At 32.7% G+C, this 70,342-nt stretch overlaps 9 protein-coding genes and 1 long non-coding RNA gene across 16 annotated transcripts in view; 3 read left to right on the top strand and 7 right to left on the bottom strand.

Moving 5' to 3' along the window:
• Positions 1–2,154, bottom strand: part of LOC107938911 (CBS domain-containing protein CBSX3, mitochondrial) — a 3,522-nt gene extending 1,368 nt beyond the window's left edge. The window contains exons 1-3 of the mRNA XM_016872163.2: positions 1,067–2,154; positions 697–949; positions 512–593 (exon numbers count right to left, since the gene is read on the bottom strand). Of these exons, the coding sequence (XP_016727652.1) occupies positions 512–593; positions 697–939 (325 nt within the window). The 5' untranslated portion in view covers positions 940–949; positions 1,067–2,154. The remainder of the gene's footprint in view (positions 1–511; positions 594–696; positions 950–1,066) is intronic.
• A 72-nt stretch (positions 2,155–2,226) lies between these two features.
• LOC107938909 (flocculation protein FLO11) lies at positions 2,227–4,073 on the top strand. The gene has a single exon (XM_041114750.1). It carries the CDS (start codon positions 2,241–2,243, stop codon positions 4,071–4,073), a length of 1,833 nt encoding a protein of 610 aa, XP_040970684.1. The 5' UTR covers positions 2,227–2,240.
• Positions 3,882–6,886, bottom strand: LOC107938910 (tubby-like F-box protein 6). 4 transcript variants are annotated; one of them, XR_005928216.1, is made up of 6 exons: positions 6,097–6,885; positions 5,932–6,019; positions 5,296–5,428; positions 4,575–5,208; positions 4,158–4,265; positions 3,882–4,069 (listed from the first exon to the last, which is right to left on the bottom strand). XR_005928216.1 is itself a non-coding variant. In XM_041114751.1 (5 exons), exons 1-5 carry the CDS (start codon positions 6,451–6,453, stop codon positions 4,233–4,235), a joined length of 1,236 nt encoding a protein of 411 aa, XP_040970685.1. In that variant the 5' UTR covers positions 6,454–6,886; the 3' UTR covers positions 4,158–4,232. The 4 variants fall into 4 exon arrangements, 3 of the variants coding, with proteins under 3 accessions (XP_040970685.1, XP_040970686.1, XP_016727648.2); XM_041114751.1 differs by lacking the exon at positions 3,882–4,069 and having other exon boundaries at positions 5,296–5,419; positions 6,097–6,886; XM_041114752.1 differs by lacking the exons at positions 3,882–4,069; positions 4,158–4,265 and having other exon boundaries at positions 4,377–5,208; positions 5,296–5,419; positions 6,097–6,884.
• A 9,382-nt stretch (positions 6,887–16,268) lies between these two features.
• On the bottom strand, positions 16,269–18,290 carry LOC107938894 (protein RER1B). The gene is made up of 3 exons (XM_016872143.2): positions 17,824–18,290; positions 16,650–16,830; positions 16,269–16,560 (listed from the first exon to the last, which is right to left on the bottom strand). The coding sequence occupies exons 1-3, from the start codon at positions 18,171–18,173 to the stop codon at positions 16,507–16,509; spliced, it is 585 nt and encodes a 194-aa protein (XP_016727632.1). The 5' UTR covers positions 18,174–18,290; the 3' UTR covers positions 16,269–16,506.
• A 1,194-nt stretch (positions 18,291–19,484) lies between these two features.
• Positions 19,485–22,511, bottom strand: LOC107938926 (proteasome subunit alpha type-1-B). 4 transcript variants are annotated; one of them, XR_005928215.1, is made up of 3 exons: positions 22,026–22,511; positions 20,080–20,625; positions 19,485–19,854 (listed from the first exon to the last, which is right to left on the bottom strand). XR_005928215.1 is itself a non-coding variant. In XM_041114749.1 (2 exons), exons 1-2 carry the CDS (start codon positions 22,374–22,376, stop codon positions 20,143–20,145), a joined length of 834 nt encoding a protein of 277 aa, XP_040970683.1. In that variant the 5' UTR covers positions 22,377–22,511; the 3' UTR covers positions 19,934–20,142. The 4 variants fall into 4 exon arrangements, 1 of the variants encoding a protein (XP_040970683.1); XR_005928213.1 differs by having other exon boundaries at positions 19,485–19,910; positions 22,026–22,482; XR_005928214.1 differs by having other exon boundaries at positions 19,485–19,877; positions 22,026–22,482.
• A 6,501-nt stretch (positions 22,512–29,012) lies between these two features.
• LOC107938912 (probable phosphoribosylformylglycinamidine synthase, chloroplastic/mitochondrial) lies at positions 29,013–34,718 on the bottom strand. The gene is made up of 4 exons (XM_016872164.2): positions 34,312–34,718; positions 33,953–34,004; positions 29,556–33,756; positions 29,013–29,311 (listed from the first exon to the last, which is right to left on the bottom strand). Exons 2-3 carry the CDS (start codon positions 33,998–34,000, stop codon positions 29,560–29,562), a joined length of 4,245 nt encoding a protein of 1,414 aa, XP_016727653.2. The 5' UTR covers positions 34,001–34,004; positions 34,312–34,718; the 3' UTR covers positions 29,013–29,311; positions 29,556–29,559.
• Positions 34,719–36,493: 1,775 nt separating this feature from the next.
• Positions 36,494–37,410, bottom strand: LOC107938903 (uncharacterized). The gene is made up of 3 exons (XR_001695004.2): positions 37,339–37,410; positions 37,096–37,229; positions 36,494–36,634 (listed from the first exon to the last, which is right to left on the bottom strand). It is a non-coding gene; the product is annotated as an uncharacterized lncRNA (long non-coding RNA).
• A 227-nt stretch (positions 37,411–37,637) lies between these two features.
• On the top strand, positions 37,638–38,172 carry LOC107938902 (elongation factor 1-alpha). The gene has a single exon (XM_041114748.1). The coding sequence runs from the start codon at positions 37,662–37,664 to the stop codon at positions 37,962–37,964; it is 303 nt and encodes a 100-aa protein (XP_040970682.1). The 5' UTR covers positions 37,638–37,661; the 3' UTR covers positions 37,965–38,172.
• Positions 38,173–52,935: 14,763 nt separating this feature from the next.
• LOC107938914 (auxilin-like protein 1) lies at positions 52,936–58,949 on the top strand. The gene is made up of 8 exons (XM_016872168.2): positions 52,936–53,405; positions 53,710–56,773; positions 56,860–56,926; positions 57,083–57,180; positions 57,263–57,328; positions 57,424–57,513; positions 57,676–57,852; positions 58,757–58,949. The coding sequence occupies exons 1-8, from the start codon at positions 53,080–53,082 to the stop codon at positions 58,790–58,792; spliced, it is 3,924 nt and encodes a 1,307-aa protein (XP_016727657.1). The 5' UTR covers positions 52,936–53,079; the 3' UTR covers positions 58,793–58,949.
• Positions 58,950–63,804: 4,855 nt separating this feature from the next.
• On the bottom strand, positions 63,805–68,828 carry LOC107938889 (bifunctional dihydroflavonol 4-reductase/flavanone 4-reductase). The gene is made up of 6 exons (XM_041114747.1): positions 68,527–68,828; positions 67,958–68,127; positions 67,115–67,309; positions 66,212–66,371; positions 65,178–65,370; positions 63,805–64,382 (listed from the first exon to the last, which is right to left on the bottom strand). Exons 1-6 carry the CDS (start codon positions 68,642–68,644, stop codon positions 64,163–64,165), a joined length of 1,056 nt encoding a protein of 351 aa, XP_040970681.1. The 5' UTR covers positions 68,645–68,828; the 3' UTR covers positions 63,805–64,162.
• Between the last annotated feature and the right edge of the window lie 1,514 nt (positions 68,829–70,342).

Genomic DNA, 70,342 nt, shown 5'->3' with positions numbered 1-70,342 from the left:
ACCCTAGTTTCATCATTAAATAGACTTATCAATTACAATCCGAATACAAAAATTCAATTCACACAACTCTATCATGAATTGATTCAAACCCAAAATTGACTTAAATTTAAATAGTCCAAAAATGACCCAACTCAAAAAGGTTGAAACCAAAGAGGGGTTTACCCCTAGTTTCATCATTAAATGAACTTATCAATTACAATCCGAATATAAAAATTCAATTCACACAACTCTATAATGAATTGATTCAAACCCAAAATTGACTTAAATTTAAATAGTCCAAAAATGACCCAACTCAAAAAGGTTGAAACCTCACACATAAATGACCCAAATCCAAAATGACTTTGTACTCAAAATAACCAAAAATTGAAAATGACCCGAACCAAAATTAACAAAAAATTTTAAAACTCAAATTCACCCTACCTAAAGACCTATCCATTCCATCTAATTGACAGGTTTAGTCTAAAATCTAGATAGTGAGCAAAAAAATATAAACGTTACATATTTCTTTTACCTCTTTCTGTGATGATCCCTGCAATATGTAGTTGATCTCCTGGTTTTAACACCACCAATGACCCAATGTTATGTTGCGCCATCTGCAAAATTTCCCTTGTGTCATTTTAATAACAAATATTCTCCAGACCAAACCAAACCAAACCAGACCAGACAATCACAGTTAAATTGTTGTATGATACTTGCATTCTTCATGGCATCATCGACATTGTCGTTGACCCGACACCAAAGCCAAGACCCTACGTTTTCTTCGCCTTTTGTGATCAATACATCTGCTACTGTAATGTTTTCTAATCCCTTTTCCTCTGTTTCCACGGAACCGGTACGCGAGAACATGTTTTTCCGGTTATGTCCTCCCGAATTTCTTAGAATTGCTAGCTTGATTCTTTCCTGCCAGCAAGATCTTAGTCCTTGGATCAATCCTTGCATTATGTTGGCACTGTAAATCAAAGATCAGATACAAATATATGTGTCTCTCTCTCTCTCTCTATATATATATATACATTTTTAGAAGTGTATGTATAGGTTTTACATTATAATGCAGAGTTGCATATACCTTAGAAAAGCAGCTCCTTGGACAATTGACAATGAAGCAAACTAGAATATTGTTTTGATCCACTTGTCTTAAAATTTATATTTAAAGGGAATACATTACTTGATTAACAAGACAAAATAAAAGGAAAACTTTTGGTCTGCTATTATTCATTTTGTCTTTTTGAGAAGGTTCCTTTCCTTGCCTCAACCAGAAAGCTAACAATTGTTTCCATGGATTAGAGAGATAGAATAAAGTATGAAAAACAAAATATAGTATGAATCTCTTGGCTTTGTTTACATTAAGTTACAATTAGGGTTAATATAATTTTTGGCTCTTGAACTTGGCAATTAAGTTCACTTGGTATTTGTACTTTTTTTTGTCCATAAGTGAATTTGGCAACTAGGTCCATTTTGGTCATTGAACTTGGAAAAATGTTAAAGTTCGATGATGTGGCACCTAAAAGACGTGGACCTAACATGATCTCAAAGAGTCATATAATCAAACTTTAAAATTTTTCCAAGTTTAGGATAAAAAAGGACTTAGTTGTAAGTTTAGGTACCAAAGTGGACTAATAAAAAGTACAAGTATCAAAGTGAACCTAATTATGAAGTTCATGGGGCAAAAGTTGCATTAACCCTTATAATTATTAGGTCAAATCATGGTTTTAATCCTTCTACTACGCTGAAATTTGAGATTTAATCCTTTTAATTTGACATAATTTGGACCCTCCACTGTTATAATGTTATAACATTGTTAAAAGTTGCCATTAAAATGATGATAAGGATTTTGTTGTTAATAAATTTCTTATGGTAAAGATAGCTCAGATGACTTTCTTATGGTAAAAATCCACGTCACTACTATTAACAATGCTATCAATTTGGACCTATTAATAACATTAAAATAGTAGAGGGGCCAAATTATGTCATTGAAAGGGTTAAATATCAAATTTTAGCATAGTATAAGGACTGAAACCAAAATTAGACCCACATGACTCACGTGGTTGGAACTTGTAAGTATGGTTTATGCATTTAAGAAAAGAATAACAGAGACATGGAATGTAAGTAACTATGAAGGCAATAATGAGAAAACACTAGATGCTATCCCTACTAGACAAGAGAAGATAAAAAAGCTTACCTTAAGAATCCAGAATATTGCATGAAATGATTTGTCCTTTTGGAGAAGCAAGAAGAAAGCCATGTTCCAAAGGCATCATCAGACTTTGAACCTATATATGCATACCAGACATCAGATGTCAGTTATATCATTGGCAAACACCGCCCGTCTCGATTTTCAGTCGTTGTTTTCTTGTCTTCTTTTTTCTGTTTTCTCGTTGTCATATATGGCAGAACGGAGGCAACTTTTTCGTTTCCGACTCCCGTGGCTGTCAGCTGCAGCCACTTCACGTCCTACAGCTCAAACTGAAGTCCCTTCCCAACCAAGCACTACGACATCTATCCAACAGCCACCATTTCGGCCTCCAGGGATCGCACCAGTACAGACTGCTCCTATGCAGGCTCGAGTGCCAGGACAAAAGACAGAACCTCAGCCAGATGCAACATCACGTCCAGCTACTTCACGGCCAACATCAACGCCTCGACATAAAATCAGAGGTTCTTCAGTTCCACCATCAGCATCTCGTAGAGTAACAGACAAGCAAGGGATGTCTCGGCCAGTATCAGCATCTCATGGAACAATTCAAACTCAGGCTACCTCTCAAACGCGGTCACCAGCAAGGGCCATCTCTGTGCCCCCATCTCCATCTCGCATGGTTTCTCAGCCTCAATCAATAGCGCAGGCAGTCTCCAAGCAACAATCTTCATCCCGTTTGGCCTCTCAGCCAGCAGGCCAAACATCTCCACAACCCTCTTCTCCATCACTTCGAGACATGTCTGCTCCAAAAGATTCTCCAACAGCTATACAAGAAAGGTCCCAACCTCCAAGTTCTACTCAACCCCCACCATCTGCCTCTCATCAACAGACTCAACCATTTGGTGTTGCAGAAATTGCACCAATTACTGGCACAACTATGGAAACACCTTCAGCACCACTAAAGCCAAAGGAAAGAGTGGAAAGGAAGAAGGTTCAAGAAGAACACGGGAAAGCAACAGCAGAGGGTTCGACTCATGAAGAGCCAGAGCAGGGAACAATTACTAAACTCCTTGCTGCAGCAACAGATGCTGGGACAAAAACCAAAGAGCAGTTAATGGCTGCTCTGGAAACAGGAAAACGACACCAGCAGAAGCAAGATGATATGGAAATAAAGAAGACATTGAAAACCTCAAGCAATGATGAAAAACAAATCAAAACCGTGAGTTCAGCATATCCAAGAAACTTGAGCATACCAAATAAAGCTCATGAAAAGCATGTCTCTTCAAATTGGGAACAAGTTCCCCTCCAGAACGAGATCCGAGATGATGTTTGTAAGTTTGCTCATAAGCTCACCGCAGAGCAACTGGAGCTACCTACAGATGAAAAATCAATCAGTGTCGTAACACTAGCAGGAGAAAATAGAGGGGCATCTTTTCACTTAGGTTCAGAATCAAGCAAAAAGGAGGGATTAGTTCATATTCACCGGGGTTATAAGATCAACCCGGATGACAGCCCTGATGCTACCACTGATGGAGAAGAAAGCTCCAGGGGAAGGAAGCCTAATGCTTCAGTAACCAAAGAAAATCCAGCATCAACAGCATATGCCAATAATAACATACAAAGCATTAATAATTCAATTGTGTGTGAAAGTTCTGTGAATGCAAGAAATCCAGGTGTTTATCTGGAACTTATACACAATTTAGCAGAATCAACCAAGTCTAAAGCAAAGGAAGAGCATACCGAGCCAGGCAAGACTAGATTTAATATCACACCAGCAGAGAAGCGTACATATGAACCTACGGTACGAAGAAGATGCCTCAGAGGGCTTTTTGCAGAATCAAGTGACTCGGACCCTGGTAATCCCGAAAAGCCTCGACGACATGGTTGTCGCTTCAACTGTGGGGGGAAGAACAAACAAAAGGAGATGGAGGATCTCTGACCATATAAATCGCAACTTTGTAAGAATTACCTGCCAGTTTGCAGACAGCATATGCAAACAAGATATAGAGAATGATAACTATACATTGATAATAATGATGCCATATTGTCCACAGCCAAGCTCCAGATCCATAACCTTTTGTAATTTCATGATATATTGTTATGTAAAGCAAAATGCATTTTGTACTGCAATCTGCAAGTAAATACCAAGAGGGAGAAAATTTCCTCAGATATTTTTCATGACAGTAAATATAAAAGCTGCAGCATGTGATAAAGTATGTGGTAATAGGGGGAGTCTGGTAAGTGCCTTCCAAATATAAATATAGATACTAAACTTGGCATTACAGAAGCATGTAGATTGCAGAGTAATGAAGGCAGTTGCCGGTAAAATGGCTAGCCTAACGTACATCCAAGGAGAATATTTACAAATTACAACCAAAATATAATGAAACCTAGCATAATCATGCCAGTAGAGGGAACAAGAGAATTGTTATTCACATACTGGTTTTGTATCAAAGCTGCTTAAGCAGATTGCAAATGCTTGGAAGGCAGAGAGTGGATAACAATAATCCATGGTGAAAATGTCCTTGCCAATCTTCCCAAATTGCAGAATCACGTTTTCTTGTTCAGTTATTGTAACATTTTCACTAGGCTCCACAGCAGCCACCAACTGGAAATTCTTTACGGAAGCCACTGTAACTCGTCCTTTAAAATTTAAGCACCAACACTGCAACTGCTCATGCCATCTAGGAGCTTTATTTTTCAAGACTAAGGGTACATTTTGCATTGATCTAGAAGTGGACCCAACTTGTGGCCTTCTTCCTGCTGAATCTAACAAGGGAGAAGAATGCTCATCAAGGCAATTTGTAAATGCCGTAGGTGTAGGAGCAGTTCCTCCTTCTTCAATGGCGGAGACGGGGATCGAGTTCATGATACACTGCATTCTCCTTGGACCTCTAGTGCGAAGAATATTGAGCTCATAAGATATTTTGGCAGTGTTATGGTTACTTGTAGTTACCCTTGGAGCCACCTTCCCTGGATGAGTTTTTCGACACAATTCGCAACTGGAGCAGACCGTAGAATCTGTGGAAGGTTGACTGTCGAAAATGTTGAACTTGGTCCCCAGGAAATTAGACCTGTTAAAGCTTCACACTTAAATTCCACAAAAGAAGGAACCGACCAATCCTTAAGAAAGTAACAGTTCAATATATCTAAAAGCTTACCTGAGTTTTCCAACATACTTGTTACTTGATCTAGAGAAATCATCCCCAACTAAAGATATAACAAAATCAGTACCAGTGGCCCTTCTGACCCTTTTTGCTGCTAGTAACAGTTTACTCAACTCACCTGACAAAGCTTTAAATTCATAACATACTAATAAATATCAGTTATATGAACATAATACTAAGCTGAAACACAGTTTGAAGAATTTTTTAGGTAAGCCAACTCTTTTAGGAGAACTCTTCTAAGTTGCATCCGTCAAGCAGCCAATTAGACCCTTAACAATGTCAAGGTAGCTCAAGTGGTACCGTACTTGCAAGTATGTGGATTATAAGCTTTTGGTTGATGGATCGAGTCTCCCAAATTTAGGTGATTTCCATAATTATTGTTATGCGCTATACTAACATCTCTCCTCTGAGCATTGCAAGTCGTATCTACACTTAGGTGCTCTCCCTCCATGAATGTACACAGCTCTCGACAGAGGTGGGAGACAAAACGCCGACACAGGACAATAACTTGACATTGTCGGGGTTGAACCCACTGCTCAGTGGACAACACTCAATACTTCTCCCTAAGGAGTCTCCCCCTCAACAAGAATCAGAACATACATTTTCACCCAAAAAAAATAGAAAAATTACCAGGACTGAGACCCATATACAATCGAAATGTTGAAGTTGCTCTCTCCCTTCTAATAAAGCATTGAATCGGCGTATCCCTTGGTCCAGGCTTTAAAAAAAAAAAGACACCCGATTTTTTTCAATCATAACGAGCAAAAAAGAAGGTACGAATTTATTAAATTTTACCTGCTTTAAAGATATTGGGAAAGTTAAGAAGCCACAAAGCTCAGGTGTTTTAACAATGTCTTTAGTAATTTCCCTCCATGAACGACAAACTGAAGCACAAGCAACCACATCTCTCCTTCCAGGCCAACATTGTTCCCTTTGTTCTACTCTTTGAATTATATCTAAGAGTAATTCCGGAGGCAAATTTGCCCATTTCCTTTGTTCGATTTGTACAGTTGAAGAACCAGGTGAGCCAGGTGAAGAAGAGAAAGAAGCTTCTGGATTAATATGAGCTTGACCTCGACGAAGCCTATGTCTCTTCCTTGAACTTTTATTTGATATATTCCCAATCTCCCATAAAAAGCTTGTAAATGACATTTTCAAAGCTAAATTGAAATAATAGGGTCCTAAATTGTCAAAAAAAGAAAGAAAAGAGAGAAATCTTTGATACAGAAACAAAAAATTCTTCGAAAAAAGGGAAAAATATATCAAAATTTACAAAACGGAGAGACAAATTCATCGGAAAACTCGAAACGACGAGATTGAAAATGAGACGTAACACAATTTACAATCACATGAAAGAGAAAATCTCAATCTAATAATTTTACTGTTTTTTGAAACGATTAGACCAGTGGTTTGGTTGTTCGTTGTTTTCTTTTATTCCTTTCTCTAGCTCCGCCTCTCTCCATCTTCGCCGTCTCCGTCGTCACCGCTGCCGTAAGTTGCTCTGCGATTGTGAGGATTACCACACAATGACGGTTCTGCTTTTCTCTTTCAGTTTCTCTTTGATTATAATTTAAACAAAACCGGGTTTTTTGTTTTATTGTTAATTTTCCGTTAATTTTAATTGGCGGGCTTTTTATGTGTTGGTTAACTGTTTGAAATATATATTTTTAAATGTTTAAAATATAATTTATATTAATACTTATATATTTTATAATTAAATTTAAAATTTATTTTTATTATTTAATATTAATTCAGGTTAATTGAAATTCACCAAAAAGTGTTAGTTTTTTTAAACTAATCTCAACATCGGTCCATTAATAATAAATTAATATTTTAATAATTCAACTTTAAAATGTTATAAAATGGTCATTAAATTATTTAAAACTTTTTATTTAAATCATGAAACTATTAAAACCGCAACCGTCTGCACCAATCGAAAGCTCTCTTGTCGATAGGTACTGATCTATCGTATCAATCGTCAATTCATCGTTTGAAGCTCATTAGTCAAACATTTAAAAAAAATTTAACAACCCAGTGACTTACATAAAATTTTTTTAATAATTCAGCGATCATTTTGCACATATCAATCGAACCCTTAAATAGGAAAATAATGTACTTCAATACATTCAGACCCACGTCCTCTTACACTAACAACAATGCACATGCCAATCGAACTAAAACTCGATCAACAACCCATTTATAAAACTAAAAAGCTTATACATTGATGTAGTAAATAATTATTTTATATACATAAGAAAAGCATTTACCTTAAGTAATATGTTTCCAAAAGGAACTCTAATGTATAGGAAAATGATTTAGTCATGCATGCTTTGAATTATAGCAAGGAATGCCATCATTTTTTTTTCACTTTTATATAGTTAACAATATATTTAATTTATTAAATAATTTGATGCTAATCTTATTTAATCTATTTAATCAATTGAATAGATATTCCTTTGTCGGTCGAAAACAACTATATAATTTTTATACATTTTGCAGGTTGAACTGATTCCCTGTCCAATCAATTTAAGTCGATTAATTTGAGTTGGGTCATTCTAATATGTTAGTTAAAATTTTATGTCAGATCATTTCATGTTTTATCTTTTAAATTAAAAATCTATATTCGAATCATTTCAAGTTCGAGTCTTGTGATTTATACTTGGCATCGAAATTTAATTTATGTCATTCTAACTTTAAATCATTTTAAATTTAAATTATCTTCGAGTTCCGATTAATTCAATTGAAATTCGAAGTTTTTTATTATGATGAGATGGAATCAAATCATGTAGGGATTAATGTGAGGATCACAACATTAGGGTCCACTCACCAACCGGCGAAACCTAGAGGAGACCCTTGACCTGACAGCCGAAAACTGCTGGTAGTGCTTTAAAATAGTAGTGTTATACAGTATCTTTCATAGGACCTTTTTTTTTTTAATATGAATTTATGGGCTTAATAAAATGAATTTATAAAGTTGAGGGGGCAAGAAAAAGATTTCAAAATTTTAATGTGGGGTTTAGATTGTGGTGAATGCTAGCTACAAAACTGGATTCTGCATATAATTTAAAGGAATATGAAACTCAAAGTGTTCTTCCATGGCCACCAAAATAATTCCCCACCTAAACTATGGTCGAATTCTTACTTCTTATATTAGAAATTAGATTGTATTTTGTTTCCTTTATTTAAAAAATTGGTAAATTAATCTTTGTACGTTAAATTAAATAGTAAATTGATCTATCTGTAAAAAAATTTCATCTATTTAAAAATTGGTCCATGTACGTCAATACAAGACGCATGTGGCACGCCAAATGTAACTGCTTGATTCTTCTATTAGTCACGTCAGTTTTTAATAGTAGAAATGAAAGAAATTTGTAATAGAAGGGATAGGTTTAGTCTTTGATTTAACATATATGGACTAATTTACTTATTTTTTAGTAAAGAAAAAGTAATCCGATTCTCATTATAAAAACCTCTATAATACTTGAATGAATTTGAGCTAGTCACTATCAGCACATGCCTTTAAAATTTTCAAAAAAAATTGTGAGGATTAAGGAGCATTTTTTTTAATTGAAAAGTTTTAATTGACAACTTTTCAAGGACTTGATGAAAATTTTCTAAATTGGGGAATTGAGGGCACAAGGCTCCCCCTAACTCCTATTACATTAGGTTTAGATTAGGTTAGTTCAAATTAGGTCTAATCGAATTTTAAAATTTTATGATCTTTTGAGGTTAAAAGGTTGTATCTTTCAAGTCTAAATTATTCGAATTTGAGAGTTAGGTTTTCTAGTCGAATCAGAATTCAATGAGTTTGAACTATTGATTCTTTTATGATCAAATCAGGATAAGCTATAAATTTTCGTTTAAATTAATCTAATCAAATGTTCAAGTTTGGGTCTGGACAATTTCTAGCTAATTAAAGTGCTAACTTCTGTGCCTATCTGTTTGTATTGTAAAATAAGGAAAAAAGGAAACTGATTGCTTTAGTTGTGAACTTTCTAGTATTGGGATATAAGAGCATATAAATGCAGACAAGCTTTACAATGAGGTCAACTAGAAGCAAAGCAAAAATAAATAAATAAATAAATAAAGGGTTAAATTGCACACTTAGTCATTCAATTGTTAATAAGTTTTGTTTTCGTCACTCAACTCTAATATTTTCCGATTTACTAATGTTATCAGCATTTGATAATTTGGTTATTTCTTTGTTAAATCATTAACATAATGCTGACTTATCCTTATTTATTGGCATACTAACAAAGTTAGCTATCTAATTTTTACAAATTCTATCAATTTGATCTGAATTCTAAAAAAATTAATAAATTTAAGCCTCAATTTTACATATCTTATTAATTTAATCCTTATTCTAAAACATTCATAAAATATATTTATATTTATATTTTTCAATAAAAAATATTTAATTTTTTAAAAAAATGTCATGAAGTGAAATATGGAGCCCTTTTTTTACCCCCATCATGCATGATGTGTATGGTATTGCCATTTTGGTTCAATTATTAAGCAAAAGGTAATGTGACTTTTTTTTATTTACATAATAATAAATTTAGTTTTTTAATGTTTATAAATTTTATTAATTTATTTTTAATTCTAATAAAATTAATAAATTTAACTCTCAACTTTGTAAAATTGTTAATTTAGTCCCTATTTTAAAAAATTCAAAACAAAATAGATAATATTTTAAAAAATATATCATGAAGTGAGATGTGTGGAGCCCTTTTTTTCATGCAAGAAGTGTATGGCATTACCATTTTGGATGAAAATAAGTAATCTTTTTATGCAAGTTGGAAGTTTGCCAAACAAGTAGGGATGCCCACAAGGACATAAACTTGATAAGACTTGGATAAGGTTTGGGTGTTAGGGGCAACTATTTGTCTCCCATTGCAAATAAAAATGCAAATTAATGATGAAATTTTTTGGTATGTCAACCAAATTATAGTCCCTACTTTACCTAATGTGTTATGATTACAAAAGTCACCTACTTTTATTTTCAAAATTAGTGTTTGTGTCAACTTTACAAGCATAAATTAATATTGTTTTCTTTGAATGTTCATCGTCTTTTTAAAGTTAAAGCATATCTCTTCAAACATAAACTCATAAATTCTTCATATAGGAGTTCATTTCTCGAAAGTTATAAAACATATTTACTCTTTAATGTTTATTCATTTTGTCATTGAATTTTTAATTTTTTTTTGGATCACTTTAGTCCTTAACTTTCGAAGTTCAGTCAAAATTCTTTATTTTGAATGAAAAAGTTGATTGCACTATTAAAATTTTAATAGCATTGATGTGACTGTCGTGTAGCAAATTACATGTCTTTTACTCTTGACATGGATAATTTTTTTTTAAAGTTGTTAATTAAGAATAAAACGTTAGAGGCTAAATAGAGTGAATGCAAAGGGCCAAGTAGGTGCATTCCCCCTAAAAATGGAAAATTACATTTCAACCCCTTAAAATCATTAAATTATAAATTTATATATGGTAAAATTGTACTTTGACGCCTCAAGATGAAAAAAAAACACTATGTTTAATCTTTTTTAAAAATGATGAAATTATAAATTAATATGTGATAAAATTATATTTTGACTCTCAAAAATTTATAATTTAATTTCAACCCTCTTAAAAAAAATTTAGATTCGCCCCTAGAGTTAAATTTATCATTATATTTTTGTCGTAATGGTACCAAGAGTTGTGTTGTTATAAAACCTCAAAAGAATCTGTGCGGTACTCAAAAAGAATAATAACGACCCGTATTCGTGTTGTCGATGTGGAGAAATTCCGTGAAGGTCATTGTTTTGGGTTTCTTTTGATGGTGATTAAAGAACAAAAGAGAAAAAAAAGAAAGAGCAAAATATACATAAACACACACACATACATACATATAGAATATTGTAACATATGGTTGGTACTATTTTGTTGTTGCTTCAATAGCTTGTAGTGAGGCTAAATAATGTAAAATGGGGGAATTGGTACTGTTTTAAGAGAGAGTGGGTGAAAAAGAAAATGCAGAAGTTTATGCTACAAGAAAGAACCAAATTAACACAAAGTGAGGAGTTGCTTGTATTCTACCCCTATGGATAATCAATAATGTAGATAGGGACTGTTTAATTAAATATTTCCATTACTTTTTCTTTTTTCTTTTTTTATTATTCCTTTAAAACCTTTTTGTTGGGACTAAGGCTATAAAGTCTAGACCTGTTTATGGATCGAGAAATTTAATTTTTTTAACTTGAATTCGGGTTTATATTTTTCAACCTTGGCTCGTTTTACTATTCAGAAATAATATAAATATAAAAAATAATTTTGGTTAGAATATGCCGTATGTTCTTCTTTCAAAATTTTGAATTTAATTCTTTTACTTTTATTTTTAAGAATTTAATCCCTCTAATTTTTAAATTTAAAAATTCAGGTCTAATTGCTAATATTTAACATTTTTTTAAACTTTTTATTCTTATATTTTGAAATTAAAAAAAATTTAATAGTTAATAGCTATGTAACTAAAAAAATAACGTTATAATGAACCTAAATTTAACAAAAATAATTTTAACAGTGTTAACAATAATACTTGAATTTTGAAATCTAAAAATTAAGAGGATCGAATTCTTAAATGTAAAAATATAGAGATTAAATTTTAAATTTGAGAAGAATAAAAATAAAAACCGACGACATAATTTTACTATTTTTTAAACAGTTTAAATTTTAAATTCAAACTTAATTTCTTTTTAAACTTAAATCTTGACCCAACCCATGAGAACTATATTGGAACTTTTCAAATAACTATCTAAAACATTTTTATGTTTTTGGGCCTGGAACATATCAGTGTCTACTATCATTTGGTCTTCAAGGTTCTAAATAAGAGCCTAATTCACTTGTATGGGCTCAATTAAGAATTTTATATAGGGTAAAATAAGTAGAGGTGATTCAATTATAGTTTTTGTTTTCGTTTTTTGTCATCTAATTATAAAAAAATTTATAAAATGATCATTTAACTATTAGTATTTTTTTTTGGTCATTCAACCATAATAAGTTACAAAATGATCAAGCAGCTAATCAATTTTATTTTTTTTGGTCACCGGGCTAATATCAAAATGAAAACACTAAAACATCCAAAGAAGTTGGGTGACCGGAAAAGATAAAATTGAATAGTCGAATAACCATTTTATAACTTTTCATAATGAGTGACCAAAAAAGAAATTTACTAATAGTTAGATGACTCTTTTGTAACTTTTCATAGTTAGATGACTAGAAAAAGAAAAAAAACATAGTTGGATGACTACTGATGCTGTTAAAAAAAAGAATAATGACTAGCTAATTTTAAGGGATAAAATAACATTAATCTCTTAACTTATTATTTTTTTCCATTATGGTCTTGAATTCTTTTGTTCATATTAGTCTCAAAACTTGATAGTTCTTTCAAAATTATCCAAAATTAATCTTTAAATCTAAATTTTATTAAGTTATGATGATGTTTGTGCCACATTATCACTTAAATTTTAAAAATAAATTAAAGATCAAATTAACAAAAATTACTAAATTTAAAGAGTAAAGGTTGCATTATCAAGATATGGTCAAATAAAACACCCAACAGGAAGCAATATCCTTACCATTAAAAACAATGCCATCATATTATTATATATTTGGACATTTTATCCGAGTTGAATTAATTTGAGTTAAAATTTAATTTGGTCTTATTTAAAATAAGAAAATTAAAAAGTCTAACTTAAATTAACACAAACTCGAATAGATTTAAATTTGAAATTGATTCAAACTTGAATTGACCCAAATTTAAAGTAAATACAACTCAAAATGATTAAATTTTGTAATGATTCATACTGAAAAAATTAAACCTTGTACTTGAAATAATCCAAACTCGCAATAACCCAGTTGAAAATCACATTCCTCAAACCCAAAATTATCAAAATCTATAATGATTTAAACCCAAACATAAAATGTCCCGAACTCAAAACCAAAATGAAATAAATCTGAAATTGACCTAAAGTAAATTATTCTAAAATTTAAAATTCTAAATTCACCCGATCCAAATTCATCTTACCCGTCCAATTGATTGGTGTGCATCAAGTACATAAATAATCACTTTATTGACGCAATAACTAATAAACTAGCTTCAACCTCAAGTTATGACATCTTCATATACTCCATGAAATCTAGGTTTGAATTATCATTGTAAAAAGAAAAAAACTAGCCTTAATTATATGCTATGGAACAGAAGACAAACCTTGCACTTGCAGCTATTTTAGTTCAACCCTTTATCATCTCGGGCTCCAACAAGAAGATTCCTGGTTGTTCAAAGCCCATGGCCTGGATGGTCTCTGATTAACAGCATAATATTATATAACATACATACATATACACACACATGTGTGTATATATATACATATGTATTGAAAACTTGATTGGAATCATTAGTTAGAACTAACAAATCATTTGTTAGCTTCCTCAACTAACCTTATTCTTCCAAACTTAGACAATTCACACTAGGACAAAAATCAAGCTCGGCAGCCCCCTATATATGAAGCTGTCAATGTCAAACATATCGTCTTTTTCAAAAAAAAAAAAAGCAATCATACAGTATGTTTTTCAATATCATAAAATAAATTGTGTCATTTTCAAGAGACAACAAGCCAAAGTCTAAAATTTGTGAACTAGTCCAAAGTCTAACATAACAAATCATTCAATAAACTCAAGGTTTTGTTTTCCATTAACCTACTCTACCCAATAATTTTGTGTTTTTTGTATACAGAGTCAATATATCTGAAAATATTTGCTTTCTCTGATTATTTTTTACAATAATGACGTAACAAATTTAAATCGGTAAGAGTACCATGAAGTTCCTAATAGTCAATTAGCATTTTACCTTTTTTTACTTAAAAAAATAAATAAATTAGTCCATATACGTTAGATTAAATAGCAAACTACTCTCTTTTGTTAAAAATTTCATCTATTTTTACTGTTAAAAATTGGTATGACTAACGGAATAACTAGACAGTTACACGTGGCATGCCACATGTACCTCATTCTAGTGTACAGGAATCAATTTTTTAACAATAGAAATAAATGAAATTTTTAACAGAAGAACCAATTTGTACTTTAATCTAACCTACATAGATTAATTTGTTTATTTTTTTAGTAGAGGGGTAAAATACAATTTAACTTCTAGTACAAGGACCTCCATGCTACTTTTACCACTTAAACCTGATGACGGTGGAATTGAAACATACAGTTTCTTTGAAGGTTTATCATTGAATTTAGCTGACATTGATCAGCAACCCCATTGCTTTTTGAAAGACTTTGCTGGCTAAGCTTTCAAGTTCTTGAAACCAGCTCCAGTTATGGTGTTCAGTTGTTGTGGATGTTGTTGCTGCCTCCATTTGAGTTGAAGATATGCTTGCATTGCTTACTTGTTCCACTCCATATCCAATCATTCTCCTATCTTTTATTCCCAGATTTTTCTGACCTGCAAAAGGCAAAGGAAAGCAAAAACAATTCAAACATAACATTCAGACATATACTAAACGAAGTGAAGATTTTTTAAGCTCTTACCATTCATTTCCAACAAGGGTTTGGAAGATTCTGACCAGACAACAAGGGTTGGGGTGATTATTGTAAGAAATGCCCAAAAGAAGAATATCACAACAAAGGTTCTATCACCCATTTTTATTTTCCTACGGAATATTGTTGGAGAGCTTTAATGTAAGGTTTTTCCAGAGAGGGCTAGATAGGGGAAGTGACAGACACAAAAAAACCTTCAACAATTAGCTGGCCATGTTTAATGAACAATGCTATTATAAAACTTAATACTCAAATTGTAATATTCTTTTCCTTAAGTAATCAAAGTCAAAAACAAACAAAAAAAAAGAAAAGAAAAAAGAAACTCATGGGGATTACTGTGGCTCAGTTGTTGGAGAGTTGTTCTCTAAGACGTGTGTGTAATGATTAGGCATCCATCTGGCATTTTATATATCATCATCCCTAAAAGTCAATTTTCTTGAAGAATTTCCCCTGCACTCAGTTTATACAACCACCATTAAAATACCATATAATTCACAAGTTAAAATAATTTTTAAAAGCCTCAAATATTGTGTTATCAAGGCTTGAAAAGATTCCCAAGAAGCTCTCCTTGATGACTGCTTGACAACTACCCTTTTCTTCATACCATCCACAAAAACCAATATCAGGTCAACAAACAACAATGCAAGCAAAATAAGTTTTTGAGCAATTAGTATTCTTATTAGCTAAAAACATGGGGGAAAAGGGCCTAAAACCTGAAGCAATGAAAATAATATATATATTGACTAATTGTCTTAACACATGGGAAGAAGCTTTAGAGAAAGAAGATTAACCAATTTTGATGTGGAACATAGTTGATCATTCGAAATAAAAACCCGGAATTCTCAACATAAATACATACATTCGGTTAACGACTCTTCCTTCTAAAGATAACCTTGTTATGCCTATCCCTCACAAGATCACCTCACAACCCGCCAGCCACGCGGAGTGTTCCACGAGCTAAGATCTCCTGCAAGAACAAAATCCTGCTGACGAGGGCCAATGAACTCTCTACCTCGCAAACCCACAGCACGGGGAACACACATCTGGCAAAGGTGACATATACGTACATCGTTATTTACCCGATGTCCTTACAAGACAACTTATACTTAGGAGGAAATTTGTCAATAAATTGACTTAGCTCCGTGAATATGGAACCAATAAGAGACCGACATGTGGCACCTCAAGAAAGAGCAGCGAGACCCTTAATAAGATCCCCCTAGCGCCAAGGCTTCCTGTTCTCTTTCTCTCTCTTTTCACTATTCTCATTCCTCAAAGACCTTTCTTCTTCTTTGAGCACTCATAATACGTCCTACGACTCTCTACCCACCCATTGAATGAATCTTCTACAACCACCATCACAGCCTTGTATCATCAACAAACTTTAATGAAGCAATGAAAAGAATATATATTGACTAATAGTCTAATACATAGGAAGAAGTTATAGAGAAAGAAGAATAACCAATTTTGATGTCGATCATTCGAAATAAAAACTCGGAATTCCCGACATACATACATGTGATTAACAACTCTTCCTTCTAAAATTCTAAAACAATGAAAATTGGAACTTAGAAAAGGTTGCAACTTTCTGGATTGTTTTTCCAGAAAAGGATGTAAACAACCCCTTCAATCCGTCACTAAACCTGCGCCAGTGGGAGAGGTCTTCTTCCCTGTATACCTCTGTTGAAACCCAAACGGTAAAAAGTTAAATGTTATATGAGGAGTTCCAATTATACAAGTTTTACCATAAGTAAGATCTAAGCTATGACCTGTTTCCCAATGCTGAATGGAACATATTTATACTTGATCATATGCATTATTTGACGCTTCATCGTGAGAACAAAGAGAGCAATCCAATAGAAGAGTAATATGGGCCAAAAGACAGGAACATCAAATATTGAAAAGAAAGTCATCAAGAAGCCTATGCAAAAAGCTTTTGTTATTGAGTACCTGAAACCATAGTACCAAATAAAAGCAAGTCATTTTTGATCCAGTATAGTTGGCAGTGTTGTAAAGGGCGCATGGCACTCTAGGCACTACAATTCTCATAGTGACCCATGCTCAAGGCACACACACAAAAAAAGGTGCTAGCATGAGTGATGTGAAGCATAATATGTATACTTGTGAGATCTTGTATGTGTCTATAAATAAAAGATGTGTAATAAACTCTAGATTTGTTCTAGTTTATCAACAGAACATGCAAATTCTTTATTGGTCAATATGTGCATGATTTTGTTATGGTCCATGTATGTTCTTGAATACTCAAATACTGAGAATTATAGAGTTTAATAATATCTGAAAGTGAAAAATATAAGAAATTAAAGATAACTTTGTTATGCCTACCCCTCATGAGGTCACCTCACAATCCGCCAACCTCGCAGGTTGTTTTGTGAGCTAAGGTCGCTTGCGATAACAAATTCATACACCGTATTTACCCATTGTCCTTAGGAGGAAGTGATATCAATAGGTCTGCTAAACTTCAAGAATACGAAATCAACATGAAACCGAGACATGGCGCCTCAAGAAGAACCATAAGCACCTTTTATAAGATGGCCAAGGCTTTGAGATCTCTCTCTCCGGCCTCTCTCTATTTATTTTCATCCCTCAACCACCTTTCTTCCTCTTTGAACACTCATAATATGTCCTATGGCTCTCTACCCACCAAATGAACAGTCTACAACTACAATCATCTCAGCCTAGTATCAACAAACTTCAATAAAGCGATCAATTTCTTTTCCTAGCACCTTATAAATCACTAAGACAGTGCTTATTATCCTAATTCGCTATTCATAAAGTAAATATTTCCATAAATTCTTACCAATTTCAGCATTTCAAGTTCCAGTCATTAAATGCAAAGAATTTGATGAAATTTACCGATCATAACAATAAAAAAAGTTAAAAGTAATTCCCAAATCGAAAAACGGGTTTTAAATTTAAATTTACCAAAACTTAAACTCTGGAAGTCGGCGAATGAAAGGTCTGAATTCATCAGAACCTTTTGTCGGCAACGAAGCACCATCCAAATGCTCAAGTTCAGGATCAACCTTAGGCGATAAAAAACCAATCAATAGATTCAATATATAAATCCCAATGCCATAAGACACGATATAAAAGCCTTGCAGTAAGTAAACGCGAAGGACGTAAACGGCCGCAATGGCGAGACTTCCAAGCCATCTTTCCATCAGGTGTGGCGTTGAACGATCCAAAAAGTACTGAAACGTCCGTGAGAAATCGCTCTTCCACTTCGCTATCGGCGCTACCACCGCGGCAACGTCGTCACCGGATCCGTCCATTAAAAAATTTAATTTAATTTTTTAAACACCTCCCTAAAAACAGAAAACAAAAATCAAATATGGATGATGAATTTAGAAATTATTTTATATAAATAAGTTTTAATTAAAATTTTAAACAAATTTTTAATTTGCGGGTTGCCTTTGATTGAAGATGAAGATTTTAATGCCGAATTTCACGAAAATAGTAAGAAAATTTGATAACAATAAAAAGGACAAATTTGCAGGTAGTTTACAGTTATTTCGCCCGTGTCTAATGCATCCAAACGCACCTTCATGACGACGTTTTGCTCATAACACTAAATTGGGCCTTCTCTTTTATGTGCTTTCATCCCTCAACTTCATAAATATAAAATTGAAGATACTTTGAAATTAATTTTATATAATTTTTCAGATGTTATACAATCTCAAATATCATATTCAGTTTTCTAATAATCGGATCGGTGATTGAACAAATTACACCACCGATTCTTGATTCAATTAATTCAATTAGTTCGACTGTCAGACTAATAATAATTAATTATTTTTTTATAAATTCTAAAATTATTAAACTGAACCAATTTGCTCAGCTGTTGATTTTTATCCCGGTTTTTTATTTTTATCACTTTTAAGTATTTCTAAGTGAATTGGCTCAATTCATCTGTTCAAATCGTTATATCAATCAATCATCTATCCGTCGTTCCAATAACATTGGTCACATTATCAAATCTTGACAGAATTCTAATATATGAACCAATATGAATTTAGTTGCCAAGTTTAATGATCAAAGTAAAAAAAAAAAGCATAAATGATAAAATAAACCTAATTAACATCTTCGAACATCAAAAATTATATTATCCCATTCTAGTATATTTTAATTTGTAAATTTATTTTAAATTTTCAAAATGTTAATTATTTACATCAAATCCAAATTTGATTACTACTATCCTAATCCAAATCAATTAATTATTTATTGAATATTTAGCTCTACAAAGAAATTAATTAAAAAATCTAAAAATAGTAAAAAAGACTAATGAATTTATATGTCCAAATTTGAGTTTGTTAATGAATATCCTAATCAAAATTCATTATTCGCAATGATCAATATTTAAATCTGCAAAAATAAATCGAATACTTACAAATATTCAAATTCTCATTATCCATGATCATCTTAAGACAGTATATATGCTTTGTGTATTTATTACATTATTTTTGTGGTGATGTGTTTTTGTATATTATTAAAAGGATTTTGATGGTAAAAATATTATAAAAATTTTGTTAAATTGCTTTGTCCCTTCCACTAAAAAAATTGGCAAATAATTATTATACATCATATTAAAAAATAAATTAATCCTTTTTATTAAATATTTCATTCATTTTTACTATTAAAAACTTATAATTAATAGAATAACCAAATAGTAACATGTGATCTGCCAAATGTACCTCGTCCTGACATACATAAACTAATTTTTAACAATAGATTTGAATAAAATTTTTAATAGAATGATCAACTATTTGACCTAACGTACATGGACTAATTTATCTATTTTTTTTAAAAGAAGGGACAAAATACAATCTGACTCCTAACACAAGGGTCTAAGAGATTTGCAAGGTGTGTTGTCCTCCAAACCATGTCCAATGTTGGATTCAGAGTGTTTATGTTTGGTTTTATCCCCAAGATTTATCTCCCGATTCTGCCTAAAACCTGAACGGGTTCACAGAGTGACTCTGTCAGCAACCCCAATGCACATTGTCATTGGCCTTTCCAAGAGAATTGCACCAAATTTCATAATTCAAGAGGCAGTAACACTTAAATAAGTCAACAACATCAATGACAACTATCTTGAGTATAAATGTAAATGTAGTTTCAAGTTTCAGCTCAGGCTAGCAACGAAATATCCAACACAATAATGTTTATATAGTGACTAACCCGAATTTCCAAGCACATTGTCGAAAAAAATCTAGAAGGACTGGGAAGCAGGTTTTTTCATCCTCAAATATCCATAGGGGCCACGCCTTCGCCAGCAGCAGCACCCTGCTCAGGTTCGGGCTCGGCTGAAGCCTCCTGTCCTGAATCAACATCAGGTTCAGCAGCAGGACCTTCTTGCTCTGCCACAATTTCGAAGGCATCAATCATTTGTTGTACGGTTCCTTGATCCAAGACATGGAATGGTTCCCCGACCCCTACCACGGCAACTGTACATACCGAGCTTTTTAAGGTTTCTCCTTGCAGGGTCTCCCTTATTGCCATAAGAGCATCCTTGACCAGATCATCCCGTGTTGTGTCTCTAAAGCTCTCAAACCTGCGTTCCAAGTACGTTTTTGCAGCTTGCGAGCGTGATCCAATGGCAAAAGCTTGGTACTCAAAATAGTTTCCACTTGGGCAGTTATAGTAGAGATGAGCCCCGGATTCATCCAAGCCAGCCACCAACAAACCAACACCATAAGGTCGTTTCCAAGAACGTTGGGTGCAGACCTGCCACCGAAAACAGAAGCATTTTCCATCTCAATTGCACAAACAAATAACATGGTTTGGCTTTCGAGAAATCCAATAGGTTCGGTGTTCCACCAGAAAAAAAAAAAAAAGAGAGTTTCTAACCAGGTTACAAATTAAACACCGCAAAACAAAAAGCTTGCTAGATAACATACAAATGAAGATATACAAATTATATTAGACCTTCAAGTATGTAATAGAATCAAGAATCTACTCCTATTACATTCGAGAAATATACAGAACTTTGAGCAGCAAACTGAATAAGCAGAGAACAGTAAGGAAAAGAAACAAAAGAGAAACTTTGAAAGCTTCAACAAACCAACTATTGAAGCAGCATAAGCAAAAAAGAGATCATACAACGAACTTATCCGTACTAACTATAACCAAACTCAAATACTTAACATCATTTAATGCACAGTAGCAGTGTAGCACCAACAATCTTCACCTCTTACATCAACAAAAGTACATGGTCCGTGCTAGGTTTATCACAAGTTATCTTAAAAACACTACTTGATCAGATAACACCCGCACAGTTAAACATAAGCACACGGATGACCTTCGATTAACAGTCAATGGAAGGCACTCATAACAACATTCTTTTAATTTCTCTAACCTGATTTTATACCATAAAGCTTTTGCCCTAATCACTCGATGCCATGGTACATTCAACCTCTTATCCTCAACATCCAAGTATTGCTAACTCAATAATGGAATATACAAACCATAAGATCGAAATTCCCTCAGCTATAACCATTTGCCATTTGCTATTATGTATTGGACATTCGGTTATCATTTTACATTGTTAATCATAGTAAAAATACCATAGAGGCCCTTGTACTAAAAGTTGAATTGCATTCTGATCCTTGCTAAAAATTATGTCAGCATAATGCCAAGTGTATTGTCTGCTTATTCCACCAACTATGTCAGTTTTTAACAGTAAAGGAAAAATAGGCTCTTTGAACTAACAAACAGGACTAATTTGCCTATTTTTTGAGTTTTTTGAGTAGAGGGGCAAAATACTATCCAACTCCACGGAGAAGCGCCTCCATGGTACTTTTTGGTGTTAATCATCAGCCATTTCAACAATAATGCAATTGGATAGTCTTATTTACTTAAAATTTCCACATTACTTGATGTTTTCAATCTTTTTCTACATAATATAGTCTTCTATGTAAAGTAATCTTCAATTTAGAACAGTAATCTAGCTAAGTCAATAACTATGTTTGAGCTTCAATTACTTGAAAATTTCATGCTTGTGAAGACTTTTCGGCAGAGACCCAATTGAAGTTCAAACCCTAAAAAAGGAAAAAATTTCAACTCTATAAAAAGAACCCTAAATCAACATCACCAAGTGATTCAATTGAGACAAAATTGAAACAGACCTGGGCTTTATCGGCGAGTTGAACAACGAGTCGGCCCACGGGAAGCGGCGAATCGTACGTGAAGCTATAGTTGATACACTCGTTCCGCATATACCGAGATAGGACGCGTCCGTCGGCGGTGAGACCGGCTATGGCGACACCGATATGGTCGTCGACTTTGAAGATCTTCTTCTGGTGAGAAGACAACTCGGAATTAGCCTTGTTAACGCAACCCAAAACAACATGGGTCTTAGATCGGAGTCCGATCGCCGCCGAGCCTTGTTTCACGGCCTCCATCGCGTACTCCACTTGGAACAACCGGCCCGCCGGGCTCCATGTAGTGACGTCGGTATCGTATTGGTTCCTGAACATTATCTATTTGATTCTACAAAAGAAAAAAAAAACTTGATTTTTCCCCTTGTTTCTTCTTCTCTGGACTGTAATTTAAGAGCCTTTTTTTTCTTCTTTTCTTCTTCTTCAAGACAAAGAGAAAGAAAACAACACCCATAGTAAAAAGGGTTAAATTTTGTTTATAGTACTTTTACTTTTACAAAATTTTGATATTTAGTCCTCAAATTTCAAGAGCAATTGTTAACACTGTTTTTTTTTTTCTTTTTAGATAAATTGGATGGTGTTACTTTTTGAAATAATAAAATACTTACTTAATAGCATTGTAACTAAAAAATTAATGTTGTAATAAACATAAACTTAATAAAATAATTTTAATACTGCTGATCAAAACACAAGTGAATAAATCGTTTAATTCAGATTTGTAATAATAGGTGAAGTCTAGATTATCCTAGATATTGTCTATTTCCTTAGTTATCCTAAATTATTTTCCTATTTCACTCTCTGTTGTGTTTTTTACTTAAATTAGTTTAGTAATTTTAGATTAAAACATAATTATTCCAATTTGTCGACTAAATAATAAAAAGACGTTAATTACTAGTAGTTTTAGTCCTCGTGGATACGATATTCCCTACTCACCATAGCTATACTATTGTTTGATAGGTGCTTTTGCCTTTGTCATATTTATAGTTAGTTTAGTGACCATCAATATAAAAATGTATTTGGAACATTGGTTACCCTATTAAATTTATTTGAAAAATCGAGTATAGTTGGCAAGCCGTAAGATTAGTGTATGGGACTATACTTAAGTTTGTACCAACCGGGCGTGAAGTGCATATTATACTTTGGAATTTAAAACATATTGGTGTGATGGTTGAATAATCTGTGTATATATCTTGAGTCTGTATCTGGTTAATAGGGATATTAAAACATAAAATTTGCCTAATGACATATGATATGTGAAGCTAATTGCAAAAGATAAAATTTTGTATATAAGCATCTAAGTGACAAAAGATAACACGTGAAACATCATGTGAACAGGTTAAATTTTAGTCACTCAATTTTAAAAAGTTATAAAATGATTATTAAACTATTTAAAATTTTTCATATGAGTCATTGATCTGCTAAAATCATTATTATATATCCTTTTCTATTTGCATCGTCTACACCACTTAAAACTTCTTCTTTCCCTTCACTTCCTCAACTTCAATTATTTTCATAAAATAATTTTAAACATCATGAATTTACAAACTAAAATCCAAACAACTTTCTTTCTCGATCTCTAACATTAACTGTCAAATCAACTTTGATCAAATGTATGTTCTTTCACTTGTTGACGAGTACTAATACACCAATCGAACTTTTTCTAAAAAAAAAAACTTAACAACCCAATGGTTTAAATAAAAACTTACTAATAGTTCAACGACTTAAATAAAAAATTTTAAATAGTTCAATGATCATTTTATAACTTTTTAAAATTGAATGATCAAAATGTGAACTTACTAATAATTTAGGACCTTAATTATAGTTTACCAATTGAATTAATAGATAAAGCAACATTTAATCACTGAACTTGATAACTTTTTTCAATTTAGACCTAAGTATTTTATCCCAAATTAGTCCTGTAAATTGTCAAATTTTTCTCAATTTTGGCTATGTAACGATATGACACTATGTTGTTGCACAATCTCAAGGTACCACGTTTTCATGCCATTGAGTTTAGACTTTAACCTAGCAAATAGTGGGGCATTAGGCAATGGCTTCGTTTGTGCGTGGCCCGTGACAATCACAACCAACTCTAAAAAAATTTGTCAAATGTTCAGGGACCAAGTTGAAAATATTACCTTATCACTTAAATTAGTTAAATTAAAATTTTGCTTTTCTCTCCAATTTAAATAACACTCATAACTAGAAGTTGACCTGTTTTCATTGCTTATAAAATTAAATTAATCATCATAATCAACTTTAACCAAATCTAGTGAATTGAAAATTAAAGAAATGGCTGGTCCGATTAAAAATAAAAATGAAGTTTTGATTAATATTACAATTTAACCCAAACCCTTTTTTTTCCTATTGTTTCTCAAAGTATTAGAAATAAAGCACAAATAGAAGTATTAAGAGTCAAATTGTATTTAAATTTCATAATATATATTTGGCTTAGATTTGTAGAAAAAGAAAATATATCAGGTAGGTTGAGACAAAATCAAAAGTATTATGTCAAGGTCAATTTCTTCCTATAATTAATCCATATACTTATAATATTAAATCCGAAATGCCCAAACTAACGACTAAACTGTCGGAAAAACTTAATTAATACGATACTGATGCTTCAAAGACAATTAAATCATGTTTTGAAATTTAAAAACTAATTTAAAATCTGTCAATAATTTAAAAATGTGTAATGCAATTAATTCAAAAGCTAGATTTACAAGTGTTAGACACATGCTTATATCCTAACACTTAAAACTTGAATACGAGTAGCATATGCTTATCGTAATTATGCCCCGGAATAAGGTATCTACATCTTAGTATAGTTTCAACTTCCATGCATTCCTATTTTATAATTATGCATCATCAGCCTTTTTTATTTGTGATGAGAACTAACAAATGTTCTAGAAAGCTCACCTTGCAGACAAAGGACGATATCAAATAAGCTTGGAATGCTCTTTCCCACTGAAGAAAAACAAGAACTGCAAAACCAAATGAGTCCGGTAATTAAATCTCAGTATCTTCTTGATATTTTCTCGTACTCCTGTCGAGAGTTTTGTCTTACCTAATTGCATCACATAAACGTAGAAGGACGAAATCTCAATGTCCATGGCCATAAATTCACACGAGACTCGAAGATGCAAAATGGATACTGGGTCTACCACCAAAAGGAGTTGATTTAGTTACCTGTGGATCACCAAAAGATGCACACAACGTTAGAAAGAAGTACAATCTTCCTAAAATAATAAAAGTTGCAGTGGTTAGAACAAGAACTAGGAAGATTAGACTTCAAGGCAAAGTTTGTACTATATGCATTGAGAATAAGGGTCTAAATGAGACAATGGTACTCACAAGCTACTCGAGTTCACTCAAAAAAACTCCAAGCTCAATTCAATAATAACCGAGCCACGCTCGAGCTATCAATTAAGCCAATTTTGAGCATAGTAATAATTGACTCAAATCCTCGCGAGCCTTATCGAGCTTTTCATATTTTTATATTATTAATTTACACTATCACCCTTAATATATATTATTAACCCTAAGCTTAATTATTGAACCGAGCTATAGCTTGAGTAGCTTGATTATATCTCGAGCCAAGCTCAAATTTAAAGTTCAATTGAGCTTGAGCTGAGTATCAAACTCCGAATTTCAAGCTTGAGCTTGACAATATTCAGGCTCGGCTCAAGTACATCCCCTAATTGGGAAGATACTATCCCTGTTTTCCATCCGAGACCTTTCAAAACTAAATGAGATGTACAGAGAGCGGTGGCTACTTATCAACTTCTCAATAACTTAGATGTAAAAGATTGATTAAATGTTATTTTAATCTATATTAAATGTTATCAGCATTACTTTCAGCCACATTATGTCTTTCTTTCGGTATAAACAACCATCACGTGATGTTGCAAAAAAAATATATCAACGAACTTTTCTAGTTTTTTTGGATAAGCCAAATTATAGAATCAAGAATCAGGGTGTAACCTTGCCATAGTGAAGACAATTCTGCAACTTACAAATAAACCACAAAATGTCATAAAACAGAAGTGAATTTAACTAAGAAAATATACACAGAGCATGACTTAGAGGAGCATCGGCAATGCTTCTAATTCCGTGTAACCGTCCTGGAATATCACCAGCTATTCTTTAAAATTTTGTGTACTAGATACAGAAGCCCAAGGAACCTTCTGTACCTTTCTTGCCTAACATAGTAAATCGTAGCAGTCCAACCCAAAGCAAACTGGAGAGGAGAGCAATCACTATGGGCTCCTCAACCTTTTACAAGGCCCAATAAAATTCAGTGTCCCAATCGCCAACATGCCTCCGAAATCTGGATATAAAAATATTCAAAGTTTTCTAATGACAACTAAAATAAACATATGAGTTCCAGTTTCTGCTTCTTGGTTGCACAATATAGTAATATACAGCTTTTGTCTTCAATTGAAAGGCGCCATTTGCTCATTGTATCTGCCAACCTGTTAATAACAGCCATCCAAGCTAGAATAGTGTGCTTTGGGATTTGACATTAGAACCAAAGCAATCTATATGCCAGGTGAACTTAGTGTGTAGATTCCAACAAGATGGCATTCCCCTGGAAAATCTATGTATTCACTGTCTCAAAATATCTCGAGTCCTGAAAGTGAAATGGTTCATTTCCCCAAGAAACCGACCCACCTAACATTTCTCTAGCAAAGAGTTCAATACATCGAGCAGGTTTAACTCCAGGAACATGGTCCAACAGTAATTCTATAAAGGGAAAGAAAGAAAAGAGTTAATATGAGTGAAAATTCAAGCACTGAGTTGCCATGTAAAAGTTGAGGCATTTACTTCATAAGCATAAAAAAATAAATTAACTCCTTCTCAGATGATATATACGAAAGAAGAAAATAGGTAAAAGACCTCTTCAGTCCCTCTCAATTTCAATATTGAGCAAATTAGTCCCTCTCAAAAAAGTTGAAGCAATTTAATCACTATTAATTTTGAAAGTGAGCAATTAAGGACAATTAATCATAATGTTAATATCTTTCATCAATTGTACATTAATTTGATTGATATAATAACAAATTTAGCCCTTGATGTTCACATATTTTGTCAATTTAGTCTCAACATTTGCAAATTTACACAAATTTTGTGGGCTAAATTTGCTAAATAAAAACCAAATTGAAAGAATGTGTAAACTTTGAGGGGTATATTTGATATTATACCCCAATCAGAATTATATACAATTGACATTAACGCAATGGTTAGTATTTAGATGCTCAGTTTAAAAATTGACAGAGATTAAATTGTTTCACTTTTTTTAGAGGGGCCAATTTGCTCGATATCAATATTGAGAGGGCCAGAAAAGATATTTTTTACCAAGAAAATATTAAGAAAATAGTTCATTTTTGGTCGGTGAAAGAGTAAAAATGCTCGCAACCATATATTAAGTAGTCCATCAATAAAATAATACCTCCAATTGGGGGTTTCCTGGAGTAACCTCCAGGAATGCTTATGATAATATGTTCATCTTTTATCGACCTAAATACTGAATGGCAATTTGAATCCATTTCCTGCAAAAGTTCCACAGTGTAAGCAACAAAAATAATCTAGTCAAGAGCAACCAGCAATTAAAAGCATGTATAATCCATAGCTTATGTTTATTACTTTTCCTTGACAGTATCCCAGGAGAAGACATTCATATGGCCGATGACGAAAGAGGTCAAGACAACCGATCAATGAACCGTTTCCTTTCACCTGAAAATCTCAGGCAAAACCCAATTTAAATGATAATTTGCAAATCAGCATTGTTACAACTTCGTGCAAAACACACACAATTACAAAGACAAAAAAGGTGAGAGAGTCACCTTCAACCAGTAAATAGTAGACACATATCTAACTCCCCATGCAGGGAATAGCTCTTTCTCAATGAAGGTACGCAATTTCTCTCTATTTGTCACCCATATGTCTTTGCTATGAAAAGAGGGTTCTCTTTCCCACTACTATATCTTTTGTCCCTTTTTAGCAATGGTGTTGTAATAATATTTTAATTATCCACTGTTAATATTATTTTTAATAAAAAAAGTTAAAGTGATGATAAATGTTTTTATTTTTTTTAGATTTTAAAAAATATATTAAAATTATTATTTGATACATAAATTTTTCTTTCCATTTTATGTTGAAACTGGATCAATCCATTCAAGAATCGACCAGTACATTGATACGGAATAAAGGAGAGAAAATTGAGTGACTCGTTAACCAATAAAATTTTATTTTGTAAAAGCGTAGTTGTTGAAATTGGATCAATCGATCCAAAAATCTGCTAGTACACCAATCTGGAGTAAAGGAGACAAAAATGTAAAAGAGTAGCATATATGAATTCAGCTCTAAAAGCAAATTTGAATCTGTATTTATAATCTTTATCTAATGGCAACAAGTACCAAGAATAAAGTTTACAATATAACAGCAAATGGCGACGAGAAAGAAGCAGTAGTGATGTGTTTGATACATTGAAATATGTGATTACATACACTGATTTCTGACGAGCACTTCCATTTTCCCATGGAGAATCAATAACCATAAGGTTGAAACCACTATCAGATTCAGCTGCATAAGCACAAAAAATGGAAGTCGATGTTCATCTTAATTCTATGAGTCACTGGTTCTTAGAGCAGCTAAAGAAAAACTTAGCAAATATAAGGGTAAAAGTACCATGGTGGCCCCTGTACTAGGGAAAGTATCCACCGATAGCCAAATGAGCTTTTATATGGATTCAGCATACCAAAGGTGAAGCCATAGTAGTGAAAAGCACACAATCAGTAGTTAACATGATTCAAGATCATGTCTCAAAATGTCAGATAATGGCTCCAAAGGACCACGACACCTCCTAAGAAGACAAAACTACAACTAAGATTTCAGAATTGCCTCCACAAAAATAGAAAGCATGTTTTGGTATCACACTAACATGAAAAGTAGTAGATGCAATGCAAGATCAATTGTATTTTTTATATGAGCTGAAGACACTGAAAAAGATTGTAAAAAGAAAGCAAAAAAAGTAAACTCTCTTATCAGTTGCATGATAAAGAAAATACTAAGAAACAGTTTCTGAGATTTGCACAAAGCAAATACTCTTTATATAAATTAAAGACTAAGACTGCTTTCTAGAGACTCTAGGCATTTCAATATAACAGTTAAAAACTCCAAAAAAACTCAGATGAAGCATCCATGATCAATCACACTTCAACTCTTCTCATTTGCCCTTTGAATCTCATAACCTGTGATTAAAAAAAAATTTTAAACGTGAGCTCAATGCATACTCTGAAATTTTACAAATGTTATTTCAAAATAAACTAGCGACATCCAAAGTACGGTTGCGGTTAAACTTTGTCATATTTTGCTATTAGTTCTTTAGATTATGTTGCAGGATGTGCCAAAGACAAGCAAATATACAGCGCTTTCAATAATTTTCAAATATGAAATGCCAAGATCAAGCATCATGAGTTGAATAGAAAAACTGACCATATCACGAGCACCACTCTCTGGCATTTTGAAACATTTTTAACCATGGACTAGGGCCTTTCTTGTCCACTTTCCAGTCCTTTGGATACCAAGGGAACTGCCACATCAGGAAACACCGCTCTGGATGAGGCATCATGGCAAGATGTCGACCATCAGGAGAACAAATTGCAGCCACTCCTAATGGAGAACCGTTCAAGTTGAAGGGATATGCCACTGTTGGGTTCCCATCATCATCACAATATCTTAATGGAGCCAAATCTAAATGCAATACACGATCCAGAACACCATCATCGGGAAAATATGCTCTTCCCTCACCATGGGCAGCCCATACACCTAATGTACTGCCTTCCATTCCTTTAAACATCATGGCGGGAGAGTCCTTTATAGTCACACTCGTGAAGCGGCATTCAAATCGGCCAGACTCATTGTGCACAAACCTGGGCTGTGATGGATCCCCACCAGCACCAAAAACACCCCCGACTTGGGGCCCTGGGACCCACCCTAACAGAGCCATTAACTGACATCCATTGCAAACGCCGAGACTGAAAGTATCAGGGCGCTTATAGAATTCCTGAAACTGATTGAGAAGAGGCTGATTGAAGAGTATGGACGCAGCCCAACCTTTAGCAGAATCAAGCACATCGGCGTAACTAAAACCCCCAACAAATGCAATTCCACGGAATTCATTCAAAGAAATAACTCCGTTAAGAAGGTCTGACATTGCAACATCCCAAGGCTCAAAACCAGCATCATAAAATGCTGCTGACATTTCTCTGTCTCCATTGCTCCCTTCCTCACGAATGATGGCTACTTTTGGTTTTAAAGCTGTAGTAAAAAATTTCTCATCCGTAACTGAAGGGGTGAAAGACAAGGGCCAAGAAGGCTCATGGCGAAACTTCAAACCTTCTTTCTCCAGTTCCACACAAGAAGCCAATCTCTGCAACTTTTCGAGCTGGAAGCTTGTATCCTCCCACATATCTCTGAGCAGAGAAGTTTTCTCATTTAAATGAGTAATTCCATCAACCTTTAGCTCTATCACAGGTGAGGTGGTTACTCGTCCTATTAACTCAGCAGAAACATCCAAACTGCTAAGCTTCTCCATCACACTATGCACGTTATTCTTACTTACCTCAAGAATGAGACCAAGCTCTTCAGCAAAAAGTGATTGGAAAACACTATCTCCTCGAGGAGCCAAGTCCAATGCAATGCCACAGTTTCCAGCAAATGCCATCTCCAATGCGCAAACTAGTAATCCACCATCACTGATATCATGACCTGCAGAGATCAGACCATCTCCAAGAAGGTCCTGCACCCCCTCAAAAACTCTCTTAAGGTATGAAACATCATCAAGATCAGGGCAGTCATTCCCAATCTGATCAAAAACCTGAGCCAAAGCGGATCCACCCAGACGCTGCTTTCCCTTTGCCAAATCAATATGAAGCAAAATACCCTCCTGTCCTAGCTTCAAATCTGGGGTTACCGTTTTTGTTATGTCAGGACAAGTGACATAGGCACTAATTACAAGATTTCCAGGAGCCTTAACAACCTCCCCACCTGCATGGGCAGCCATTGAAAGACTGTCTTTCCCACCATCAATAGCGATACCGAGTTCAATCATTGCTTCTGAAAGAGCAATAGCAGCGTCATACATGGCTGCTCCTTCACCCTCAAGCTTGGCAGCATACATCCAATTTCCGCTTGCTTTGACATCAGACAGAGAAGTAACCTTTGCCCAAACAAGATTTGTGAGAGCTTCTCCAACAGCCAGTCTAGCCATTGCTTTTGGATCAAGCAAACCCTTAATAGGTTGCTCTCCGATGGCACAGGCAGCCCCAGTCAAGTCAACATAACTTTGAGCGATGACTGCAACATCAGCTAGAGGCAACTGCAAGGGACCAACTGTTTGCTGCTGTGCTACAAGACCTGTTACACATCTATCAACTTTTGTTGTCAAAAACCGTTTGGAACATACAGATGGAAGTCTTAATACTCTCTTCAATGAGTCCATGACTGTGATTCCAGGAGCAACATCAAGAAATTCTCGTGCATAAGCCACTCGCTTGAATTCAAAGGATTTTTGAGGCATGTCACCAAGCACTTTCTCAAGCTCAAGATCAACAGCTGGAGGAGGGGGAGGGAGTCCACTTGCACGGCTTTTTTCAATAGCTACGCTATCAACTAGAACAGCACGTCCCTCACCATTAATAGTACCAATAACAGCCATCGAAAGTCTTTCCCTTGCACATATAGATTCCAACAGCTTGCGGCTTTTAGGTTTTACCAAGATTGCGTCTTGTTCTTGATACTCTGCACCCCATATCTCCAAAACAGACATAGTGTGATCTCCAACAACAATGGCCCTAATATCAATCTCAGCACCCTTTGGGTATATAATTTCCTTGACAACATTGCAATTCCCACCGGCTCCCTGATCATGAATGCTAATAATCGGGTTATCCTCCCCCATCTCAATGCAGGCACGAACTACACGGTACAGTTTTTGTGCCATTTCAGCATCTCCACGCTGTACAGCATTAAAATCAAGTTCTGCATCATTCTGGCCACTAACCATACTAGACGCAGCTCCACCACCCATTCCAATCCGATATGCAGGGCCACCAATCTTTACAACTAACATTCCAATCTCTGGGTCCCCTTTCGATATATGAGTGTGATCAATCTGTCCAATGCCTCCACTAAACATGATAGGCTTCAGCCATTCACGACGTTCACCACTAGGGAGTCTCATTCCAAATGTTCTAGTAAAACCCTGAATTAATGGCTCACCAAATTTGTTACCATAGTCAGATGCACCATTGCTAGCCTCGACGAGAATTTCCAGAGGAGAAGCCAAATTTGATGGATAAGTGAAAGATGCATCTTCCCATGGGGCATATGATCCCTCTATATTAAGATTCCCAGTTGTGTAACCAGCTGTGGATGCAACAACAAATGATCCTCTTCCAGTGGCATGTGTATCCCTAATGCGGCCACCTGCACCTGTCTCTGCACCAGGGTAGGGTGCCACTGCACATGGGAAGTTATGTGTTTCAGCTGTAAACAAGACATCAATTTCACGAGTTGTTTCATCTAGTAGGCAGGCTGTTCCAGGCTTAATTGGTCGTAATCGGTACGCAAGAAACCCCTTAATTGCACTCGAATTATCCTTAAAACCAATGACAGAATTGTTTGGATTTGCTTTCAAAGTGCTCTTGACAATTTGCATGAGGGTCCTGTCCATTGGCTGTCCATCAATAACAATCTTCCCTGTGAAAAACCAATGCCTGCTATGCTCACTGTTAGATTGGGCCATATCAAATAACTCTACATTTGTCGGATTCCGCTTGATGTCCTCCACGAACAGCCTGGTATAGTACTGCAAGTCTTGTTCATCAAATGCTAAACCCATTTCCTGATTTATTTCCTCCAACGCTTTCCTTCCCCTCTCAATGACAGGCACAAAACGAACCTCCTCCGGAGCCACACTAGTTCCAAATGAAGCGAGCCTCTGCCCATAAACACACTCCGTCATCCGATCATGAACCATCGCAGCGAACTCATTAATTTGATGTTCCTGCAATTCTCCCTTACTATACAACGAGTATCTTCTTGACCTCTCCATTCGAGTCACCTCAGTCAAACCACATGATTGACAAATGGAAACAGCATTCGAGGACCATGCCGTTGTAAAAGACAACCTTGGCCCAACTTCAACTATCACTGTATTCAACCCTTCTTGCCTCTTCTTCACAAGAAAACTCTCAGTTGCCAAATTCTCAGGCTCGTATGTTTCCCCAAGAATCCATTTAAGCGTTGAGAGCTTCTCAGATGAAATCTTTGAAGCAAGGCCTATATTAAAACACTGCTCGGTTTTCAACCCAACAATCTGATTGGAAACTTTGGTTTGAACCGATTTGAGAAGCTCCTCGTTTGCACTTTCTTGTATCAAAGGGATACGGTAGAAATGGACGACCTCTTGAGCAGGCTTTTCAACCAATCCAAGTTCCTCATTGACCAAACTAGTCGGGACATTTCCAGAAGCCATTGCTTTTGGCTGTGGCCGAGAAGAACACCTCAAAGGAGCACCTTTTGTATTAGACATGTATCCCATCCGACTTGGATTACATAGCTTGCCCCATAATAGATTACTTGGCTTAATCGAATAATTTCTCTGCAAAAACAGAGTTTGCCCTGTTGTACCCTGAAATATGGCAAAATGCACCAAAAAACGAAGAAGAAAGTTAAAAACCTGTATCAGTTTGCATGAAGAAGAAGAGCTCAATGCAGTTTTTATTTGTTTAATAAGAAAAATCAAAGGAAAACCACAGTGCGCGGAAAATTACTTTAACACACTTTCTCGGAGACCAAAAAGTGTGTAGAACATAAAGAAAACTTACTTGCAGAAACTCTGCCGCAGTTATCTCTCTTACCCCAGCCATTTTCATGTAACTGCAAACGCAGAGGAAAAAATAAGTTGTATTTAGATGATAAAATTTAATAGAATGTGATATATGGCATAATGAGAGTGATAAAAGAACATAATAGCCTGTTTAACACTATAATAAAACGAACCAAAAGCAACAGTAAAGAACTAGATACTCAAGAATAACTAAGTAAAAGCAAGAAGAACAAGAAACTAAACCAATCACTTATGAAGGAACAAAATAATAAGAAAAATGATAAGGGAAAAAAATAAAAAATAAATAAAATGATCATAAGACAGAAAAGGAAACAGGGCAAAGGGGAAGAAACCGACCGTATGAGGCCGGTGGTCAGAGTGGCCGCGCGAGTCGGTCAAATGGGAGGACGGCAGTGGACGGTGGGGCTCGGGTTGGCTCGGTTCGGGTCGTGGGGTTTTAGTAAGAACGGTTTGGGTTTTAGGAGGACGAATGGGTGAAAGAGAGGCGAGGGGGAGGCTGGTGTGCTGGGTGGGGCGTGCGGCTGGGGCTGTGGGTGTTCGACGAGGGATGAAAAGAGAGGGGAGATGAGGGAGAAGGGACGGCGAGAAAGACCGCGGAGGCGAGTTGGTCGACGAGGGAGGGGAAGAAGGGGTATGGTGGTGCGAGAATAATTAAGGCTTTTTTATATCAAATTTGTTCACTTACTTTTTTATCTATAATTCTTAATTCCTAAAATCACATTTTAGCGCACAAAAATTTTACCAAGGTTTTCCCTTATTTTTGCTTCATTCAGAATTTAAAATAGAGGAGAAGGGAGTGGCGCAATTCAAGCCCAAGTTTGATAAGGTGGCAGACACCTTCACCGTTGGGCCATGACCCAATAATTGTCAATTGTTTAAATAAAAAAAGTTCAAATAATGTATTAAACATACTTTAAATTTTTAGTTTAGAGATTTGACAAAAAAAAAAAAAAAAATAGAATTAATCCTATAACTATAGTATAAGACTAATAATTGAATTTAACCAAAATGATTTAATTATTTCTATTTGGATAGGACTAAAATTAACTAATTCAAAAAGTACAAAGACTAAAATTAATTAAATTAAAATATAGAGACTAAAATTACAATTTTCACTAAGTATAGGAACTAATAATAAAATTTAAAATTTAACCTAAAGATTGAAGTTTTCCCAATGATATAACTCAAACTTTCCCTTTCTTTATTCTACTATATCTACACAGGGGCCTTGATGGCTCTAGTTAAGTGAATTAATAATGATTTTAGTCCCTCCTAATTATTAAATTTTCAATTTAAACTTTTTTTAACATAAAATTTTTGTTTTTACCCCTCTAAATTTTAAAATTTTATTTCAGCTCCCTCAATACTGAATTCTTAGCTTCGCCCCTACATCCATCACCTCTAACTCAGCCTACTCTCGGTAGCTTTGATGCGTTTTGACTAGGACAAACTTGTCGTTTCACATATGTCTTTGCTATGAAAAGAGGGTTCTCTTTCCCACTACTATATCTTTTGTCCCTTTTTAGCAATGGTGTTGTAATAATATTTTAATTATCCACTGTTAATATCATTTTTAATAAAAAAAAAGTTAAAGTGATGATAAATGTTTTTATTTTTTTTAGATTTTAAAATATATATTAAAATTATTATTTGATACATAAATTTTTCTTTCCATTTTATGTTGAAACTGGATCAATCCATTCAAGAATCGACCAGTACATTGATACGGAATAAAGGAGAGAAAATTGAGTGACTCGTTAACCAATAAAATTTTATTTTGTAAAAACGTAGTTGTTGAAATTGGATCAATCGATCCAAAAATCTGCTAGTACACCAATCTGGAGTAAAGGAGACAAAAATGTAAAAGAGTAGCATATATGAATTCAGCTCTAAAAGCAAATTTGAATCTGTATTTATAATCTTTATCTAATGGCAACAAGTACCAAGAATAAAGTTTACAATATAACAGCAAATGGCGACGAGAAACAAGCCCTACGGTTTAGTCAGTGCGTTCATGGAAAATACCGGTGTAAACTAAGGAACTTAACTGAGACTCGATATTTGTTTGGGAGCAAGGCCAAGAAGTTATCAATCGTCTTTCTGATGCAAAACACTAGGCAGGCGATTATTACCATTGAGAGCAGCATGATACATTCGCTTCTCGGCCAGTCCTATATCTGACATAATCAAATTACCCTGCAACCACAAAATTAAACTGAGAGTTACAGATTGGCATCAACATGAATGATGATTCGACTAATTGCGTGCCATGTTACCATAAGATTTTATGGTCACTTTACTGCATATCGGTGACTACACGGCACAATAAATATCAAATGTGGCTCAACGGACTTACATCTATCATTAGTTGGTTAAGATAGATATTTTCTCAAGGGCCAGTTTAGCTTTAATGGTAACTGTGCAGAGTGATGGTAAGAGAAGTATCTAAGAGGGCCTATAATCAATCAATATGACCAAATATTTGATGATCCGATAAGACGGTTCGATATATGCATACCTCGGTTGCCATCAATCTTCGGACGTTATTAGCATATAGTTTCGGATCGTCCTTCTCTTGCTGTAAGGGGTAGTAGGTCGGTAAGTGCATCACTTCCATGTGATTTACGATTTGGCATAGAAGAAAAACAACATGACGCACCTATGGAGAACAACACAGAACATTAGCAGCAGCACGGAAAAAACTGGTAAAGTTATTCACTATGATTTCATTGTTTTCTTGCATGAAGAAATAAATCATGCTATATATTTTCCCTATAATCTTCCATCTTAATAACAATTTCAATGTATTACATAGCTACTTAATCAAAGGAACAAATAAATTTTGCTCTATTTATGAATTTCATCCCTCTATGAAAATTAAGAACTTGATCCTTGTATTTTGAGAAAACTGAGTAGTTCAATTGGATAACATCATTAAACCTTCCCATTGAATCACTAAGTTGAAAATCAGCAGTTCAAAAATTTATATGCAAGGAATTAAAGCAGAGGGACTAACTTATCAATTTTAGTAAAATAGAGGGATGAGATTCACCATTAGACCAATAGATTTATTATCAAAATTTATAAAATCTATCTTGAATTTGCTTGAGAAATACTCACCCCTGTTATTGAATCCTAGGCTGGACTAAATCGTTGGTATGGATACCTTAATATAACAGGCACCACAGGTGCTCCGGCCAAAAACGCACCGGTCTTGAACGAGAGAAGGTAATCCCCATTGGTTGTAGTTCCTTCTGTTGTCAAAAGAAAAACGAATCAAACAACTACGAAATATCACCTACGGGCATACATAAATACGTACATACATACAAATGTACATAGCAGATCAAAACGACAGTTAACCTGGAAAGAGCAACATCACTGGAGCAGATCCATTATGGTGAGCTTCACGAACTCTGTCAGTCACAACACCTGAAAGAAATACCGTTTATGCATTGTACTTTTGATCAATAGTATGTGATGAAGATCACGTTTCGAGGTTGATATTTGTTCTACCTGCAACACCTTTGAAGTCTGAGGATTTTGACTCTCGCTGAACCTAGACACAACCAAGGCATTTGCTGTAACAAACAAGCCCAAATATCATTCAATATTCTAACAGAACCAAATAAATAGGTAACCGTAAAAAAGAATTGCAAGAATGCAACTCTTTCCGAAACAAAGACATGTATTCGGATAATAACCGTAGGGATGATTCTGCAAAGGAGGCTGCCAGCTTCACCTCTCAAGTCATCATCATGAACCACCCAGGGCAGATTGGAAACGAATATGCCCCAGTCCTTGACTGCCATACCTCCCACATTGCTGTGAAATTTTCTGAATTGCTGACCATGATCGACAGGCGATCTGGAAAGGAACTCGAGAAGGAGCGCAAGTTCTTGAAGAATGGTGATGCATGGATGATAAAGATGGTTCCCACCAAGCCTATGGTTGTGGAGACTTTCTCTGAGTACCCACCCCTTGGATGATATGCTGTCAGGGACATGCGTTAGACTGGCTGTTGGTGTCATCAAGAGCGTTGAGAAGAAGGATTCAACTGGTGCTAAGGTCAACAAAAATGCTGCCAAGAAGAAATGAGATTGCATTTGATAAATGTCAATGCCTTTTGATTTTGGTTTTCAATAGTCTGGTACTTACAGTTTTTTAGATCAATTTTGATGTCTTCATTTGGTTGAGACTTTGTCATCTGCCTACGGATTGTGTGTTTGCTTTTTCCTTGTCAATTGTAGTTGAATTCCTTGGAAAAATTCTAGTTTCATATTTCCTTGTTTTCTTAATGTTATGATGGTCCTAAGCCTTCGAATTTCAGCTATTTTCCTGGTCGAATCAGGTTTTTGCCTAATTGTGTTGTCATTGTTCTAAATTTCCATCTTTTAATGATAGATTAGTGAAATACTATTTTGATAATTATAAATTCATCTTTCAATTAACATAAAAAATTTCCATTGCTTATATAACAGTGAAGAAATTCATCTTTCAATTATAGTTTCTTCTACGGGAAACTAGACTTAATAAGCTTTAATTCCATATTTTGTTCATCCTCTAATTCGATTTCCACAATTTATGGTGATTTTTCAAAGTTAGTCTACTGCTGCTATCCAAAACTGTTTTAGTGCAAGATGTTAATTATCATTTTTCCCTAAGCTTTTAATAAATGATAATTTCGTTCCTGCTCAATTAACCTCTCAATTGAGTTGATTTTTCTCAATTAACACTTTATTCTATCACTTTAGACTACTTTATAACTTTTGGAAATCATAATTTCAGCACTAGACTTTAATTCTAATTTTTTTACAATTAGGTCCTAAAAATCAATTTCTATTAAAATTACCTAATAAAATCATCTCATAAACAAATTAAAGCTTCAATTTCATGCTATTTCATCATAAAATTACAGCAATAAACCATGGTGAATTTCAATTTCATCCATGAAATCAAAAACTAATGAATTTAATAATAGGACCTAGTTGTAAAAGCCTTAAAAACACAAAAAAAATATAAGAAAAAAGGTAAGGATTAACTCACTTGGAGCAAAAATTATGAAATACCAGCTTAAAAAACTCATCCCATGGCATTTTGGCCAATGAGAATGAAGAGAACTCACAAGAAATCTAGATATTTCCATATTAGTCCTAATTTTATTTAGTTAATTATACAATATTTCAATTTTTCCCTTAAATCATCCATTTCCTTGCTGATTTCATGCCCTCAGCAGGCGAACCAAATAAATTTTGGGTCTAATTGCGTTTTAAATTCTTTCTCATTAGACACTTAAGCTATTTAATCATCCTAGCCACTTTTACACATTTTCCAATTTAGTCATTTTCAGTTAATTGACTACCCAAACGTTAAAATTTCCTAACGAAATTTTAATATCACATTACTAACATTTCATAAATATTTATAAAAATATTTCTGACTCAGTTTTAGGAGATCGAGGTCTCTATACCTTGTTTTTACCCAATTTTCTTCAATAATTTCTTTTTCTAACAAACCACTAAATCTGTAAAATTTTTCTATCGATATTTTCATACGATTTTCCTATCATATCAATATTCATACAAAAAAATTAAAATAAATTTCTCTTAAATTATATAAACCTAGGCACCAAGTGCCAAAGCCCTTAGGCTCTTTGGACTTGAATTTTGAAATCTAAAAAGTAATGGGACTAAATGGCTAGAAATAAAAATTATATAAACTAAATTACAAATTTATGAAAAGTAAAAGAACTTGTGGAATAATTAACCAAATACTAATGATGTTAATTTTTGCAGTGAAATTTTTAAATTGGAAAAGTAAAATTAAGTATAGGACTTTAAATTTTGACAAAGTATAGGGCCTAACATCAATTTTAACCTAAAGACAATATTGGGCCTTTTCATGGTTTGAGTCTGCCCCAGTACATAGGCTGGGTCACTGATAAGGCTTCTTGACATTGAGTAAATGGGCTATTAGCCTGATTTTGGAGTGCACTCTAAGGAATTGACCCTAGTGAATCTTTAATATTTGGGCCTGGTTAATTTGAATCAGGTGATTTTAAACTTATAATTGTTGGATCAGTTGGGTTTGGGACAATTTTTGGTTGATGTAATTCCAAGTTTGGATTATTTGAGGTTTGAGTCCTTTTGACTACAAACTATTTAGAGTTTTGATTATTTTGGATTTGAGCTTGTACTTGATGCACTAATGCTAGCATTTTTAGACTCTTCAACTTGTTAATTGGGCAGGTCGGGGTTGGTTTTGGGTCATTTTGGGTTCGGGCCAGATTTGACTTTGAGTTGTTTTAAACTTGGGTCATTTTGCTTTCTAATCATTTGGGATTTGAGCTAGTTTTAAATTCAAATAATTTCAAGTTTCTTTACACCATTTATACTAATCAAAAGTTCTCATTCACTTTTTTTTAAAAGCTCAATATTTTTTCATAAAACAGTTTTGAACGTTATGAATTCGCAAACTAAATCCCAAACAAATTTCTTCTCTAATCTTTGACACTAACCATCAGACCAGATTGGATTTAAGGTATCTTCTTCTACTCGTCGATGAATACTGATCCATTGTATCAATCGTCAAATCTTCGATTGGAGCTGACTAATCAAACTTAAAAAAAAAAGGAATTTACAACTTAGCAACTTAAATGAAAATTTTTGAATATTTCAATTTACATTTTATAACTTTTTAAAATCAGATAACCAAAATATAAACGAACTAATAATTTAATCACATTGAATATAATTTACCTTAAAAAATACAACAATTATAATGGATAAATGATGTAGTATTTGCAGGCTAGAGGCTTAAAAGGCCAAAATGGATGAGCTGAGCTGTTAGTCACTGAATTGAGAGAAATGGGTAGATCAGACCAAAAGCACAAAAAAAAGCAAAGCAGAAATCTGCTTTTTTATGCTTTGGATTCTGATTTCTTTTATGATATATTATTGATACTGGCAGAGAGATTCACTTTGTGTTAGATTTAGATCAAAAGGGCTTTCATTACTTTCATAAAAAATAGTCTCATTCAATCATGATTTATAAATTATATGGTTTTATTGAGTCGAGAAATAAAAAATTCGATGTATCTTAAGTAAGATTTCGGATTTTAATTTTATAGATGTAAGAAGTGAATTGTGAAATCTTTACTTTTCTTTTAATGATTTGATTTTAAATTTTATCAAAACCTAACGCAATTACGTGTAATGAAAAAAATGGTTAAAATATGTTATAAGTCTTCTTACGCAGATTTTAAAAATCAGGTTAAATTGTCAACACTGTAAATTTTTTTTATTACAACATCAGTTTTTTAATTATATGACTATTAAGTGATTTTTTTTTATATTTTAAAATGTCGCACAAAAACTAAAATCTTGAAAATAAAAGTATAAAGATTAGATTCTAAAATTTTAAAGAATATAAGGACTTAATAGCATTTTTTTTTTGGATAAAGTGCTTCACCTTCTTAGATTCCAGAAAAGGAAAAACAGCCTGTTTAGATCCATTATAGTGTTTGCTTTTTGCTAAGATTTTTTGTTAGTATAATCATCTTTGGATAATACATAATATACTGATAATTATGCAAGCTTTCCACATCACCATCATTTATAATAATGCCCTATTAGATGTATTTCTAAAGATTTATGTTAGTAATGATTATTACATCTTTTACTTTTTTAAAAAATAAATTATTATTGCTGATGAGAAATGTTTGTATGAAATTATGATTTTACGTGATTTTTATCTTTTTTAATTAAAAAAACGACAAATTAGATTTTTTCTCTTGGTTTTTAACTTATTTCTCCTTAAAAAAATTAAATCTAATTAAAAATGTTAAAAATTAGGAGGAAAATTTGATTTGTTATTTTTCTATTGGAAAGGGATAGAAATGATGTGAAATAATAGTTTCACACAATCCCTTCTCTATTACTGATTGAGTTTTAGCTCGGTTAATATTAGTATTGTTGTTAGTGTAGGAGGATGTGAGTTCGAGTGCGTTAAAACTTATTATCCTCCTATTTAAAAGTTGAGAGGAGTTATGGATAATTCATTTTAGTGATATTTATAGAGTTAAATTGGTAATTTTAGGCATAACAAGAAATAGATAAGGATATAAAAAATGGATTAACTCTCTAGAAATACATTTAATTCATAATTAATTTTATTCTTTATAATATAAAAATTAATATTCTATATTTAAAATAGAGAAAAATAACTCGATGTTATATAAAAGTTATTGGTTATTTTTTATTTACTTGAAACTTAGAAATTTTAACAAATAATATAAAAAATTACACAACAAATTTCATTTTATCAAAATAAATTAAAAAACCCAATTTAATATAAAAACATTAAAAACCAAATTGAATTTAATTAACATTCACGATTCTAAAAGTTCAAAAAAAATCAAATCGAACTTAATTGAATTTAACTCAACTCTAACGATGACATAATGTTTAAAATATATCAAGACTTTACTAAATAAAATTAAAAATTCATAAAAATAAAACTCATTTTATCAAAATGAATTTTAATAACACAAAAAAGAATAAAATTTAAAAAAAAAATTAAAACTAAACCCTAATTTTAAAAAACTTAACCCAATTCAACTCTAATGAAGACACAAAATTTAGGATATTTAAGATAATGTATAGATGCAAGTAGTGAAAGGAAAAAGACATAAGAAGCATCATCATATGGGTGGCTGATTCGCCAATTTTCAAATGCCCAAATGATGTTAAATAGTGAAAAGCTATTCATAATTTGGGTCTTCAAGTTACTAAGGTGAGGTCCTTTTCCTTCCTATTTCAAACATTCAAACCAAAGTATTAGCCTTTGAAATTTTTAATTTGTAAAGTGGGGACATTTGTTGAGGGGTCATCAACTATATAATCTTCTTGGAAATGATAACTATACTTTTAATAGGATTGGCAATAATTTCACATCTTTGGACATAAAATCAATCAATGTGGAAGTTGGGATCATTTTATCATTACAAAAAAAAGATGAAACTATGATTTTATTGTTTATGTTTGAAATTTGTATAATTTGGTGAATTGATAACAGATTAAAGTATTCAAGAGATTCTTGTATCATAGGGATTACATCAAATTAATCCCTTTGTTATTAAATGGATCAATTCAGTCTTTATACTATTAAAAACAATCAAATAAGTCTAAATTGTGACAGTGTTAATATTTACTGTGTAAAAAATGTATTGAAATTTACTTTTTCAATTGTAAACAAAACCTGTAAAAACTTTAAAAATATTAACTCTGTTAAACTATAAATGTTGTAATTTAAATAGTAAACGTTAATTCTATTTCAATTTGATCTTATTTAATTATTTTTAATAGTACAGGGACTAAATTGATCAATTTAATAGTAAAGAGATTAATGTAATCAAACCCTTACAATAGAGGGATATATCAAGTAATATGATTATAATAGAGGGATATATCAAGTAATATGATTATGTTGATGTGGTTGATTGTTATTCAATCATACAATCTGGGTAAGTGAAAATTCAGTCAATAATATTTAAAAATTTATATACCAACCAATGTTGAATGGATGGACCGAGAATCAATTGGGATATTGGTCCAATTATAAGGGTTAAATTGATTGATTTGCAAATTAGTTGAACAGATTTTCTATATTTTTAATGATTTACTTAATCAAACCAAATAAATTGGTCGAATCGATTGAACTAAAGGTTTGATCGATTCGATCACCAATACGGTTCTGAAAACCTTGCTTCAATTGAATGTTTATGCCTGTTTTTAAGAAAAATATCCACGTAGTTAATTTAAATGCAATAACTAATAATGTTATCAATTTGAACCTACTAATAACATTATAAAATAAAGGAGTCAAATTATGTAAAAATTAAAACAAAGAGTTTAAATTACAAATATATGTTATTGAAGTAGTATGGCACATTGCAGTTTCAAAGAGAGAGATGTGATTCAAACCCTTTGTTAATAATTAATTTTCATAGGCAAAACAAAACTTTATATTAGTTTTAAAAAATAAAAAATTTCAACTTATATTAGTTTTAAAAAAATAAAAAATTTCAACAATATAAAGGACTGAACAAAATTTTAGGCTCGTATGTTAGATTGGGCTACGCTTTGACAAGTATAAAGTATGTTAATATCATGTTTAGACTCAACTCAAACCCAGCCCAACCCTACCCATGAGCACCTCTAGGCACGAAGTAAAGAGACTTTTTTTTTACATTATTAAGCAATGTTTTTAGAATAAGATCAATTATATTGGTTAGGTCATGGATTCGTCGATTCGACTAGTTTAATTAAAAATATATTAAAATTTTTATAAAAATCAACTTATTTAATATTATTTTTCAAACTCACATCTTAACTAATTTTCAATTCAACTAATTTATTCGGATCTAAACGTTTTACTCATCAAGAGCATGGTAGAAAAGTATTGAATTTATCTGTTGCAAGCTTATATTATCACAATTTTACTCATGAGGAATATGGTGGGAAACAAAATTAATATATTTGGAGTGATACATGCTATTTTGTTAATATTATCATAAATTTTTAAATATTCGTTGTTGGTGAAATAAATAATTGGCATCCTAATAATGTATAAAATAGTTTTTAACTTATATATTTATATATGTTAAAAATAAATAAATTCTATAATAATAACTATAAAATGTGCTTTTAGATAACCTTACGTTCTACCAAATATAATAATATATTATACCTAGTAACATATTAAAGTAATAGTAAATTTCGATAAGGGTTTAGATCAGTTGATCTGCAAATTGATACAAATTGGTTGAATTGGGTTAAAAAAATCAGTTAAACTCAAAGTTTTTAGAATCGGACTGGTGGTCGAATTGATCAAGCCATTAGTTTGTCGGTCTAACAGATATGTCAGGTTTGTAATGAACCGAAAGTTACGGTATCGAAAATTGAGTCTTGAGTACTGTTTCCGTGAAATTAATTCATGAATATTTATTAGAAATATTTATGAATTATAGTTGAATGGTTATTTAGTGTTTAATTAAGTGAAGTAGTTTGAATTTAGTTTAAAGGACTAAATTGCATACGATATAAAAGTTTAATTATAGATTAAAGATTAGTAAAAGGACTAATTTAGCAATTAGACCCTGAGTGCCATGTGTGTGAATGTATGATATAACATGTGTAATAGTTGGTAAAGATATTAAATGTGTTAAAGTAGTTTTTCTTATAGATTAAGTTATTTTATTAGAATAATGTTATATTATTAATATTATTATATTGAATATAGATTTATGAGTAAGTTAAAAAGAAAAAAGAAAGAAAGAAAGACAGAAAGAGTTACAGAGAGCAAACGTGAGAAAGAAAGAAATAAAGAAAGAAAGAAATAGAAAAGAGAAATTTAAGGATTAAGGCCCTAAAGCTTGATTGGTAAGATATTTTAACTTATTTTCTTATAATTTTTAAGTTTATGGATGCCTAATTCAAAGTTCTACATGTATGAGGTTAAAATGAAGAAAAATAGAAAATTTTTAGATATTGATTTAGTTGAATAAATTGAGGTTTTATGGGTTAAATTGATAGAAATTGAAGTTAGAAGTGAAAATTGAGTGACTTATTAAAAGAATTCTGAGTTAGGTTTAAATAGGGATTAAGTTGAATAGAGCTCAAAATTTATGTTTTATAATGAATTTTATGAGTTAGAAATTGTTAATGAGTTGATTAAAAGAGAATATAAAGCTTAAGTTAAAGAAAAAAGATTAGTAATGGAAAAAGGACGAAATTGGAATTTTTGTAAAAGTTTGATAGAAAGTGAAAATGTGTTTTATGAATTAGTATATTGATGATTTTTAATTGTATGATTGTTAGTAGCAAACGTAGCACTGGATACGTCATCAAAGAAGGGAAAAGAGAAAGTGAACGAAGATATGGATTAAATTCGATAAATAGTGGTTTGTATTTTTATAAACCGAGCTTAATCGTTATTGCTATATTTGATATTGATATTGTATGAAAATGTGAATGAGGTAAGTATTTTTACCATATTGAAATGAATGTGATTTTGAATACCCTATTAACAGTGTCGGGCTAGTCGGATATAGTTGACATGTCATAGGAATTGGAAGTATTGGGATATTCCGACATTGAGTCGATGAGACACTATGTGTCGACTACTGTTAAAGTTCTGGATTTGTTCCGATGAAGCACTATGTGCTTATCCCGGAGTGTGGGTTGGATACGTGTATCCGTTAGTGTCTGAGTTATGTTAATAAGGGTAAATAAAGTAAAGATTATTAAAGTACTGATTGATATTGAATAATAGCAATAATGTGTTTGAATTACCATGTTTTAAAGTTGATTAAGCTATTGTTTATAGAAATACCACTGAGAGTATTCTCAGCGTACGGTTTGTTTCCGTGCACAGGCTAGGTACGAAAGTATAAGGACTCAGCATACAAGCCGATCCCCGAACTCAAATTGGTGAAGTTTCTATCTTTTTGGAAAATGGCATTGTACCTAGGATGTCTTTTGGTCATTTTGAAAGTATCTAAGTTGTTAAGTGATATTTTGGTATGTTTTGTAAATGTTACCAAAACCTTAAGTATGGTATGTTTTGATATGTTAGTGAAGAGTAATAAGAGGAAGTGTTGGTAAATATTGTAGAGAGAAGAAATGAAGATGTTATAAACTTAGTTATCAACATTTTATACTAAAACAGATTTGGACAGTAACAGTAGTCTAACTTTGAAAATATACCAAAAATAGTATAAAGTGAATTATATGATGAATAAAATATGTAATTGAAGCTTAATGAATCTATTTTTATATGGAAGAAACAAAATAGGTAAAAGAGTTGTATTTTATGAGATATTTATGTTTTGGTGAAACAGGGTTAGAGCAATTTCTGGATTCCCTATTTTGATTTTAGAAATTCACCATAAATTGTGTATTAAGAATTAGGACTCAAACTTTATATGTATGGATTCCTTATTGAGTCCATTTTTAATTGAAACAAATGGCATTGTCATTGGATTCTGTATAGGAAGAAATTTGATTCGTAGTGCACAAGGGTCAGAGTAGCCGAACCCTGAAACAGGGGAGACTTTTTCTAATAAACTGTACTAATTGGCCTGACCAAAAATTCTAGAAAAAAATTAGTAAGTAGATATATGAGTCTTGTAACACCCAAAACCCGGCCCAGAAGTTATGGCCGGATCCGGCATGCCACATCAAAAACGTAAAAAAAATCCATTCTAAGTCCAGAAAATCGTACTCGATGTTCAAAAGATTAATTTCATTATAGGTTAAAGTGAATGGACTGCTTAAGTACCAAGCTCCCTTCGGATCCAATCCTAGACATGCATACCGCCATTGTCACACCTTAACGTCATGGATATTTCTAGGAAACCGATTTGATTAAGTCATTTTTAGGAAAAGTGACTAATTTTGGAAAATACTTTCATTGCGGAAGCTTTACTTGTTGTCGTGTTATTTTGAAATCAATTGTTGTTTTTGAAAACGCGCCCTAAAGGTAACCAATTTCAAAAGTTAAAATAAGTAATACTTATCTTAGTAATACATATTAAAACCATCAAAAATAATTAAGCGGCCTTATTACATTTAAAAACCCAAACCTCAACGTAAATAATAGGATGTCCAGTTCACCAGAAGAAAACCAAACTTTCAGAACGGGTGGCCACTCCGAATTCCCTCACAGCTCCAAGCCCACTATGGTTGGGGATTTCCTGCGTGGATGAAAATAAAATGGTGAGTTTGGGGAAACTCAGTGTGTAAGGAAAACCCATTCAAAGCCCAAGTCAGCTCAAGCCTATTGGGCCTAAGCCCATTCAGGTAACAGTGGTACAGGACCAGAGCCCTTTTCAGATTATAATAAACTGGGCCTTAACCCCTTATTCAGATAACAGTATGGCCCATAGGCCCATTTCAAAATACATGCAACATCAATAAACATATGCAAGCCCATTTGGGGAGACTACTCAACCCACCAACCACTACACTCCACCCGTACCAGCCATACACTCCATGTGGGGATAGCTCAACCCACCCAGCCCAACACTCCACAGTTGCAGCATTGCTGCTCAGTTAACAGTAAATTGAGGCAAAGCCTCCAGTACGTGGACAAGCCACTTTCAGTACTTCCTCCGTCAATATCTCAATCCCATGCATCAGATAATAACAACATGGCATGCAGTAAATAACAACAGTCAAACATGCATTTAGGTTAATTTAACCTTAGGGGTATTTCGGTAATTTATCTCTTAGGGGTAAAACTGTAAATTTTTCACTTTTAAAGGTATTTCAGTAATTTATCTATTTTAGGGTTTTTCATGCATATTCCTACCTTTCACGTACTAACAGAATCACGTACCGAGGGTTCTTACCGAATTGGGCCCGTTGGCCCATCATTCCAATTTTGGCCCATTAAGCCCAAAAATATCGAGGGCACAGAAATCATGCACTTTGTAGTCCAAACATTGCAGCTTACCAAAAACATTAATCGATTTACCTCACGAGCATTCGCACACTCGCAAATCTACAAAATACCGGTTTTCGGCATTTCGACATTTCGGCTTTTGCCGATCTAGACTAAGAAACAGGGTGTTAGTTACACACCTGTTTGCGACGATATGCTGACGAGATCCACACACGAACCGCCTACAATTGGATTACTAACACGTTAATCTAACTATTCAAATACAAACTACGTATTAACCCCTTACAATATTCGACCAACCACACCTACAGATCATAGTAAGCTTGTAAGAAATCAATAAGCAACTCATTAACAAATTTTTGTCAATGTTTACCACATAATCATAATTTCACTGGAAGCTGTCTTCCTGAGCAACAGTCACTAAATCATTTATAATTGGAGCTACGAAACTCCAAATAAAGTGCCTTTAATTTTCCCTGAAAATAGACTCATATATCTTCTATCCATAAAATTTTCAGAATTTTTGGTTTGGCCAATCAATACCAGATTTTTCTTAAAGTTTCCCATGTTTCACTGTTTGACTAATCTGACCACTCTTCATTACGAATCAAATTTCTCATTGTACAGAATTCAAAATATGTTCTTGTTTATTTCATTAGAAACTAGACTTAATAAGCTTTAATTACATAATTTATTCAGCTTCTAATTCATCTCCCACAATTTATGGTGATTTTCCAAAGTCACTTTACTGCTGCTGTCCCAAGCAGATTTATTACCAAATCACTCTTTCATACACCTATCTTGCATGCATGTTATTTAAACATGTATATCACCAATCAATCATCACATATCTATGATTTTTACTTAAGCATAATCTCCATTTCATCATTTTAAAGCACAACATGTTAGCCGATTTTTCCCTTTAGCATCTAAGGCACATGCATGCTCATTTGTTTGGCTCAACTTCACATATCTTCTATTTTTCATCAAAAGAACATGAAACAACAACCATTTCCTTCATTTTAATTCATGACCAAATGCTCACAACACAACCAAAAATCAAAATATACTTCAAGAGTTAAGGTAGAATCAAGAAGAACTCATGAACCTCAAAATAGAAGCCAACTACCATGAACTTACCTTCAATTTTCTTCCCCAAGTGACCGAACACTCAAGAGCTTTCTCCTCTCCTTTCTCTTCTCTAACTTTCAGCTATGATGAACAAAGATGGACAAAACTTTGTTTTTTTCACCCCTTTTTCTTCTAATAAAACTTCATATTTCATCCATTTAATTCTTTAATACAAAATACATGAAATTCTTATCATGAAACATTTACCTAACCCATTATCATGAAACATTTACCTAACCCATTATCATGGAACATTTACCTAACCTATTATCAATTTGTATCAATTTGTACCATAAATTATGGATATCAAGTGTACATTTTGTCTACAACAACATGATGGCTGGCCACTTCATGTAAAATGGGAGGTTTGTCATGCAAATCCTCCTATTTTGCACTCCTATTTATTTGGCCACTTCAATTTAATCTATAGCATTTTCAAACATTTTCACATAGGTCCTATTTCATAATTTCACTCCTTTTTTCTTATGGAACAAAAATTAACTAAAATTGTCGGGTTCTATCTTAAGTTTGGGCTTTCTAGAGGCCCACTAACATAATTAAACCTATGCCAACATTCACAGGATTCCCGAAAATTGGGGCGTTACAAGTCTAGTTTCAGGGAAAATTTACGGAATTGGATTTCGAGTTTCGTAACTCGAGATATGATTTTTTTAGCGACCGTGACGCAGATGGATAGTTTATTACGAAAACTGTTTAAGTGCTAAGATAAGTTTTGTAATGTCTCCTGCTTGACTCCGGCAACGGTATCGGGTAGGGGAACGTTACAAGGTTTGATTAAATAAATAACTAAAAATACATAAAAATATATATTAAAAATCTAGTTCAAAAGATCTTTTGCCGGTTCAATTGGTCTGTATCAATTTTCGAGCCAAGCAATTTAGTTCCTCTATCTGGATTGATACCCTAATCAATTCCTAATTCAATTAGTTCGATCAACTGATCCAATTCAAATAACCTTAGTTGAATTGGCGACTGAACCATTTGAATCAATTTTATTATTTTTATTTATAAATTTTAATAATTTGTTAATCGAAAACAAAATTAATGGATCAAAAATTGATAGTCTAATTAATTTGATTACCGATTTAATTTTAAAAACCTTAACAACTTAGCCTTCAACCACTCTCAAAACAAAATCCGAAAAAAAAAGAATGATAAAAAACTATATATAAAAATATAATTAAATAAAAAATTATTTGAAACATTATCTATGAAATTACAAAACTAGAGGGAATATTAAATGCAAATTTTTGAAGAAAAAGGAAAAAATAGGAGCAATAACGTGACCTCAAACTACCCTTTCATTGATCACGGCGTCGGCGTGGAATGGTTGGTTGTTGACAGGTTGGAGCCTGGAAAGACGACATTCTAGTTCTCGTAAAACGACAACTTATTAAAAAGAAAAGCTGCATACTTGATCATCGAGAAATGTGATCCCCCAATTACCCCCTTTCTCCACCGGCTTTTCCCGGTCACTTCCTTTTCATCTTTTCCTCCATTCGCCCCTTTTTTCCTTTTTATTTTTTTAATAATTTCTTAAAATTTAATTTACAGTTGAAATATCGGATAACACTCTATTTTTTTAATTTAGAATTTAGTTGTTATATTTTTATTTTTAAAGATTTAATTTTTTTACTTTTCAGATTTTTAAATTTAGATCAAATTAAAGTTTTCAAAAGCTAACTGGTTAGACTACCGGTTTATCGGTTCAATTAATCTAATTGATTTGATTAAATAAATTATAAAAATAAAAATGTTAAAAATTTGGTTCAACTGCTTGATTTTACTTGTTGGTATCAATTCTCAGGTTAATCGATTCAATATCCTTATTCTGATCGATACTCAATCGGTCTAATTGGTTCAATTAAATAAATCATTAAAAACAAGTTTATTGCTCGTTTCAACAAGTTTGTATCGATTTCAAGTTAACTAATTTAATGTCCTTTAGATTGATACCTTGGTCAATTCTGTGTCCAACCAATCCAATCAGCTGGTGAAATTCAATTCAAACAACCTTGGATCCAACTGTTAACATTATTTTTTTAAATTAATGGTAATTACGATACTATTTTTTAATTACATGATTATCAAGTGATTTTTATTTTTATTTTAAAATGTTGCAGCAAAAAAGTTAGAGTTAATTGCATCAATCATCCCAAAGCTATGCCCCTCATTCTAAATTGGTCCCTAAACTTTAAATTATTTTAATTACATCCCTAAATTATCAAGGTTATATCAATTAGGTTCTTTTATTACTAAAATCATTAATTTAAATGATAAATGACACACCAAATCTTATGTAACATAATTTAAAATGATTTTTTTAAAAAATGAATATTATAAAAGTAGATGTTTTAAAAATATTAGTTTTAAGGTTTTCAAAATTTTTACAGAATTTTTATTGTTCATTTTTTTTCCAGTTTTACTTTAATTTTAGTTTTTTACTTTTAAAAGTTATGCGACGAAGTTTTATTTCTTCAAATTTTTTATCTTAAATTTAGCTATGTAATATTTGACGTCTAATTTAATGGTTAAATTAATAGTTTTAATAATGAAAGGACCTAATTAACATAACATTGATAGTTTGGAGATGTAATTAAAACTAAAGCTGACAAATAGGCCCGAGCCCGAAAGTTCAGCCATGCTGATTTGAGCCCATTACAATTGAAATTCAAGAAAGCCCAAGCTTGTAACAGATTCAAGCTCGAGAAAATCCAAGCATGAACCCACAAAGCCCAAGTCTATAAGAATTAGAGAAAATTTCAACTGTGTTGTTATCTTATAAAAGTAAAATGAATTATTACATTAAAAAATTAAAATATTTATAACTTATAAAAATTCAAAATTATTTGAACCCATCAAAGTCTGCCGGCTCGAATCTAAGCTTGAATTCGAAAAAAAATTAAACTCGAAAAAATCTGAGTTTGAAAGAGCTTGAGCTTGAGAAAATTGTAGTTTGAAAAACTTTGAGCCCAAAAAATCAGAGTCCAAGCTAATTTGGGCCTAAAAAAATTCGAATATGAAGAAAGCCCAATCCAAGCCCGCTCAAGCCAGCCCATTTGCTTCCGTAATTAGAACATTTTGGAGTTTAGGACCAATTTAAAATGAGAATAATTGTTTGGGGTTGCCTGGTGTAATTAACAAAAAAAATTAACGGTTGAACCTGAATTTTAAAATCTGAAAAGAAGAAAGATTAAATTCTTAGAAATAAAATTATAAGGACTAAATTATAATTTTCAAAAAATATAGGGAGTTATGACAAATTTTAACCTTCACCGTACACTGACAAATATACCCCACATTTACTAATTTCTTTTTTTTTTGTGTTCAATTTCTCGTTTCAAATAATTTTTATTTTTCATTTTCTCGTCTCCTCACAGAGTCTTCTTCTTCTCTTCGTGTCTTGTACACTGCAGTGAAACAGAGGGAAAAAAAATCCTCTGAAAAACAAACCCTAAAGATCTCTTTTTTATTTTTGTTATTTCAATGGAGTACCAAAGAGCTTCGGCAGCTACATCTTTCAGTAAGAAACTTAGTAACGGCCATAGTTTCAATGGTAAAAGCTTGTATGACGGCGTTTTCGGTGGTCAAACCAAAGTTGGATCGGCCGTTGAAGATTACGCCGAGATATTCGGCGGTGGTTCAGGTTCTTCGATTCCGTTCCTCGATGTCCCTGAACTGAACCAGAGGAAGTTCTCCGTCGAGGTTTCTAGCTCAAAGCTTGATTATTCCAACATTTTTGGTGGTTTTGGGGATGTGGATTTTGCTGTTTCTCACGAAGAATTCGTCGCTAAGCCAAATAGAGATAAAAAGTAAGTTCATTTTATTTATTTTTCCTTTTGATCTTCTATTTAGTTACTTAAATATGTAAATATGGTGTTAGGGCGTGTTTGGATGTCGAAATATGTTTGTGTTTTCATGTATAGGTAAAACCTTGATCTTTAAGAGCTTGTTTGGTTTGAGAATAGTTGTGTTGAACTTTTGATCTTTGCATTTAATGTTGAATGCTAAATTCATTAGAAAGTGGTAGTACTAAATTTAACACGTTAAATATTGTGATTTTTTCTCTTTATATATATGAGGAAAGATCTAGCATAAATTAGATTAATTTTGTAGGAGACCAGCTAAGACAAAATCGCATTCGGACGGGTCGTTTTCGTATCCTTCGGGTAATCGAGTTGTGTCGAAAGATGAGGCTTCCCATGGATCAAGTAATGGTGTGAAGCAGTTCAAAATGTCGTATAATAAAAGTAGCCTCGGAAGCAAAAATGGGACAAATGGAACAATACATGTAGCTGTTCCTGGTTTCACTTGTGTTGTTGATGAAAACATAGCTCCGCCGAGGGAGAACCCGGTTTCTTCTGCTGTAAACGAGCCTTATGGGACTGAAAAGTTAGGCGGGGGGAAAGGGGATGATGGTGTACATTGTGAGAAACCAGCGTCTGATGTTCAAGCTTGTGGTGTTGGTAAAGAGACTTTGAAAGGTGTGGATCAGTTCCATAGCGAGCCTAAAAGTAATGGGTCTGATTGTAATGATGTACTATTTGGGACCTATGATTTTGGCCATGGAACACCTCCTTCAAAAGTGAAGCGAGCTTCAAGCATGTCGTATAAAAATGGTGTTAATAATCGTGATTCTTTGAAGTTTGGGGTTCCGAGGAGTCAATCTTTGGATTGTGATATGGGTGTTTCTTCTCCCCCTTACTTTGATGATGAATTGGATGTGAATTCAGTTGCTGCTACTTCTGCAGCAGCAGTGAAGAAAGCAATAGAGGAGGCTCAAGCTAGGTTAAAAGTTGCAAAAGAAATAATGGAAAGAAGAAAAGGTTATATGGGACGGGTCAAACCCCGATCTAATGGTAGTTCGACTAGTGAGGACAGAAAGAAGAGTAAAGATACTGTCAAACAAAATAATTTCAGGGAAGATAAAGCTCAGGAGACTAGTGAAAAGATAATAGCTTGTCAGCAAACTTCTGATGGAGTAGAAATGCAAAATGTGATCAAAGATCACCAAGTGGCTGCTGAATTAGAAGACGAGAAGAGAGGTTTCGTTGCAAGAGAAGCGGCAGGAGAAACATGTGCAAAGGATTTCATATCTCTGCAGGCTGATTGTAGACAAGATGAAGTGGAGAAAAGGGAAGCCGCAAAAGATGGAGAAAGGGAAACAGATGTAACCCAGGATCTGAATGAACGTGAGGGAGAAGAGAAGACAACCATCGACAAACCAGAAGAATATAACGAGGAATCAGAAGTTGTTGAGGAAGCTACTGAGCTGAAGACGAAAATAGATGAATCGAGAGAGTTTTGTGATAACGAGGAATGTCTGCATGAATCAGTGCCTGATGTAGAGTTTCATGATACGAAAGAAGATGAAACTGAACTAAGATTTGGTGAACAGTGGGAGGAAACTGAAGAGAACGTGTGCAATGAACTAGAACCATGTGAAAGGAAATCAGAAGATCCAGAGCAACCAATAGAAGATGCGAAAAAGGTTGAAATGGAAGAAGTAAAGGATACTGACGACTTGGAGAGATTAACAGTTGCTAAGGAAGGGGTGGATATGAAGGAGAAATATCAATATAAGATTGAACAGGAAGAAAATGTTTCCGAGAAGGAAGAGAATGAGATGCTGTTAGAAGATGTCTCTGTACAGGAAAAATTTGAGGAGATATCTGAAGAAGCTTTTGAGATATCAGAACTGAAGGAGGAAGTTAGTGCGGCTTGTAAACCAGAAGAAAACAGTGAAGAAGAAGATGCTTGTGATAGAGAAGACAATGAGCAAATGTCTGACAAAACGAAGGAACCGGTAATAATTGATCCTAGAGATAATGATTTTGATCATGAGGAAGAAATGAGGAAACTTGAAGAAAATGGTGATTTGTTGGGGAACGAGGAATTTATGGAGGCTGAAGAGAATGTAGAATTGCTTGAAGATGCTTATCAGATGGAAGCAGCGGATGAGGGACAGATGATGGCTTCTGAGAGTGTGGGAACTGAAGAGGTGCAAAACCAGACCAATCAAGAAGCAGATGAGACGACTGAAGCAAGGGAAGATGCTCTAGACTGCTATTGGGAAGACCTTGAAGTAGCTGATAATGCATCCAATAGCAATGAATTTAACGATCTAGGTGAAACTTTGGAGCCCACTATTAGTGAAGACAGCTGTGAAATGACTCCAGAGTTCCTTTATAATGAAGAAAATGTAGGGATTGTGGAAGGATGCAAAGCTTATAGTGAGTGTAAAGAAACTGAAATAAATTCAGAAGCAGACGAAATGGCTACTAACTTGGAAGAAAACCTGGAATTTGATAAGTCTGACTTGGCTGAAAGCAACTTGAAACCTGATGAGATTAAGTGGCAAGCAGAAAATACAGCAGATGCATCTAATTTCGAAAGAAGCAGTATAGACGTTGATCCAGCTGACGTAAAATTTGAGAAAGATCAGTATGAGCAGCATTCCGAGAAGTCTGAAAAAACCTTCACCGTGGAGAAGCATGTTGAAGAACTGGCTTGTAAATCAGAAGATGTAAGGGAGGCTGTTGTTTGTTTGAAACAGGAAGAGAACAAGTATAGCTTTGAACACACTGATGAGGTAAGATTCGTTGATTCCCAGTTACATTGCGAGTTTGGTGATAAAAATGAAGCCACACAAATAGGTCATGAGATTGAAGTAGGCCAAAGTACAGAATACGAAGAGGAAAATTCTCCTAAAATCCTGATGAAGGAAGAGAGGGAAACCGAAAATGCTTCCGAGGAAGAAGTTAAGCTAGTTAAGGAAGAACAAAAAAGAGTAGGTGAAGCAAAAGAGAGAGAAAGGAAAAAGGAAAAGGTAAAAGAAAAAGAAAAGGAGAGAATAGCTGTTCAAAGAGCTATTCGTGAAGCTCGTGAAAGGGCCTTTGCTGAAGCCCGGGAGAGGGCTGCTGCTGGAAGAACGAATATAGAAGCACAGCGTAAGGTAAAGGCTGAAACAACCCAAGGAGAGTCAGTCAAGCATTCTGCTGATACCAATGATAAGACATTTATGGAAGCGAAACTTAAAGCTGAGCGTGCTGCAGTAGAGAGAGCAACTGCAGAGGCCCGGCAGCGTGCCTTGGAGAAAGCTTTGTCCGAAAAGGCTTCCCTTGGAGCCAGGAACCAGGCTGAAAAGTTCTCTGATTCAAAGCAGAGCTACCAATCTTATGTGAGTGTCCTCTTCTGTCATCCATTTTTCCTCTTTGCTGAAATGGCACAAAAGGGCAAAGAAATGATTACTGGAATATTTTGCAGGATTCCCGATACAAAGGCTCATGTCCTCCTGCAACTTCCAGATATCCTAATTCTTCAAACCAGAGTGGTATGTGGTAAACTGGTATTTAAAGATATCCTGCATGGACTTGGCAAAACAGAAAAGAGAAATGGCACTTTTTTTTCTGTGATGATTAAATTACTTGTTTGGGCAAAAGAAAAGAAAACCCTTAAATTCTGAATCAGCTTTATTTGCTTCATGAAGCTTCAAAATATTCTGAGGAGTCAGATGGAGCTGTTGGTGAATCAGCTCAAAGGTGTAAAGCTAGGTTGGAAAGGCATCAAAGGACAGCAGAACGAGCGGTATGCCTTCTACTATCATTGTCACTTATCCGGTACGGATTTTGCAACTAGTATTGAGAATCTCACTTTCTTTTGTTTCCAGGCCAAAGCACTTGCAGAGAAGAACGAGCGTGATCTTCTTGCTCAGAAAGAACAAGCTGAAAGAAATGTAACTTATACATTCAAATGAAACGATAAAAATTTTCGCAATGAGGCCGGTTTCTGTTCTTGTCTAACAATTTTGGATCCTAATTTGTATTGCAGAGGTTAGCAGAAACTCTGGATGCCGAAGTCAAAAGGTGGTCAAGTGGGAAGCAAGGAAATTTACGTGCACTGTTATCGACATTACAATATGTATGTAACAGATTTTTTATTTTTGTTCATAAATACATCATACAATGGTAGGATTAAATCTTTTGACATTTACACTGTGGCCTGTGGCCATGGGGTTGGAGATATTTGGCTATATACTGCTTAGGACGCCCTGGTTTAACTGAATTTTTGCATTGCTGGCAGATCCTTGGCCCTGATAGCGGTTGGCAGCCAATACCGCTTACGGATATTCTAGCCGCTGCAGCTGTAAAGAAAGCATATAGAAAAGCTACACTGTGTGTTCATCCTGATAAGTTGCAGCAACGAGGTGCTACCATACAACAAAAGTACATTTGCGAGAAAGTTTTTGATCTTCTCAAGGTTTGTTGCTTTCCTTCTTTAACCAAAGCTTTCATTGATTTATTCTTATTTATTTCTTATATTGAGTTAGGGAAACAAGACGCCAAAAGGTTAAATTGTAGGATTTGTCCTTGTACTTTAATTTGACATATTTTGATTCTACTACTATGCCTTAGTCCATGTCACTAACATGGTTGAAAAAACTGTTAGTTGGTGTAAGTTAGAAAAACCTCAGAAACCTAAAATTCTCTTTATCTTTGCAATAGTGAAATTATGATTATAAATATTTTCGACTACTTTTTCATTTAAAAGAAAATTTCCAGCCCAACATAATGATTTGGACTTTTTATAAAAAAGTTCTATATTGGTTTCACTGAATTTGTAAGGGTGTTAGTGATTTGGACTAAAGTATAACATTAATCATAGTAGGGATAAAACTTGGTGAAAGTACCTTCCAAGTCCTTCTATTATAGGGACTAGATCAAATTAGTCCCTCTACCATTAAATGTATAATTTAATTACTATACTATAAAAAAGAAGCCAATAGGGTTTCAAAATATTATTTTTTTCATTCGCAATTCAACTCTAGAACTATAAAAAGCATTCAAAATATTTACTCTGTTAACAATAAATGCCATTTTTTAAACTTTAAAATTTGGATTTATTTGGTTTTTTAAATAGTATAAGGACTAAATTAATCTATTATTAAAAAGAACTAATTTGATTTGGTCCTTGTAATAAAGGGATCTGCCAAATACATTTATCTATAAAACTATGTAAGGTTAAAGTAGATAGACTAAATCCGACCAAAATCATAGGTTAACCTACAATAAAAGAAAACAAAAATTGAGTTGTTACATTCCTAGTTCATCTCAAGTATCTAATTTTATGTGTATGTATGCTATTTTATATGTGAAATCTACAGGAGGCTTGGAACCGATTTAGTGCAGAAGAAAGGTAGAGATTGGGTTTCCATGGAGGGTGCTGTCATATATATTAGTTAATGTTTTAGTGCCCTATTGAAATGGAAAGGAAAAAAAAAAGCTTCAATGTACATCATTTGAAAATTGGATTATATTATATATCATTTTCACATGAAACTCTAAATATTTTTTGAATTTAAAAAGCTTCAATGCCTTTTGTAGCGACGTAAAAATTTTATCTTAGTCGCTAATTAGGGTGTTTGATTGAAAGTTTAGAGACCGAGGTTTGATTTAAAAAAAAGGAGTCGTCACCGATCCTTTTTCCTAGGTGTGATCGGACACCTAATAAATCTTCATTTTAACCAAAAGTTTTATTTTTGATAAAAAGAAGACCAAATTTAGGTCTACGTTAAAATTCAGAGAAAACTAGAGTTCGGGAGTCGGTTACGCACGAGGAAGGTATTAGCACCCTCGCGACGCCTAAAATTGGTATCTCGTCAAACACGTGTTGTCTTAATTTTTAAAAATGCGAGTTCAATGATATTTAACCGTGACCCGATTGAAAAATGAGAATTTTTAGTTTTTTTTTTGATTTTTTTGAGAAGGGCATACCGTTTTAACACGAGTCGATTGATGTTCACTCAACATAACGATGAAGTCAATGACTTAATGTCAAATCGGTACGTTACCTTGCTTATTGAAATTGATTTAAAACATGAATAAGAATATTATTTTTATTTAAAACAATAGAAACTTATAACAATGTTGTAATAAAATGAAATTTACAAATATATGAAGCAGATGATAAAATAAAGTATTCACGATGTATTTGATATTGTGCATAATAATAGCATTAAACACGAAATAAAACAATGGATTATATATACATATAATAAATAATAGTATGTGAGGTGAAGGAAAATATAATATTAAAAATACTAATAATACTACATATGCATATACGTATATATATTAAAGATGTGACATAATAATAGTGTTAAAATATGCATGACAGTATTAAAATCTATACACAATATAATATTTAAAATATATACGTAAGATATAAAAATGTATATACATAATATATATAAGAATATATACATAAAGTATTAAAGTATATGTGTAAGATGGTATAAAAAATGTATAACTAGAATATCGAAATACATATATGCCTATATACATATACAAATGCAATATGTACATAATGTATGATTAAAATAATAAATATATAACAGAATGTACATGACATTGAAATAATGTTAAAAGAAAAATACTAATAGCACTATGTAATACATATACGTATAGTATATAAGTAACAATGGTAGTAATAAAATGCTAAAGTATAACGCCAATAATAATAATAATAATAATAATAATAATAATAATAATAATAATAATAATAATAATAATAATAAGCAAAGTGACAAAAATATAATATTAAAACATTGATAATGCTATATAGTTATATACATGTATTTATGTGAACACATTAAAATATAATAATATGGATGCAAAGTTTATGTAATATAATATTAGAAACACAGTATAAAAACATAACACCTATATAATACCGTAATAAGAAAACGGTGTTTTTAATAACTAAGTACATATCTATATATATGTAGATAATAATAATAAATAATAATAGTGAAAATAATAAGTACAATATGCTATTAAAATTCATACATAATATATATACACATATAATATAATACTTAAAGTATGAATACATAATATATACTAGAATATTAAAAACAACTATTAATATACAGATATTTACATACAATGAATTAATGCTAAAAGGTGTATACATAAAAATCATACATGATAGTATAAAAGTATATATATATTAGAAATAATAATTATATATAAAAAAGGTATATGTACATAATGTATAAAATATAAAAGAAACATAAAATATATACATGTATAAATATTAAGCAAAAATAATACAGACACTAAGAATGGCAAAATACTTAGTAAACAATAGATTTAGTAATAATAATGAACATAATAAAATACAATAGTAATAATATTATAGTAAAATTGAGGATAGACAGTAATGATAAAATAATGTAAATAATATATATGATATAACAATAGCACTAAATAATAAAATAATGGAAAAGAAACAAAATAATAAAATGATATCAAGGATTAAATTGGAAGTAAAATAAAAACGGAATAAATTTTTAAATAAAAACGAAAGGTAGGGACCCATTAGAATACGCGAGAAACATAAGGGGACCAAAAATGCAATTTTCTGAACTATTTTAAAACGCACAACAGCAAAGGGATTAAATTGAATCACGCAACAACTTTTAGGGCCAAATTAAATTAAATTAAAACTTGATTGTACATTAATAAAGAAGCGGAAGGGCTAAATGCGCAATTAACCCTTCCGTTAAAAAACACGCGGACCCTAGGCCGGACGGGTCGGGTCGGATCGGGTTAAAGGGCTTAAACGACGTCGTTTTGGGGCTTAAGTACAGCCCCCAAAACGACGTCATTTCGGAGGGCTATAAATAGGCCTATTTTCAGAAAAAATTCATTTGTGAAGGGAGAAAAGAAAAAAAAAGAAAGAGAAGAAGGGAGAAGGGAAGGATTCCGGCTAGCGGCCGGTCACCGGACCGCCATCCGTCGCCGGCGCCAGCCACCGTACACGGTGGCCGGGAAGGTAAAATTTTTATTTTTATTTTTTTCTGTTATTTTTTAAATATATATCTGTTAAATATATATGTTTATAGAAAAAAATAGGTTTAAAAATGGGAAAGAAATAAAATAAATCACCTTTGGTATTTGCTTTTCAAGTTTTGTATATCTTGGTCCTCTGATTCGGTACTATACTTGTGCTCTTGTATCAATGGAATTTGCTATTCTCGTATTGTTTAGGAATCGAATGCTTTTTCTTTCTTATAAAAAAAAGTTGCCGAGTCCCCCCCTCGGTTTACATTTGTTTTTGATGGCTTTTTTTATAGCCTTTGTACAAATTTGTTTCCCTATATTTTGCTGCTTACGTGCTCTGTTTGATTTTGTAGGTGGAGCAGGTGGTGGATGTGGTGGTGGCAGAGGCATGGGCGATTGGACATTGCGGTGTTGGGGTGCTCAGAAGGTGGCTAGGGTTTCAGCTTTTCTGAAACCCTAGTTAGGCCAATGGGTTAATTGGGCTTGGGTTTTGAAACTGGGTTTTAAAGGGTGTTGGGTTTAGTTGTAATGTATTTGGGCTTTAGGGGATTTGGGTAATGTATTGGTTTTTGGGTTTAGAGGTTATTAAGTGGGTAATTTGGGCTGATTGGTTGTAAACAGGCCCAAAATCGGCCTACAACACCTTTTACACAATAAAAGTACCTATGAATAGGGGTGAATAAAACTCGATTTGATTCAAAAAAGTTAAAAATATTTTGAATTTTGAATTAATTGAATTGAGTTATTTGAGTTAACTCGAATAATTTGAGTTCGAGTTGAGTTGAATTTTACAATTCAAATAACTCGAATAATTTGAATAATAAATTTGTGTAAATATTTCTTTTGTTCCCGTTAATTTAAAAAATGAGCAAATCGATCTCTCACAACAAAAAATACAAAAAATAAAATAACTTTTAAAAATTTAAAATAATATCTAAAATTTAAAATATTTATAAAAAATTCAATTTTTTAAATTATATAAGTTTTAAATTTTTTAAAAAAACATATAAAGAAAAATAAAATTTTAAATTTTTTTAAAATAATAATTTTGGAACTTAAATAAGTTAATTAATGATTATGTTTATCATAATAAATTATTTTTTTATTATTTTGTTTTGAAAAAATTTTCAAATATATATTGTTTCAAATTTATATACTATAATATGGAATTAGTTATACGATAATGAAGTTCTAATTTGACATATTTAATTTTTTAATTTAACTCGAACAATTTTATTTGATTCGACTCGAGTTTTATTTCATTCAATTTTATTCAAAAAAAATTTAAATTGAGAGGGGATGATAAAATAGGTCTTGTCAACTCGATTAACTCAAAATTTTTTCTTTTAATTTGACTCGAAGGTTTTTGTATTAGAAGATGAATTGCATTTGCTCCTAAGAAATGGGCAAATTAATCTTTGTATACGTCTTTTAAAATTTCTTTTTTCATTTTTACTGTTAAATTTGATTTTGTACATTATGACATTTTTTTGAAAATTTTTTCACGATCGAGAAGTGCTGGCATGCCACTAGGCATCTATTATTGAATTCAATCGATCTGATAGTACCCATTTTTGGAACGTCTAGTGCCAAAGTCACGGAATGGGTAAGTCGCCAATCCCTAAAACGGGCTATGTAATGTACTTTATCCGTTGGGTTATGGGGGGTATTTTACCAGAGGTTTATATTGTATCAGTCTACCCTTGTGTACGTGATTCCTGTTGAAGCATATACTCGGGGTGAGGCGAGCGATTTCAAAGTGGACTCCCCATTCATTAGATAGAGAAGATCACCAAGATCTCGTAATCTGTTGCCGAACTTATTCCAATTCAATAAGCATTCTCAATATTATGCCTTGAAGAGGACTTGAACCTCCACGCTCTTTAGCACGAGATTTTGAGTCTCATGTGTTTGTCACTTCACCACGAAGGCATCTCGAAAGTGAATCGTATTCCATGAGCAATTACAACCCAGGAAGTAATAAGTACTTGGGCATGGACTTGGAAACCTGCTATTTGCCAATAGAAATGTTGGCCTACTTCCACATCAGAGATATCGTATAACCCGTTTAGTGCGTTGATGAAATATGATGTATCATTCATATTGTCCTCTGATAGAAATAGAATTTTACTTAAAAAAAAAAGGAATTATTTTGATTCAATCTTCTCTTGCCTACAAATTCTATATTTTTGACACCGACGGAACTAATCATACAATAAGTCCTCATTTTAAAAAAAAAATTTAGTTAGACCTTTCAAAATTCAATGGTAAGTTCCGTTATGTTGTCTGTGCATAAAAATATATTGACCAATTATATATAAAATTATAATCATACAACCTAATTCTTAGAAACAAACCTAGAATATCCAAAGAACATATAATTTTTATTCTTTGATAACGACTAAAATGGTACAAATTATCCTTTTTTTTTTGCTTAATTAATACACAATAAGCAAAAGCGAAGAATGTTACAATTAACAAGATGCAACATCTCCCACAAAATAGTCCCACACCCAAAACAATAATACCAAATCTTAAAATGAGAACATCTTAATATCAAACCACTAAGACTCCCAACCCTCCTCGCGAAAATCTACCCTCAAAAAGACAAGAATGCAACAATCAACACAAAACCACGTATAACCAAGAAACCATTAAGCCCTTAACACCAAAGCCCTTAACATGACAATGGTGATACATCCATGGTATAGATAGATATTGTTCTAACATTTAACACTGTTTGGTGTCTCAATAGAAGCAATGGTATCACCATTTATTGCATTCTCAATCTTTGTTGGAGGTGCAATTAACCCTTTTTCTTGACATGTCTCCACAGCTCCTACAAACATGTCTTCCAAGCTGTACTTAAATTGAAACCCTAAATCCAACAGCTTTTTGGAATTGAAGACCACATTTCCCAAGTTTTCATCTGCATCTTTGAACCTGATCATGTAACAAAAACATTCATATAAGCAATTAGACAAGCTACCCATTAGGGTTATAATTGGGTGGGTTGGTTAAACTAGGTTTTAAAATTTTTGGATCTATTTTAAGTTACGATCGATTTAGGATTTGAGTTATTTTGATTTGACACTCGAGTTCGAGTGGTTAGGTCATTATTAGGAGTGGAGCGAAGAGAGCTAGAGTGGGGCTCTCAAAAATTTAGAAAATTAAGTTCTTCCAAATTTTTGAAAATTTTACTTAAACTTAAAATTTTGAAAATAAAAAAATAAATTAGTCCTCCTAAATTTTTTGAAAAATCTCATTAAACCTCAAAAGATTTTAAAATTTTAATAAGACCCACAAAATTTTGAAAATTTAACTTCGACTCCCAAAATTTCTAAAAATTCCAATTAAGCTCTACAAAAGTTTCAAAAATTTTGATTAAATCCTATAAAAATTTCGAAAATTCTCATTAATTTTCTCAATTTTTTTAAAAATTTAACCAGACCCCTTAGTTTTTTGAAAAATGTCATTAAACCCCATTTTTTAAAATTTAATAAACCCTAAAGTTTTTAAAAATTTTAATTAAGCCCTCAAAACTTAATACCGCATTCCACCACTGTCATTATGATTTGATAATATCTGGTTTGGGTTGTGGAGTTTTTATTATTGAATCAAGTTGCATCGGATTTGAACTATGATTAATCGTATCAAGTTTTTGAGTTTGGAATAGAATTTGGCTATTCCAAAAAAGCAACGAAAATTAAGAATTTGACTTTTAAAAAATGGGCTTACTCAGTAGGAATATTGTAGTCTGGGTATTTTTCTCTTAGCATTTTGGCAAGCTCTACAATGGTAGCCTCATGGGAGGAGCAAATGTATCTGCCTTCAGCTTTAGGGTTTTCAAACAAGAATATGTGAGACATGCAGAGATCATCCAAGTGCACGAACTGCCCTTGCCTAATGATACCATAATGAGCTTCATTCCCTGCATTATTACATAAAATCATGCAAAAATCAATATATATATATTATATTGCTGGAACTTTTTTCTTAAGGTCGAGGTCGAGCTATATATTTTTATGAGAGTTAAAATATAATTTCATCGTAGTATTGATATATATAGCTTTTAAAAGGACTAAATTAAAATTTTATCATTTTTAAGGAGGCCAAACTATAAGTTTACCAATTATTTACTTAAAATTTTATAAATTTTCAAAAGCTAAAAGCATAATTTTTCATTTTAGGAGGACTAACGTGTTGCCTGCCCCTTCCTTTGTCCTTGTATGTATCCTTAAAGAATAGGGACTGAGGGTCAATAGGAGTAGGGAGCTAGAGGTATTCATGGACCAAGTGATCCACTTGGCCTAGCTTGCTTTTTTCCGGACTTGGATTTAAAATTTTCAACCTCGTACTAACTTAACCCAAACAAGTTTATTGTTTATAAATAATATAAAATATAAAAATAATTTATATTAATATTTACATATTTTATAATTACATTTAAATATAAACAAGTTTTTATTATTTTTAAATAGTGAATGGGGTTTTTTGAATTGATTCGGATGTGCCGAGCCTAACTCATGAACATGAATAAAGAGGTCTTGGTCCTTCAAATTTTTAAAAAAATCCTTAATAGACATTCAGATTTTTAAAAGTTTTAATTGCACTCCTTCAAAAATTTTGTAAGTTCTAATTAAACCTTCAAAATTTTTAAAAGTTTTACTTAGACCAACTAAATTTAAAAAAAAAATACTAAATCCCTAAAAAAACCATTTTAAAAATTATTAATTAAATCCCTCAAAATTTAATGTTTAAGATCTACTTACCAGTAAGGGGTGAAAGGCCAGTAATTAGACTAGGTGGCATTGAAGGCATAAGAAATGGACCAATGACAAGAGTTGGAATTATAGTGATGAGATCCAAGTTATTCTCCTTTGCAAACTTCCAGGCAGCTTGCTCAGCCAATGTCTTGGAGACAAAATACATCTACAAACCATAAAAGAAAATGAATTTCAGTTAAAAAAAAACTAATTCTATTTAAACAAAATTCGTATTTGAATTTGTTGGGGTGAAGCTAGAAATTTAATATAGAAAGAGTCGAGATAATAAAATAAAAATTGTTGAGATTAATAAATTTATTAATCAGAATTTCATCTATAATTATGATTCGGATTTTAAAATATGACCTTTAATTAATTATAATTTTAGAACGATTAAATACAATTTTACCTTATTCTAAAAGGAATATAGTGTTCAAAGAAAATTACAAAAATAAGGGTCCCAAACACATAAATAATCCTTTTTTTCTTTTATTATGGATGCTCAAAGCTGCCACACAACTTGAAAATTTGAAGTACCAGACAAAAAACGTTCTTTTTTGTTTCTTAGTAAATGCTGAGACCTGCAAAATATTTAGAAATTTATTTGGGGTTACTGCCTGCCAACCACTTGTCTTTCCCAAATAAATATTTTTAGAACCGGATAAATGATCAAATTAACAAGATTAGTAAATCTATCGTTTTATCAATCCGGTCGGTTTGATTAAAAAATATATATAACAAATAAAAAATTCAGTTCAACTGTTGATTTAATCGATTTTTAGTCAGTTCGATTGATCCATATCAGTTTACAATTCAACTGGTCTAATTTGGTTCTAACATTTTAAACATCTTATTATCGATGTACCTAATAATAATTACTTAAAAAGGAAAAAAGAGAGAGAAACTAACCCATCCAGTCATTTTCTTGGCATAGACAAAGTCCAAATCACTCCAATTACTTTCATCATAAACAGTTCTTTGGTGTTCTTCAACATTGACAGTTCCAGCTGATGATGTGAAAATCAATTTTTTTACTGTCTTTGCTTTGATGCATGCTTTCATTATATCCAGTACTCCATTGATTGTTGGCTTTATCACTTCATTCTGCCAAAAAAAGAGAAAAAATCAACTCAGCAGTAAAAAAGTAAAAAAAAAAAAATCTAGCAAAATAGGGTTGCTATTTGCAGACACACCCCTTTTTACAATATAATGTTTTGATTATCAAAGGGCCAAAAAAGTTGCCCATTTTTAGTCTTATCATAGTGATTTCCATCCATTAGTTACTATCATATATAACATATGGTAATATATAAAAATTAGTAACATATATTTGACTAAGAATAGAGATTTGTTTATATACGATTTAGTTGTTAAATTTATTGGTATAATTATACGTGTTAAACATGTAAATTTTAGAACCGATCTGATATCTCTATCATATAAATTTAAAATACTATATATTTTTATATAAAATAAATAATTAGAAAATTTTAAATAGCATCAAATTTCACATGCATGATTTTTACGAATGAAATATAAATTTTTAAAATATTAATCGTAGAAAGAGGTTGTTATATATTATATATAATAATATCTAATATATTGTATAAAATATTTTAAAAATATATATATATTATTAAAGTTGTATGTATATGTATAATATATATTTTATTTAAAAATGCTATATAGAATATACTATATATATTCTATACAACAGACATGCAAATACATCAGTGTAAAAAGAAAACCAACCTCAGGGTCCTTGGACTCAAAATCCATTGGAGTGGCAACATGGAAGACACCACAACAGCCATTAATGGCTGCATCAAAGCTTCCTTCTTCAGATAAATCAGCTTTCCACAATGTCAAATGGGTGTTGGCTTTTGGTAGATCAAGCAAGTGCTTTACCTTCTTTTGATTATCTATTTATATGAAAAAAGAAATTAATTTCACTGTATTTGCAGTTAGTTTAACATTACTTAAAAAAAACAAACACATATTTGATAAGAAAATGAAATGTATAAAAATAAATATCTTTAAAAGCCAAAAGCATTATTTTTTTTAGGCTTTAAAGTTAGTTTGTCAAAATCATGATTTTTTTTATCGAAGTTAGAGTATCAACTAGAGATCAAACTCCCGACCACATTCAAACCATGATTTTAATAACAAAAACTGATCATTATTTTTACAATGGAAATAGCTTATTGTGACCTCAAAAACTACGCCAACAAACAAAAAGCAATGCTAAACAGGATCTAAAAGAGTACTGAAAAAGCGTATAGAAAATATAATATCTAGAGAAAAAGGAAAGGGAAACGAACCGGGGTCACGGACGGTGGCGCGGACGGTGTAACCGTGTTCGAGTAGCCTCATGACCAGCCATGAACCAATGAACCCAGAGGCACCAGTAACACAAACGACTTGAGATTCAGATCCCATCGTTGTCTAGAAGATCTGATAAAAGTTGGAGAGTTTTTACAGTTTTGGGGTTCAAAAACAAAGTACTATTTTATCTTGTGTGATAAAAGTGTGTTGGAAACTTATATATATAAAAATTTGGGGAGTGAGTGGGTATATGCTTGTAATAAAAAGGGGACCTTCAAAGTCAAATGATTCAATATCTAGTTATTGATGATGTTTTTTTTCTTTCTTATCTAACAATTAACTCCCAACAATTTGGTTAAATGCACGTGGTCAACTTACCGATATCCACGTGCTTGGTTGGTAGATCACGCCGTAAAGGGGTAGCTTTGTGACAGTGTTTATGGGGATGTCTTTCGTACTGGAGTATTCAATCGAGTCGAGTTAAATTGAGTTAAAAAATTTTGAGTTAGCTGAATTGATGAATCATATTTTAGCAATTGAACTCAATTTAAATTTTTTCGAATCAAGTCGAGTTAAATTAACGAATCTTATTATTAATACTTAATGTTCCGTTTACATGGACTGATTATTTTACTATTAGATGAAGTACAAACTTTTAAACTAATTTTGAGTAAAGGAAAAAAGGAGAGTGGCGCGATTCGAGAAGGAAAGTAAGACTAATGGGTAAACATTTATCAAAATGACGTAGTTTTGTCTTTTTTTATTTAGATTTTTGGATAACTCGAATTAGGGGTGAGTGTTCGATTGAATCGAGTGAAACCGTTTGAGTTAAATTAGAAAAATTAATAATGTTAAACTAAAATCTCGTACAATATAACTATTTTTATGTTAGAACACAAAATAAGGTATTTTAGTACGATAAACTTGAATCATTAATCATTTATTTAGATTCCAAAATTATTAATTTATTAAATTTTTTTATATATTTTTATATATTTTTTAAAAATTTATAATTTTTTAAAAATATAAATTTTAGAAATTCTATAAATATTTTGAATTCAAAAAATTATTTTCAAAATTTGAAAATTACTTTTGTTGTTTTTTTTGTAATTTTTGTTAAGAGAGACAAATTTGTTCATTTTTAAAATTGACAGGGAGCAAAATGGTATTTATACTAATCTGTTATTCGAATTATTCAAGTTATTCGAATTGTAAAAATTCAACTTGCCTTGAACTCGAAATCCAAAATTTAATTTTTTATGATTTTTTCGAATTGAATCGAATTTTGTTCACCCTTACTCTTTGATATATACTTTCCTGAGGTACTAAGTTAATCGATTTATTGATGATGGCTTATCGTCGTAGGTTGTCTGGGAATAGACAAGGGGTTAATGGTGGGCCTCCAAAATTGGTAAAATTGCTTTATAACCCTTTCAAAATTTAAAATTACAAATTAATATAATTTTAAATTTGCTAAAGTTTAACGTAAGCGGAATGGCAACTGAGGAAGCTATGGGCTGTGGAGGTGTTCTTAGAGACGAGGAAGGAACTGTAAGAGCTTTATTCTCGGGACTTTGTGATGCCATTGATGTAGATTCAGCTGAATTAAGAGTAATAATTATAGCGTTAGATGTAATAATTGAGATAATGTGGAGGAGATCTGGTTTGATTATTGTTGAAATTGGGTCACTAGTGGTGTATAAGTGGTTATTGAACAAAGACAAGAGACCTTGGTAGCAACAAACTACATTCGCAGATATGGAAAGGAGACTAGCCTGCGAGGGTGAGGTAGCATTTTCAAAAGCAGAGTAG

This window comes from Gossypium hirsutum, chromosome A06 (genome assembly GCF_007990345.1).
Source record: "Gossypium hirsutum isolate 1008001.06 chromosome A06, Gossypium_hirsutum_v2.1, whole genome shotgun sequence".
NCBI lineage: Eukaryota > Viridiplantae > Streptophyta > Magnoliopsida > Malvales > Malvaceae > Gossypium > Gossypium hirsutum.
This window is presented reverse-complemented; position numbering and strand designations above follow the sequence as displayed.

Coding starts and splice junctions, on each gene's coding strand:
- LOC107938909 (XM_041114750.1), top strand. CDS start 2,241: ATGTTCCAAAGGCATCATCAGACTTTGAACCTATATATGCATACCAGA.
- LOC107938910 (XM_041114751.1), bottom strand. CDS start 6,453: ATGTCATTTACAAGCTTTTTATGGGAGATTGGGAATATATCAAATAAA. Junction 6,020..6,096: donor TCCCAATATCTTTAAAGCAG/GTAAAATTTAAT, acceptor TTTTTTTTAAAG/CCTGGACCAAGGGATACGCC. Junction 4,266..4,574: donor GCAGCTTTGATACAAAACCA/GTATGTGAATAA, acceptor ATTTACTTGCAG/ATTGCAGTACAAAATGCATT.
- LOC107938894 (XM_016872143.2), bottom strand. CDS start 18,173: ATGGACGGATCCGGTGACGACGTTGCCGCGGTGGTAGCGCCGATAGCG. Junction 16,831..17,823: donor CTTCCAGAGTTTAAGTTTTG/GTAAATTTAAAT, acceptor CTATGGTTTCAG/GTACTCAATAACAAAAGCTT. Junction 16,561..16,649: donor CATTCAGCATTGGGAAACAG/GTCATAGCTTAG, acceptor GGGTTTCAACAG/AGGTATACAGGGAAGAAGAC.
- LOC107938926 (XM_041114749.1), bottom strand. CDS start 22,376: ATGTTCAGGAACCAATACGATACCGACGTCACTACATGGAGCCCGGCG. Junction 20,626..22,025: donor AACTCGCCGATAAAGCCCAG/GTCTGTTTCAAT, acceptor TTTCGGTGGCAG/GTCTGCACCCAACGTTCTTG.
- LOC107938912 (XM_016872164.2), bottom strand. CDS start 34,000: ATGAAAATGGCTGGGGTAAGAGAGATAACTGCGGCAGAGTTTCTGCAA. Junction 33,757..33,952: donor CTGCGGCAGAGTTTCTGCAA/GTAAGTTTTCTT, acceptor GCCATATTTCAG/GGTACAACAGGGCAAACTCT.
- LOC107938902 (XM_041114748.1), top strand. CDS start 37,662: ATGTATTCGGATAATAACCGTAGGGATGATTCTGCAAAGGAGGCTGCC.
- LOC107938914 (XM_016872168.2), top strand. CDS start 53,080: ATGGAGTACCAAAGAGCTTCGGCAGCTACATCTTTCAGTAAGAAACTT. Junction 57,181..57,262: donor AAAGGACAGCAGAACGAGCG/GTATGCCTTCTA, acceptor TTTTGTTTCCAG/GCCAAAGCACTTGCAGAGAA. Junction 57,853..58,756: donor AAGTTTTTGATCTTCTCAAG/GTTTGTTGCTTT, acceptor TGAAATCTACAG/GAGGCTTGGAACCGATTTAG.
- LOC107938889 (XM_041114747.1), bottom strand. CDS start 68,644: ATGGGATCTGAATCTCAAGTCGTTTGTGTTACTGGTGCCTCTGGGTTC. Junction 67,310..67,957: donor TTGAGTCCAAGGACCCTGAG/GTTGGTTTTCTT, acceptor TTTTTTTGGCAG/AATGAAGTGATAAAGCCAAC. Junction 66,372..67,114: donor CCAAGAAAATGACTGGATGG/GTTAGTTTCTCT, acceptor TATGGTTTGTAG/ATGTATTTTGTCTCCAAGAC.